At 38.9% G+C, this 72,089-nt stretch overlaps 2 protein-coding genes across 3 annotated transcripts in view; both read right to left on the reverse strand.

The window, feature by feature from the left end:
- Positions 1-1,479: 1,479 nt before the first annotated feature.
- On the reverse strand, positions 1,480-40,747 carry vat1l (vesicle amine transport 1-like). Its single transcript, NM_001079278.1, is given in 9 exon segments — positions 1,480-3,851; positions 7,850-7,933; positions 9,425-9,619; positions 12,857-12,912; positions 13,339-13,442; positions 14,490-14,632; positions 22,792-23,007; positions 28,326-28,455; positions 40,478-40,747. Coding segments are annotated over 9 exon segments (1,242 nt in total). The 5' UTR covers positions 40,693-40,747; the 3' UTR covers positions 1,480-3,752.
- Positions 40,748-67,544: 26,797 nt separating this feature from the next.
- nudt7 (nudix hydrolase 7) overlaps positions 67,545-72,089 on the reverse strand; it is a 9,483-nt gene continuing 4,938 nt past the window's right edge. For both annotated transcript variants that reach the window (XM_031900780.1, XM_031900781.1), the window contains exons 5-6: positions 70,998-71,438; positions 67,545-68,194 (exon numbers count right to left, since the gene is read on the reverse strand). In XM_031900780.1, coding sequence (XP_031756640.1) covers positions 71,082-71,438 — 357 coding nt within the window. In that variant the 3' untranslated portion in view covers positions 67,545-68,194; positions 70,998-71,081. The remainder of the gene's footprint in view (positions 68,195-70,997; positions 71,439-72,089) is intronic.

Consider the following 72,089-nt stretch of genomic DNA (forward strand, 5'->3'; position numbering starts at 1 on the left):
GGGACACAAGGAAAAAAAAGGCCTTTATGGGCCCCATCGGCCCACTCTACCTCCTGGACAGCCCCCTCTCCCCTGAACAGACCTAATCACAACGCATTATTAAGGAGAAGGGAAGTACAGTATGGGCTGCCTGCATGACTGCATTGGGAGTCCTTCAGTTTGCATGGAGGGCCCTTAAAGACTGACTCCTGGTGGGTCCCACTCCAACCCTAAGCTTAAAACAGAAGTACTGTTAAATTAAAGATCCATATGTAGCTTTTTAGGGGCACACTATCTCAGTAAAACTGTTTATGAATCAGCGAGGCTTACTTTTAGTTCATGGATTGCTCTTGCTCTTGGTCACATTTCAATTAGGATGTTGTGATCATTCCAACTATCTTTTCTGTTGATACCCATGTGATATTCCAGCAGGTCTTTCACACACAACTTCCAAAATGATAACTCATATACCTATATTATTTTCAGATTCCCATGTACACATAGTCCAATATACTGTATTCTTAAATTCAGTGTTAAAATGAAACTGGGTAAAATAGATAGACTGTGCAAAATAAAAAATGTTTTCAATATATTTAGTATATAAATGTAATCTATAAGGGATGGAGTGACTCACTGACTAACTAAGAGGTTAGAGAGCTGAAAGCAGGAAGTAGAGATCTGGTTATTATGTTAGACACAGGCTAACTCCAGCCTTTATAGATTAAATTTTTACCTAACTACTGTATATTAGAAATAATCTTTTTATTTTGCACAGTCTGTTTTACCAGTTTCATTTTTACACTCACCTGTTCAAGTGTACAAGTGAAACGTCCTTACAGCTGTCCCAAATAATTTTAAGAGTGAGAAGCAGCCAAAGGTTTCTACTCAGATAGCAGTGTGTGATTCTGTGCCTAGATTCAGTGTATGACCACACACTGTATCTGCTCTGCTTATATTTCTCCAGTGCTCACTCCTATACTGACTAATTTTTTATCTCAGATTCCTTCTTCCCCAACTCTTGGTAATATAATTTCTGTTGTTAATCATTGCAGGCAGAACCCATATCAGCACACTCTTAAGGAGTCACTTATGAACACAAGTGCCATGGGTTAGATGCAAAAAATGTGCTTTTTTTCCCAACAATGTGCTAGTTTTCACAGAGTTACAGTAAAGTAATCTTTGCTGCAACATGTACAGGCACCACTGTAGCGTTAATGTAGGTGTTTTTTCAGAAAAGGCATTGGCATCAGAGGCGGGTCAAGCCGACCGGGCACCCTAGGCAACCCGGTCAGCAACCTCGCCCCCACTGTGTAATGACAACCGGCGGGGGCAAGAGAAGGGAGTGCGGGCTAGAGGTAGGCAGGAAAGGTTCCTGCCTGGCGCCCCCCAATCACCAACGCCCCCTCACTCTCAAAAGGCCTTGTTTTAAAAAGAGTTCAGAAGCCCAAAACAAAAATAATAATCATAACTTATAAGAACTTAACATACAACGGTACAATGCTATGCTGATCATTTTATATATGTTATTTTTTCATGTAAACAGTTTTGTAGGCACAAGATAACAAAAGCTCTATAGCAACAAAGACAATCAAACAATGTCTCACTCTATTTCACGTTGGCTTCAGTTGCAGATTAAGTAATATAGAAAGAATTAAGGCAAACAGAGAAAACAGCTAGTGAAAAGAATCCAGTGTAATGAAAATAGTGGACATACTTTTAGACTTACTCTGTCTGAAAAGTAAGGTCAGGCTCTGAAAATGGCTTCACCACACCAGCATTACAACACACTGGTTATGTTCTGTGGATTTCTACGGAATTCATATTCTTTACAAAGTATTATGAAGCAATATTTACTCCATTGTGTTTTAGTGGTCTTCACCTATGGAGCTATCATATGGACTTAGCAGAGTTTTACAGAATAATTAATACTGTGCGGTTGAAATACATTTGGTATTAGTGCTAAAAATTTGGTACTTTAGATCATAAATACACATTCCCAAATATTTTGAGAATTTGAGAGATTTCTCTCTGCTTAGACTATTAACACCCACACCCCAATATATCCCATTAGTTATAACTGGATGTAGTGCAAACATGTTGGAATCATGATTATAAACTCTTAACAATCCCATACTCCACAACAAACATATTTGATTTCACAAGATTCCTTGTCTTTACTTATTTTTGTAATATATGTGATACAAGCCATACTGTTGGGCACAAATGGTTTCTTCTGGGAGTGACAGTGACTTAAGGCTGTAGTACTATTCTATGACAAGTTATAAGATGTAGTAATTAAAAGACACTGATTTTGTTCCAATGATTGTAGTATAAATGGTGTTGGTGACTTTACTAAACCCCTGAGCATTTGAGTGTTGTCTTATTTACGGCTTTAACAGGAAAAGGTAGGCTAGGGTACTTGTGTATACTGTTTTACCAAACTACCCAATATTTTGAAGCAGTTATTTGGTGGTCTTCTCTTGTCCTTTTCCTGATGAACTGAATGTATTCTAGTGGGGATGGGGGGAGGGGAGTGAGCTTTTTATTTGTATTTTCCCTTTGATAAAAACCTCACCATTAAGCTTAGTTTTTTTTTTTTGCATCAGACCTAGTAACCTATAGCAGGGCTCAGCAAGTATTTACTAGTCAGCTTTTGGGACACAAACATATCATTGTTTGCTTTGTGGTACAACACTTGGTGCAAAATTTTTGTAGTTTTTTGTAGTATTTTTATATAGTTTCATATATCAGTAGTATTTTTATATAGTTTCATATATCAGCCCAATTATATAAAGACTAGGGTTACCTTTTCTGTGTAATATTTAGATAATTTACCATATTTATGTAGTTTTGTTTTGTTTATTATGGTTCCTCTTCTATCTAGCACTTTCTTATCTAGGATAATACAGAGCTAAAACACCATCGGTTCCATTTAGTCCCTGATTAACGTAATTTAAGCTGACTCAGTGTTGATACTAAATATAATTAATATAGCTTTGAAATAACTCTGCTGCCTGCTAATTCTATGAAATGAGGTATTTTCTCATGTGGAAGCAGTGGGCAGTTAATTGGTACAAAAATCCCCCAACGTTTGATTTATGTTGTTAGTTATAACAAGGATACTGAACTTGGTAATACAAATTAACACTCATTCTCCTGTCTTCTAGTGGAATTATGGTTTACAAACTGTAATAATCCAATTAGATTTAAAAAAAAAATGGTAAGGCTCTTAATTAGATTAAGCAATTCAGAACACAAACAGGACTTTCTTTTTAAAGCACCAAATTGGTTAACTAATTTGGGCTAAGAAGTGGGTGGAATGGGTGGTTATTGGTCACAATATGAAACACATTAATACTGAACAGGGATTGGCACTTAGTTATATCGGCAGTTCTGCTTATTGGCAACATTTAGTTGGAATGTAAGCCACCAGTATCAGCCATTAGCTTTTGCTACCACAGTGGCTAAACCTCTGGAATTTTCGTATTAATTGTTTTGGTTCTTAGGGCCTTTGGCTGCAGAGGATTTGAGAATCCAGAGAGTGGATGTTCACAGGAACAACTCTATAAGCCTATTCCATGCTATGCTAGCCCCACTAAAGGCTGCCAACTAGACATTTACTGCCACATCAAAAACAACATTGTTCAACAGCTTAGAGCTCAGCTGACTGCAGACAAATACAACACACACTGTACTACAGCAGGTTTGTTCAATGATGCACAGAGTAGAGTTTCCAGATTCATAAATTGCCATAAGACTTTCTCAGGATATCCTCACTGGATGAAAGGCATGCGTTCCTTGTTCTCAGTGTCTCCTTCATGGTCTTCTTCTTCTTCTCCTGCTTCACTGGTTTCTGTACTGTCATTGGCCATCTAGAAGCAAAGAAATATAGGAAATGACAAATGAAAAGCATTTATACCATGAAAACAAATTACTCTGCTTGCTATGGGTTACCAAAACTTCTGGTACCCAAACTGTATTCAAAGAGATATATATGGTTTAAACAGTACACCAGCAAATGCTATATATTTCTGTGGGATAGTAAGGTCTTGTTATTACACTGATATAAAGTATAAATTTTTAAAGATTCATCTTACCAATCTAAAGGAATGCTGATAAGTGCCATTTTGTGTAGTTATTGAATAAGAAACTACTTTGTTTCTTTCCTCACAATGTCTGCAAGAACTAGCTTATTTCCTGGCATTTATATGACTGCCTCTCCTTATTTTCTAGCATCAAACTGCAGACCTGCCTTGGTTTTTGAGGGTTATTCTAGTTATATAGTCAGGATTATTATTAGCATGTATTTATGGCAGGATACAATAGATTTAGATTTTCCAGCAACTTATATAAATAACTAGATGGCATTGCATTTGATGGCAAGGCACTTTAAGTGAGTTTTGACCTTTGAATTCTCTTACTAATACATTGCAAACACACTGCAAATGTTATCAGAGGCACTATTTTGGGAACTGTTTAGGATGCAGCCTCCCAGTGACACTCGCTCACTGCTGCTGATACTACTACTTTATTGTGAGCTCGGTAGACCCACACATAAAATAAAATGCAGCAGGGTTTTTTTTTACACCCAGGTGTGTCTAGTAGTGCATTTCCTTTGAACCCCACATTGTTTATAAAAGTTCTGATGCCAGCTGACAGTTGCAGTGGGACAAATAGGGAATAGCCCCAGACCAGAAATTATTACCTAAATGTAGTTAATGCCATGTTTTGGGGTGACTCGCTGCAGTCCACAGCCAACTGGCCTATGAATGGGCCAAAACCATAGCCTTCTGTTTGTTTTCAAATTATGTTTATAAAGTTTTCAAAGTAAACAAGCTAAAAATATAACATAACATCAACATAATACAGTTTTTAAGATAAATTAGAACTCAAAACCCTCTTCTCACAAGATAACAGGAAAATATATAAGGAGTAATTAGACTAAAAGGAAGTACTCTCCAGCCAGCAGTTAAGTGACCTTACCAAGTTTCAAGTTTCAAGTTTATTGTCATATACAAATAACAATGAAGCATCATTACTGTAATGAAATTTTTTTGACCCGTGTAATATTTATTATTGCTACCTTTAGTGCATAAAAGACATTTATTCAGAGAAGTAATACTGTGGGATTAATAAAAAGTGTAAGCGGAAATAAGCATTTATGGGCAATAAAATAGGGGGTTATTACTGTTATTTGCACATAGACCCATATGACTTTTGTAATGCTTTTTTAATTGCCTGTCAAGCTCACATTTTCACCATATCACTTTTTACAGTTCTCTATATGTTACATAAAAATTATAATAATATACTCTCTATGTATATATTTGCAACTTATTAATGTCAAAGAATAAAAAAAATACACAAATACCCCTGTTGAGGACATCTAAACTAACCTTAACATCATGGATAAACCAGCCAATCAAACCATACAAGATATGCATAGTGATATCAAACATACCACTTACTGGCCTACCCGAGTGGGTCAAGCCATATTTCAAGTAAGCAAAACAAGGGACCCAATTCACTGACTGAGTTTTGGGACACTAAGGGGCAGATTTACTAAAACTCAAATTAATCTGGTTTTATTTATTATTTTTAAAACTATGAATAAGACTTGTCACACGATAACCGCAACTTTTTGGAATTGTTGCATCTGCCATTGACTTCTACATGACCTTGACAGGTTTTATATGGAGAGTTTCCAGATTCGAAATTGTCACGGAAAAAACACATAAAGAAATCATGTCAAAATCGCAGCTTTTTTTCCTGTGACTTTTTTAGGGTTTGTGACTTTTTAGGCGTCAAAAAACCAGACACAAAAAAGTTGTGGGTTCGTAAATGCCCTCCTTAGACGAAAACAGAGCTCCCACACAAGACTTTATAGGATAATAACAGTCACTTACATAAATTCACTCTGCCTATGCAAAATAAAAGTTAAAGGACAATGAAAGGTTAATATAAATTAAAAGTAAGTCTAAAGGCATTCTTTTTAAGTACTTACTGCATATCTAAATTCCCAGATCCCTGCTTGCTTCTCTGAGATATGGTGCTGGCAGCCTACAGCAGTGTGAAGACTACAGTGACATCACTGAAATCTCTCTCCCCTTCCTGTAGGTGCCAGCGGCAGCCTTCCTATTCTCTGAGCATGTGTGTAACTTGATCCTGTCTCCTATTCTGAGCTACACATGCCCACCAGCCAATCAGAAGCGGATCTGGCAGAGGGGAGGGGGGGGGAGGGAATGAAACACATGTGCAGTATGAAGCAAGGAGGGAAAGGAAGGGAGAATACCTTTTTAGAGATGGATGCTTTTTCTAGAAAATGTGAAGTAAGTGTAAATATTTGAGTAAATATTTGATTAGGTGAGTCAAAAGCTTGGCGTTTTTACTAAACAATAGGAGGACTATTAGGCAGTATGCTTTTTAAATTTTGACTTGCATTCTCCTTTAAATACAAAAATATGTGTAGGCTTGTTATTAAAAATCTGTTATATATAATAAAAGTACTGAGAACTTAGCTTTCATTTCTATTCTTATTTTGAAAAAGTACAGTATGTTACTGCTGTGCCCTAGTTTCTATAATATTTGCATAAAATCTTGTTCTCTGCTATGTATAGATTAACTTACGTCTTTTAAGATTTAGACATAAATAATCAAGGATAATTTTAGCTTATTAGAAGAACACTAAATGCACAGTGTTTTTCTAAAAGGCTGTGCACAAAACATTTCTTCTCAAGCATATTGGCTAATGTTTTTGGTAAATTACTCCTGGCCATCTCATTTGGGAAGAAAAAGCTTCTGTGTCTGTGCTGCAAGGAACAGATGGTGGCCCTGTAGCACAATGACAACATCCTGAGTCATCAATGCTCAAACATGTTCTGAGATGGATTTTCTATAAACACATCTACATTGGTTTCTTTGCAACACAGGCGGTTTGTGTGAGTGTACAAACTGTACTTTGTTTTGCAAAGACCTACTGTAAACCCACTCTACTCTCGTTTTATAATGCAGTAATTGCTGAACTGCAGCTCCTAGAATCAAATGGATTTTGGACAAGTGTTTATAGAATGTGGTGGATAGAGAATTAAATTGAATACATTTATAACCCAAGGTTCCCATAGTAAAAAAGATTTAGCCACTGTTAATTGAGTTGGCAAAAATGATCCCATGCCAATAAATACCTGATTGGGCCTTGTAAAGATATTCATTGAGGACTGAGTTGAAATTTGATATGGCATAAGTAAAAGGAAATTATGCAGGAGGTAAAAAGCAGGAAACATATGTTTAATTATGAGACTGATTTATAGAATACTTGGAACAGGAGGAGCATAAGGATCATTCAAAAGTTGGAAAGGATTCTATAGTTATTTGGGGCATGGTTGAAGTGATATTATTAACAAGTGAATGAGCTTCTTGGTTGCTAATACTCACAGGCAATGCACAGATTATTTTTGGGTTTGATGTGCTGTGATGCATTTGAGCACTCATTTAACAAACCATAGCTGAATGCTGGCATGTGCCTCAGACACTGATATACACAGTTCTGTTCTTGTATGCTTGGCAACTTTACCAGTGACTGTATGGGGCCTGTAGCTGTGGAAAATGGACTAAGAAATGCAAATGTTAAATGCCTCTTTGTAACACAAGTCCATAGTATTTGCTCCATAGGATCCACAATATTAAGGGTCAACAGCATGTTAAATTCCTTTTTGGCAACAATATCTACGAAGGAGGGTTATGGTGAGTTGCAGACCCATCAATTATACTTATCTCTTACATACAAAATATAATTATGAATGAACTATAAAACCTGCAAAAGGTACTTTACTAGCTTCTAATGTATAATAAATGTATCTCTTTGGAAACTAACCAAAGGGGTTGGAGCTTTTTCAACATCCAGGATAAGTTTTCCAATATTCCCTCTATCATGGATTCTCTGCATTGCTTCTTTAACCTGGGGGGAAAGAAAAAAAAGGTTTGTCATCCAGTGCAGAACTCCCAAGTCACAGAAAACAAATTCTGAACAGCTATTAAAGGAAATCTAAAGCCCAAAAATTGTAAATGTAGTCAGAGTGCTTCTGACTGCACTATTGCAGTGTCAATTGATGTTCTATTTTAAGCAATTTCTGAGCTATACGCAGTTTTAGACTGCTAATTCCATTCTCTTTGGTTCAATAGCTTTAGCTGATCATGAGTCATTTTCTGTTTTTATGTATTTAACAGTCCCATCCAGGACTGGAAATAGGTTAGCTGGGTAAAAGCAAATAAGGGTAGGCAATGTTTCACCTACTAGATATAGTGGAAAACACAAGGAGGTAAATTAAGTGCTACATAAATGAACATGGCTTAACTACAATGTGTTTGTACTGATTAATGGTAATTCTAACAGGATTTAATTTACCCTGTTAAATTATAAACAGCATTAAATATTATAATATAACAAATGCAGCTATAACTTTAATAGTACACTGGAGTTTAGTGCAGAGGTTTTCAGTATTATGATATGGACAGTTTCGGTTTATTGTTTATATGCTAAATAAAAGAGCATTGTGATAATCTGAGACTGTTGCATAACTCTGCATTTTTCTCTCTGTGGGTTAAATTTTCTTTTATTCCTTCTCTATGTGACAGCAATAACAAAGACAGCACATTTGCCAGGTTTAGCAAAGAACAGTCCTATGTTGTAATATTTCTTAATTGTTCTGATTATTTTTTGTTTTTTATTAACAGAAAAACAGTATAAATATTATTTATTTAAATAATACAGTCAGGCTTTTACAAGTAACACTGGTAGTATGAACTATACTCTGGCATGTCCGATTAAACAGTTTGTTAGTTACTGCTTCAATCCTTGAAATACTGTATATCTATCCTGAAATATAACGTGTGCTCTGCCACTAATGGCTCTTACTCTCAGATGTTTACAGCTGCATTTCCGTGAAGTGGCTTTATAACTGGCCCTATTCATTTCCAATTTGCACCAGGCCTTCATAGCTAATAGCAACCAACCAACAAGTAGAATATACTGGTCTGTTCTTAGAAAGCAAACATCAGGTTGCTGTGTGTTACCAGACCTAGTACAAACTTCGAGACTTACAACACCCCCATATTCCTTTGTAATAAATATTCCAATCCATACTGAACACACATTTACTTTGTACTTACACCCTCTGGGGCTACAAAGCATCACATCTAGAGTAAAGCTGCTGTTTATTCCCTGTAGCTGCAAGACTAGAATGTAAAACTGTCTGAACAGGCAATTGATGTGCTTATTGAATATTCATGCAAATGCTAGGCAAACCAGTGTCAAGTCTGTCTCACTGGTGATAGCTATATCAACTATACAGGGTTTCTTAATTAAAACCATTAATTGCATAAGGAATGTAGTCTCTTTGGTGCCACATTCAATAGTTCCAACTGCTAATGTGGAGGAAAGTTTTCCTACCTCTTCCAACGCCCATAATGAATCAACCAAAGGCTTAATTTTCTTCTGGTTATACAGTGCAAGAAGTTTATCTACCACCCCCTTTATAACTCCAGCACGACCTTGTTTGAAAAGCAGGTTTAGGAGTGAGAAGCCAGCCATTACTTTATTTTCTTCATACAACTTGATGGGATTCACTTTTTCCACTTGCCACCACTGTCAAAATGTAAAGATGTAAAAGACTTGTGAATACATATGCATGATTTTAATTAGAAACAAACTTGGACAATGTTTTGCAGAATTCAGTGATTGAGGTACAACTGATATCTTTGGGGCAATATCACAAAGTCAACATTTGTATTTTCTCCTCTGTAATGAAAAGAGTTCAAGTGTTAAAGCTGAGACTGCAAAGAAAGAATCCTTTGCACTACAGTTCTGCTGTTTACACGTTTCCCTCTATTAACTGCAAAATTTCCACCCAAGAGAGATGGCTGAACGTAACAAGGGACCTATAAAACTCAATAAACATTAGCCCATTCATGCACATTGCAGTAGTTTTCCACGGTGCTGGCTTATAAACTTCTTGTTTTTCAAGTTGTGCTAAATGTTTATCTTTAGCTGTATGTCTTTTGCAATGTTAGAAAATATTAAATATTAAAGAAATTGTGGTGCATTTTACCAATTACAATACAGCACAGTTGTGTCAACTCATGTATTTATGCAAATACATTAACACAGAAAGCTACTCAGTACAATAAAAATATAATCATGGTTATTCCCATTGGTTACTGTTGTTTCTTGGAGAAGCTAACACAGCTAGTAAATTTTGCAACCTGGAGATAAACACAAAATGGTTCACTTAATAACACACCTGCAAATGCAAGTACTCTAAAAAGGAAGGGGTGGACAGCACATATTGATGCAATTACATAAGGTATCCAGGGACAAACATGCTCCTGCAATTCTAAATGGTTGCCAACATATCCATGCTGCCTCTTCTGATAAATTAATCGCAGCTAAAGGACCCTAGCGACTGCAATCCTGCATCTGGAGGTAGCCCCAGAGTTCAATAGGTTCACTAGACTTAAGCCTAGTGAATCTGATGTGTAAAAATGCAATTGTGTCTGTTTCAATCCAATACGTGCAACTGTAGTGGAAACAACTTGGATCATGGCTGCAATTACACTGAAATTATGGGGAAAAACCTGCATTATGGGTAAAAAAATGGGAATTTGCATCTGAAATTGTACTTTCCATACTGCACTTGCATTCAAAAATGAATCCCTGTATATATCCCCGCATCCTATTAGTAGTTCTGCATTCTGTTATAATTTTATCAGTTGCTACAAGTATAAAAGACCAAGAAATTGCACTTCCAAGTGCTCTGTTCCTGAGACACAAATTTATCCACTCCCATAAACTCAGAAGAAGAATATACATACATTATATGTGTAATGTGGCAAAGAAGTTTAGGTTCATTATAACTGTTTGCATACAAAATGCTAATGACATTAAAATATCACAATATTAAAAAAAAATAGATTTATGAGAGGCAGAATTCATATTGATCTCTTGATTAACAGAATTATTGCAGACGTCTTGAATACCAAATCTTCCCAGTACATACTCTCTCATACTCAATGACATTGTTTCTGCCATGCCTACAGTACCAATAGTCATGTAATTTACTTTTTTTTTTAACAATTTTAGAGCAAATTAAAAGTACATAGCAATACATTTTTTTTTTAGAAGCAAAGCTTTTAAGCAATCAGCATTAAGGTTTTCATTGTCAGGAGGGATTTTCCTTTGTGGGTATACACCTTCGGATCAGAGGGTATGTACGGGGGGGATAGAGTTAATGCATCCTTATTGGTGGCTGACCCTGCCCTATATAAGCCCAACCCTCCTCATATTCTGCACCTGAGAATTGGCCTATTCACATGAGCACTGATGCTTGCCTCTAGCTCTTGGTTCCTGCTCTCACTCTCCCTCTTAATCTGCTCCTGTTCTTGTTTGTGTCCTGCTCCTGTTCTTGTTTGTGTCCTGCTATTGTTCTTGTTTGTGCCCTGCTACTGTTCTTGTTCCTATTCTGTTTTTGTTCCATTGTTGTTCCTTGCTCCAGAGTCTTCGCCCACTCTATTTGTTCTGTCCTAGTCTTTGCCCGCTCTGTCCTGTCCTAGTCTTTGCCCTGTCCTAATCTTCACCCACTCCGTCCTCTCCTGCCATAATCTCTGTCCACTCCGTCCAGTGTGAGTCTACACTCACACTATCCTGCTTTGTCCCAGAATCTTCGCCTGCTATGACCTCACTCCTGACTGTTCCAGATCCTGCATCCTCTCCGCCCTGCACACTCCTTCCTGATCCTGGATCCTCGCACTCCTCATCCTGTTCCTGCATTCCTGTCTCTCCTTTCGGTGGATGCCTAATCTGTTGGCACAGTGTCAGTCCTCGCCTGAAGGGTTTATCCTCCTTAGCACCCCCTACCACTTCCTTGACATTATCCAGGCAGCAACATCTGCAGTAGGGCTTGGTTTACTATCTTTATCCAGAAGGATCTTTGTAGGGGGTTTGGTTCTTTCCATCTCATAGTAATACATTTCTTTCATGTAATTTACTAGACTGCAATCGACACTGGCACCTCTGTGAAAAACACTACATCGGCTTACTTGTACCATTATTCTACTGCTGGGAGCTCTGCCCTCAGGCATCAACCATGACAGAAATGAATGGAAAGAAGCTCAGGCACCTGTTACAATACTTGTATGCTTTAGGTTTATTTATATGATTTAATGAGGAAGAGATAACATCTTGAGAACGTAATTTTTTTTCTGAAGAATAGATTGTTTCTTCGCAAAAATCTAATTTTCTTTGCTTAAGCATGTCAGTGAAGAGAAATTAATTTACTTGCCAGACATATTTGATTCTCTCCCTTTTTTAAGAATCAAACACTGAAGAGTTGGGTGGCCTTTCCCCTTATTAGGACTCACTTAGGAATTTTCATGCCATAGCCATCACACAAAGCCAGCTTTGCCTGTCCCTGGACCTTTCTTTGCCTTTCTGCATTAACCTGGATTTTGAACTTAAATTTGTTAGCTACCTGCCCTGACCACTGGTCTGTTACTACTGTAGGTCTGTTAAGTGTACTAGTGATGTCTAGACTGATCTCTCCAGGTTACTAGGAGCCCCTGAGGCCAATGACACCCAAATCTGCTCTCTTTCAGAGAAAAGCTTTGGTGAGAAGTAGAAGCATGATAAAAGAAAAGACAAGGCACCTTTACAGAAACGAGAAAAAATCTTGCAATTATAATACAGTCATTGATTCTTCACTTTATATTTCTATAACACAAGCCAAAACAGAAGACAAACAATTTGTGCCTTTAAAAGTGTTACTGTGTGCTAAGACAATAAAAAACTAAATAACATATATTGCAGTTAAGAAATATGAAGTCTTACCGATTTAGCAAAACTGAAGAAGCTTTTAGTTTCTCCAGTTACCATATTGGATGAGCCTAAAACACAAAAATAATCAAAAATTTGGCATTCTTTCTGTAAGTAAAGCTAGTGGTTTAAATGTTGCAGGACAATTATTTTTGGTAGTTGTCATTTTACCAAAATGTCATTTGTAGCTTGTAAACATTGCTATACTTATATATTAATTCCACAAGTTTGGAAAAGATGAAAAAGAACAAGCTAAATAGTCATTCTCCCATTGGAGGATAGGTGCTAGAGAGGTTAAATATCATGAACCCAAAGTCAAAAAAATAACCCTCAGATAATTAGCATGTCACTTCATGTGTTGGCTGAATACATATAGTCACTGCAACTTCTAGCAGGTCCCAAGGATCTGACAGAGAAATGGAACCCTGGGTTCACAAGGCATTATACTAAAAGCAGGAAACAACAATTTCTACTGCAAATTATGACGAAGAACTCACCATATAATATATATGTTCCCAGTGGTTTAAGGAGACCAATGCCTTTTCCAGTGTTTTCACCACATAAACAGTCTAGAACAATGTCTACTCCATCAGGAGAAATTCTGTAAAGCAGAAAGAAGCAGGAAGCAGGTCATTCCACTGTGATAGTAAGTAAATAATATCAGCAAATACTATAGAATTTTACTTTCTGCAACTGACTGGATTTTAATGGCATTCTTAAAGGGTTTATTCACCTCTGTGTTAACTTTAAGTACGATGTAGAAAGTAATATTCTTAGAGCATCTGCAATTGGTCTTCATTTTTTATTATTTGTAGGTTTTTAGTTATTTAAATTTTTGTTCATCAGCTCTGCAGTTTGTTAACTGACTCCTGAGGAAACTGACCGTCATGTGTGTGTGACCTTAGACCAGTGATACCCAACCAGTGCTCACCACCCCCTTAAAGGTTGTTCCCAGTGGCCTGAAAGTTGGTGCCCATTTTTACATTTCTAGCTTGGAGGCAAGTTTTGGAAACACAGAGACACAGTTTTACTTCAAGCAGAGCCTCCTGCAAGCTAACAGTCCTCATGGGACTACTAAATAGCCAATCACGGTCCTTATTTGGAATCCACAAGAAACTTGTTTCATGCTTGTGTGGCTCCCTAACACTTTTTACATCTGAGTGTGGCTGCTTTACACTAAGCCCCACTGGGCACGGAATGATGTAAAAGCATTGTGTAATATGTCAGCGCTAAACAAATAAAGGATAATAATAAGTGAATTGCAAGGTGTTTCATTATTTATAATAAATGTAATATTCTATATAACAATACATTGTTATCAAAAATAACTTTTTTTCAAAGCATCTCCCAGGAACGACACTAAAAGAAGAATGAAACCCCTAGTAATAACACAGTCTCCCCTCCAAAGCCCTCCTTCCCCTTAATCCAAACCATACGCGTTAGTCCCCATTTAATGTCCCCGTTTCCTTATCTTTGTTCTGTAAAGCAGAGTAGTGCAACAGGCTTAGCGGGCACCATGTCACGCTGCTTCAGAGATGCATGATTTCATTATTTGTGTGGATTTACCCTTTAACACTGTACAATTAGCAAAACATTTTCAGAGAAACATACACATCAAAAGACATCATTAAAAAAAATACACATCTACCTTTTAACTTCCTGGACATAATCTGCATTTCTGTCAAAAAGATGAGTGAGAGAATTCTTAATAGCCTCATGTTTAAAGGATGAAGCAGTCCCAAAAACTCTTACATTGGGAATGGTGGAACAGAGCTGTGCCACTGCTTGTCCCTGAAATAAGAAAAATAATGACCTTTCTCACCATTAATACATACTCAGAAGAATGGTATTTGATTGCATGCATTCTTGTTATATACAGAGGTCTCAAGTTCCCAGGAAGTGCTCAGAACAAAATGAGTGACTTTCTATATTTTCACCCATATCACAGATGCCTGAGCTATTTACTAATGGAGGCAGGAGCTCACTGACCCATCTTCACCCACAGCCTGTGAATATATATGGGATCCTAACAGCAGTTCCAAGAGAATATGGCTACCTCCAAGTATCTACAAAGGTAGCAGACTAGTGGCAAGGGTTTGATATTCAAGTCTCTGGCAAGATAATCTTAGTCTAAACAGAAGCTCTGTGTGATTTCCATAAAGTTGGGACCAGAATATGTTAAGGGGCAGATCCATGACATAAGGTAGGAGGGGAAGCCCCTAGCTGGGTTAGATACAGATGGAGTATGGACAATGTGGTCCTGTTACTGATTTGATCGGGGAGGGAAGAGCGTGGAAGTTAACATTGGGTTGGAACAAGTTTTACCTTAGCAGCTCCTGACAGTATTTAGGAGGGACATCAAATAATGGCTAAATTGGGGCAGTCACAGCCAGTCAGGGGCGGGCCATTAGATCGGTCATTGCCTCCGCCGCTAATGACAAGCGGCGGAGGCAATGACAAAGTAGCACTAGGGGTAGGCAGGAGAGGCTCCTGCCTGGTGCCCCTCAATTGTTGTGCCCTAGGCAGCTGCCTCTTCTGCCTACCCCTAGTTCCGGCCCTGCAGCCAGATGGGATCCTTCTATGCACGGTAGCAGACTGATGATTAGGGCTGAGGCTAGTGGTTTAGAATAGATGCCGGTGTTATAGGGGGAGTGGCCTTAAAGAGACACTGACACCAGTAATTAAACCATTATTTCATAACATTGTTTTTTTTAACTATTTATAATTTTGCCTTAAACGTATTTGCCTAGTGCTTTTACATTACCTAACAGATGTTCCTCTATGAGGGGGCGGACATATTTGTGCAGCAGTCCATTAGCTTTAGAAGCTATAACTGACGGTTGGGAAGGGACAGTCAGGTCAGCAAAACAGTCAGGTTTAAAAACTTCATGGAACAATTACTTAAAAAAGCAGCTCTATCAGCGAATCTATCAACAGCCAACATGACCTACAGGTAACTTTAAATGTACATTAAAATTTTGAACAGTAGTTTTTAAGTGTCAGTATCACTTTAAGGGGGCTAGCCTCGGGTGCGAAACTTGATTTTCACAAAAGAAGCCTTTAGACACTAATAGGGTTAACTGAACAGACGTTTTTATCTTGATGATAACTATGTTGAAGTTAAATATAGAATGTTATTTTATGTTAACTTTTTAATAAGTGGTTGTGGCCTTTTCAAACTTGTTTAAAGGGGAAGGAAAGGCTAAGTCACTTGGGGGTGCCAAAATGTTAGGCACCCCCAAGTGATTTAGATCGCTTACCTTGTACCCTGGGCTGGTGCCCCTGTTAGGAGAAAAAAGCATCAGCCCAGGGTACCTGTAGGAAGCGCTTCCTCCTTCCTTTCTCTTCTGCCGGCGAAATCCGTCGGCCGGCGCATGCGCAGTAGAGTGAAAAGCCGACTTTAATGTTTAAGTTGGGCTTTTCACTCTACTGCGCATGCGGGCGCAAGCGAAAAGGAAGGAGGAAGCGCTCGCTGCTACCGCGGGCTGGTGCTGTTCTCTCCGTACAGGGGCACCAGCCCAGGGTAAAAGGTAAGCGATCTAAGTCACTTGGGGGTGCCTAACATTTTGGCACCCCCAAGTGACTTAGCCTTTGCTTCTCCTTTAATATTTCAGAAAGCAGTGGTGGCAATGGGGTTATGTGAATAAATGGTGCCACAACATTAACGTCACCTATGTTAGAGAATAGAATATTGTGATCAAACTGCCATGTTTATGCAGATACTTTTCTTTATATTTGTTTTCTATCTGTGCTAAAAAAAAATGGAGCCATACTGTGGGACATATTAAGCCATTTGAGCCAAATGTTTAGTCCAGCCATCTTGCAACATTGAGAAAGTACAGCTCAGACAACTGCCAATGGTTTAAGGCTTTCTGGGACCTCAGAAGTAATATTACATAGCCTTCTTTGCATGATCCCTATCCACCCAATGTCAAATCAGGCAGCAGCATTACTATCAATTTTCATTTGCTTACTCCTCCTCAGAGCAAGCATGTCATAGGGCAATGATCACCAACCCCTTGTATGTTGCTCCCAGTGTCCCCAAAGCAAGCAGGTGTTTATTTTTTAATTCCTGGCTTGGTGGCAAGTTTTGGTTGCATAAAGCAGTGTTTTTCAACCTTTTTTGGGCAAAGGCACACTTGTTTCATGAAAAAAATCACGAGGCACACCACCATTAGAAAATGTTAAAAAATTTAATTCTGTGCCCAGCAGCAGTGCCCCCCTAGTACATTGGTGCCAAGAGCAGTGCCCCCCTAGTACATTGGTGCCCAGCAGCAGTGCCCCCTAGTACATTGGTGCCAAGAGCAGTGCCCCCCTAGTACATTGGTGCCCAGCAGCAGTGCCCCCCTAGTACATTGGTGCCAAGAGCAGTGCCCCCCTAGTACATTGGTGCCCTGCCTACGGCACACCAGGCAACATCTCGCGGCACACTAGTGTGCCATGGAACAGTGGTTGAAAAACGCTGGCATAAAGACATGATGTACCACCAAACAAACACTCCTGTAATCTGAGATTATGAATAGAGTCTACCAAATAGCTAATCACTCATGAGTAAGAAAGGTTGGGGACCTCTGTCATAGGGCATCATAATGGGTGATTTATGTATCCTTGTTATTATTCTACAAAAAAACATTTGAAATTATGTTTCTGCAAACCAATGCATCAGCTTTACAGTAATTTATCTAATATTTCTCTTAGGATACTACAATATGCATACCACTGACATTCTTAGCAAATGTAGAGCTAGAGCCCTAATATATTTTATGTGGCCACTCAAGTCTCAGCAAACACACAACAACATCAAATAGCCTTTTAATTAAACAGCAGATATGTTAATTTTATGACCTTGTTTTATTAACATTATTATTACAACTTATTTATTAAACACCAACATATCCTTCAGCACTGTCTAACTGCAGGGTGTATATATTAATAGACCAATACAAGAAGTAAAGTGTACTCTCCAGACATACTTTTGGTCATGGGAAATACAGGAATTGCCACATTTATCATGTGGGAAAAAAAGAAGCTCAGTCATACTTGTATAAACTTATGAATCACATTTAAACTTGTAAATATGGCAGTTCAACTAAACTAAAAGTTCTAATACACTGTCTGAAGTTCTGCATGGTGGGCCCTTGAGGTGACAGTTTTCAGTGGAACTCAAATACTCCTGTCCAACACTGGCTTTATTTATAATAAGTACTTACTTTCAGTAATTTGAGCTAGTCTATTATTAGTTCTGTCAATATTAAAGATCCAGTTGTGACTTTTCAAAAATGCAATGACACCACTTACATCAATAACAAGCATGAGCTGCATTTATGTAAAAATATTTGGGGTTTTTTTAAAAAAAAAAAAACAAAACAGATGAATCACAGATGCATAGATAATTACTTTGCAATTGAATTGCATTTTATATACTCTTGCCTTTCATTCACCATAGCAATGGGAAGATAGCATAAAAAAAACAAATATATATATAAACCCGTTACCAGTTCCCGAATAATCATCACCACCACAATCTCAACTCCTTATATTCCATCTATAATCTCTTTTATATTAGAAAGTGGCATCATAAAGGGGAACAAGCCATACCCCTGGGGAAGGGAGCAACAGCAGAAAAGCTGAGAGAAGGGGCTGAATTAGCAGTCACAGATACACAAGCATTAGGCTTGCCCAAACTTGAGCAAGCAGACCCCTTTTGTGGCCTGAATCCCGGACCTGGGTCTTAGTCTGCATATCATGTGAGTCTTGGCACCGCTAATACTCTAGTATGCTAATGCACTCTCTGTGTCTCAGATCACTGAGTAGTCTGTGTTACTTAATGTTAAAGAGAAAAATAGAATATAATAAACACTCATTTATCAACAACGTGGGGCTCATTTATAAACTCTGGGCAAATTTGCACTTGGGCAGTAACCCATAGCAACCAATCATTGGTTAGATATTCCCAGCCAGCTGAAAGCAATCATCTGATTGGTTGCCATGAGTTACTGCCCAGGTGCAATTTTGCCCAATGCTCATAAATGACCCCCATTAATATGTTGTAACATTTACAAGACCCCAAATCCCCATCCCAAGAAATTAAGAAACCACTTATTTCTTTTTGTATACTTCCCATTCATTTGTATCTAATTTCTGTGATTGCTTTTTCTCCTGCATTTGTACTTGATAATGCCTTCCTATATTTCTGAATTCAGACTTTAAAATATCAGAGCAGTTTCTATAAGAATCATTAAATGGAATAAAAAGATGACAGTGGAATGAAATGTTCCCATCTGAAAGAAATGCTACAGGCTTAGAAGGATGGAATGTCCAGATAAGAACATACTTTAATGGGACATTTTCTTATATTTCTCAGCATCTAATGCATTAAAAAGAACATATACTGAGTTCAATGAAAGTATATTTTATGAAACTAGCATCTGAACAACTATTAAACTGAATACTTGCAATGCAAGTTGAATGTGACTCATAGAGTGTAAACTTAGCTCCGTTACCAGTGTTACAGATTTGATTCTCTGTAGATGAGGAGTTCCAAACGGCTTCTCATATTATGACAGATCTGTTAGCAGAATTGCTGCTATCCCATATATATGACATAAAAGGTTACAGTTTGCATCAAGTGTGGGTGGATGTTATGGTTCTCTCATTAAATGAAACATAAGACTAAACATCAGTTCTTCAGTAGCTAGTTGTCATATGGACACAGGAACAAGCAAATCTTATATGTTTTAATATCAGTTATTCTCTATATTAATCTGTATCCACTGCATAAATCAGTATGTGATTTTAGTAAAATAAATAACCATAATTACCAAACAGCAGTTGTATTTAATGCTCTATAATGTTATTCTGCTTCAATCCAACTGATTCATTTGCATGAGACACAAACAAGCTTCATTAAGCCTAAAAAATTAGTTTGATGATGACAACAAAAATGCCATGTTCAAAAATGATTTGTCTACGCTGAACTGCATTAATTAATTTAAAAATGTCATAGAGAAAAAGTCCTTGTTTTCATACCGATGATTATATTAATTAATTCTGCTGTAAATAAAGCTCAGTATTAAAGAGCATTAAAGTATGGTTATCCCAAAAAAGAAAATAATTATAATTTAATATTATTGTATATTATAAATGTCATTTTAAAAATATATGTACTAAAGGACATGGAACCCCCTCCCCCCACAAAAAATGTAATCAGTAAACAGCCTCTTAACTACCTGCCACACCTGTTGTTCAAAGGTTAATAGTAATACTCAGCCCCCATCTAACCCACTCAATCCTCCTCTTAGGAATTTACTGGCTGTTGGCTACTGAGCATGTTCAGTTCTTCTCAAATCAGGGTACCAAACACACCCTCCAGTATAGCAGCCAGTGAAGAGACAGCACTACTGGTTTCCATAGAAACTCTGCTCTAGCTGCCCACTCTGTTTGTTCTCCTAACCTCCTTTCCTAAGCACAAGTTCAACCATTGCAGGACACAATCAAAGCAAGACTTTTTATCAAAGTAAGTCCTCCAGTTTAAATGTTATGGTTCTGGCGAACAGAGTGAATATATTCAATACAAATGGTGTGGTTTGGGTCAGGGAGATGTGCCCAACTTATATACATGGAAGGAAAATGTAGGCTTTCCATGTCCTTTACAGGTGCTAAAATGTTAGGCACCCCCAAGTGACTTGAATTGCTTACCTTCTACCCCGGGATGGTGCCCCTGTATGGAGAGAACAGCACCAGCCCGGGGTAGCAGCGATCGCTTCCTCCTTCCTTCTTCACTGCGCGCGCATGCGCAGTAGAGTGAAAAGCCGAACTTTAACAGAGAAGTCGGCTTTTTCACTCTACTGCGCATGCGCCAGACTCGGAGTCTAGGGGAAAGGAAGGCGGAAGGAGGAAGCGAATCGCCCCAGGTGCCCCGGGCTGGTGCGGTTTTCTCCTAACAGGGGCACCAGACCGGGGTACGAGGTAAGCGATTCAAGTCACTTGGGGGTGCTTAACATTTTAGCACCCCCAAGTGACTTAGCCTTTCCTTCTCCTTTAAAGAAGAGGGAAAGGTACTAGAATATATTTATGCCCTTTAGATTGGCCTGTGAATGATGAGCTAAACACCTGTGTTTATTTTTTAAAATAGAATATTATACCCCTGTATTTAGCACTAGAACTTATCCGTAGTATAATACACTTGCAGCCACCACCTGTTTATTTGTGGCGTCACTTACCCTGATCATTTCATCATTTTTGGCATGTGCATCATTGCTAAACTTGAAGATCCTAAACAAATACAGGCATGCACAGGGCATTAGCTCAACCAACTGCACATGCTCTTGTCTGGGGCAGAAAAGGAAGTTATACGACTCTAGCCTAGGTGTAAAAAGTCAAGGGTACTGATGCACAGATGCGGGATGTGTAGACACAGACCAGGGGTGCAGTGTTAGTGCTTACTTTTATATGGGCCTTTCAAATACTTTTTGATTATTTATTACCTTATCTTGTCCTTTAGGCAAAAAATAATAGATGGGGTATAGGGTGGATCAGGGAAATGGTTGAGTGCAGGATTGCATGGCTACAGTACATCTTAGATATCATCCTAATTGCTTAATTTTAAGCAATGGTGAAAGTTGGTTGTTATAAGATGGCTGTATGCACAATGTAGTGCCACTGAGACCAATACAAAAGGAGATCGCTGATTTCTGCTTTCTTGAGTAACACTCTTTGGCTGATTCTCTCTACCAGTGTTAGACACTACTAACCATATAACTGCAACATTTTAGTGTCATAAAATGCTTAATTGTGTATGGTATGGAAATACATATAGAGAGGTTTCAGAATCAAATTTGTTTCAGAATCAACCTGCCAGTTACTACAACATTAATTAGTCCCTTCAAGAATAAGGCAACTATTAAATGCCAAGTCACTTTTTTAATGGACACCTAAGCCTTCCTGTCACTGTCTGTGTCTTTGGCACTACTGGCAACATTTTTTGTCTAGAAACTTCACTTCAAATATATAATATATATATATATATATATATATATATATATATATATATATATATATTTATATATATATATATATATATGTATTAGTTATTGCATATGAGAGACCACAGAGAAGAGTAGAGTCAAACTGTTTTGCAGCTTAAAGAACGCTTTTAGGTGGCAGTGCTGCACAGGTTATAAGTGTTGGCAAAAACCTGTTCCTGGTAACTTTAAGAGCCGAATTTTTGGTTTTAAATGGAAATTAAACAAAAACTCTGCTCTTCTTGTGCAGAGAAGAGAAGAGTGCATTTGTGTTCTCTGATATAGCAATGCAGCCCCTCCTCACCCCATTGGAGTGCAACAAGGTGGCATTGGGAGGAAATCACTAAGCACCCATTGTATGGATATATTTTACAGGTTATACACAGGTTTTATGTGTTCCAATTAAAAAATCTAATTCAATGTATGAGTTGATATATATTGATTTACTGCCATACACAGCCGACTTAGGTAAAGTCAGGTAAATTAAACTCAGATTTGCCTGGCTATATAGCTTTTCTGGGATTATAGAGTCCTGCTGTTTACTACAGTGGGAATGACTGGTGTTTGTACTTCTAATAAATAAACTAATCTGATGGTCATAACAAATTATATAATTATAATTTTTTCAGTTTCTCTTCAACATGATAAGTCTTGCTATACACAAAACTTTGCAACAATTAAATAAGAATCTCTGCTGGATACCCACAGTGCAAGAAAGTTCTGGCCATATGAATCCAATGGAAACAAATTCTCATTGCTGATGAATTAGAAAAAAGGATAATAGTTAGTGTTAACAATCTATAATATATTGCTCTTCTCGTTAGAAGTTAAGAACTGTTTTAACCCACTCAATCATTAACTAGGTTAATAAAATGGTAACATGTTGAATTAGGAAAACATAGATAGATAATAAGTCAAACAACTTACCACTCCACCACCAGCAGAATGGACCAGAACAGACATTCCTTCTCTGAGATTGGCCACTTCAAACAGCATCATGTAGGCTGTGACAAAGTTCATAGGGAAAGAGGCGGCTTCAGAGAAGCTCATGTCGTCAGGGATCTTATAGACAAACTCTGCAGGTGTGCATGCAACCTCTGCCCATGCATTGTAATTGGTAAAAGCCATAACTCGGTCACCTATCTGGGGTAGAAAGGTACAGGATTGGGAAGTGTACTAATAATTTCTTTAGGTAAGATATGTTAGCTATTGTAATCCACACTGGAACATTTTCATATAAAAATCCTCCCCACCACTACATCACCTCCCCTTTTTGCATGTAAGTTTCATAAATACATAGTTTTTGTGACTTCAGCTTTTAAGAGCTTTTAGCTTTCAAGAGATAAACCAGAATGAAAGCTAAGCACACTACAGTAATGCTACTCTCCTTAGGGTGATGGCCCACGCAAAGATTAGTCACCTGTGGTTAATCTCAGCTACAGCAAAATGCCCCAAAAATGCCTTTCCACGGTTCCACCAGCAATAAAGTGAATTCCCGGTGGAAAGACATAAGCATTGCTTCGTTTTTCCAAAGTCACCTAAAGTTTCCTTGCAAGGAAACGTAGGGTGACTAAGTGATGTGTATGTCTTACCACCAGTGATTCAAATTATTGCCAGTTGGAAGGCATTTCATGGTGATTAGTAGTGAAGATTTATCTGGGGCGACATCTTTGCAGCTAGAAATTGCATAGGGCAGATGCTCGGCCCCAGCTCGTCACGTCACTGCCTCCCACCAGCCACCACTAATGGTGCTGGATGCGTCATTAGTGTTGGCCAGTGGGAGGCAGTGACGTGACGAGCTCGGGCCGAGGACCACGCTGAGGCAGACAGGTAGTAGCCAGGGATGAGGACGCAGCTGGGCCGGGCCCGGGTAAATGACTTCGGGGGGCAGTTTGATAGAAAGTCAAAAAATCCCTTTTTATGAATCTTTTATTAAGTATCATCCTATTTTTTATAATCTATTTGAAATCACATGCTAAAACTTTATCCGGCACAAATGGATCGAAAAACCGTGACATTCCAGACACCTCATATTACCATGGAACACATCTAATTTTCAGACTGATTGACTTGAACCAGTGTGAATCAGTTTTCCTAAACTAAAGCACATGGGAATTGTTCATGCACCTACACCTGACAGTCAATGTATTTCAATGAGAAGAATAAGTCTTTCAGACACCATTAGATTTTATCTTGTCGGATACAGAGACAGCATGCAGCAATTCCTTCTTACAGGTGTTGTGTCAAATGGCAGAGCTTCCATGTAGTTTACACATAGTATTTTACTATCATTCCCATTAAATTTTGACCCATGCAACGACATCAGACTTGTAGGACACTATCTGCTGATCCAACACCATCCTACAAAGTCTCCTATGTAGTTTAGCTCTAAAACAAAATACATTGATATCATCATACTGTACTTCTAAATACAATGTACTTTTTATTAAAATTTGCTATTTCTTGTGAGAAAGAATAGAGGAGACTAATATTAAACTCAGTAGGACATTTTGCGAGAGATTTTAAAATGAACCAGTGCAAAAGCACCATTCTACCAACAAACAGCACATGGATATTAATGTTTAATATGTAAATATTGAAATTTGGTGGAAAATAGTCTTCTGTGTAGAAACAATTGTTTTTGCAAAAAAATATGTGTCCTCTTGTGCACTGTATTTGGGAATCAATGAGTTAACCACAGGTATTTCTGTGAAATGTTTAATATTGGTTCTTGCTCAGTTAATTACTGCCCCACAGTGCGAGCCCTTTATTCCCTTCTCCAGACATTGTTGCCATGGAGAGAGAAAGACTTGCCACATCACAGCGGCACACAAACACGCAAAGTGAGACTTCAGTTAAAATGAACTTGTTTCTTTCATATCACATAGAGATCTTTTCTGGTTATACATTTTATTCAATGGGTGCCAAATACTGAGGTACAGTACCATATTATAGATACTTTGTAAGATATAAATCTATAGTTTTATTGCCACTAAATATTATTAAATTAATCAAGTCAATGCAAAAATGTGGCATTTGGTCTTAGTAAAGCTGATTTGTTAATGCAGATGGTAAGTTGCACTAATGCAGTAACCCATAGCAATCAGGTATAAGCTGAAGGGACAAAATGTTAGAAAAGTTCTCTTTTTAATGTACTTTTGTATTGGTGATTAAAGAAACATTACCTTTATTTGGTTCCTAGGGAACCAAGCTATCTAGCATTCCTGGGAGTCAATCCCCATTAATCCACATATAACAAATGCAGAATGCTTTAGTTCTATAAAGGAGGTACACATTCCCCACTGGTCTTGCGGTGGTATATGCACCATGCAAAGTAAATGAAGAGCTGAACCTGAGCAGATACAACTTTACTAGTAATCTGCCAGCAAAGTCTAATAGGTATGCAGCCATGCAAATGTTTTGTATGCTATAATAAATTATGTTTAGTGTATGCATAGTAGGTATTTAAGCAGATCAAGCAATTCATATGAGGCTGTATTTGCACCCCATGTTAACTGCAAAACAACATTAACTTGTCAGGGCCCAAGGGCCCATACTGGGGTTGAAGTTAGGACCAAGGAGTAAGCTGAGTTCAGAAAATCCAGTACGCAGTATCCAAGGGGTTAAGCAAGTGTAACCTCAAAACTCAGGCAAAATATCGTGGCAGGCAGCAATAAACGTAGTTAGAACAGAACAGCAGAGTCAGAACAGGTAAATCAGATCAGAAAGGCAATTTACGACGCACCCGGGCTCTGGCATGTTTTTATTTTAAATTTTTGCAGTGAAGTGTTACTTGAAGACATCAATTTGCGCTGTGGCGCTACACACCAGTGTAATGTTGCGCCCATAGGTGGTGCCATCTTGGAGTCAAAGTGGAGCGCTCCTGACATAACTGGAATAAGGTCAACACTTCTGACCTCCTGTGTGTCTAATCGGTAGCACATTGTGTGCTCAGTTTTAAAGGAGAACTAAACAATAAAAACAAATATGGCTAGAAATGCTGTATTTTATATGTTGAACTTACTGCACCAGCCTAAAGCTTCAGAATTCCTTTAACAGTAACGTTTAGGGTCTTCAAAATTGTGTACAGGCAGCGTCAGACGGGGTCGCCCTGATCCGTTCCCCCTCAGGGTGCTCCCATGATCCGCTGTCTCCCTCCCTCGATGCACCGCAGGTAATTTTCTTTTAGGAGCATTCAGGGGAGGGGGATAGAGGGTGTTGGGTGCCTCGAGGTTGAAGAAGGTGGCGGGTCCATTGGGGGGTGCAGGGGCCCCAAAGGCTGAAGCCCCAGTGGGCCCTGCACCCCCCAGTCTGACCCTGTGTACAGGTGCTTGACATATTGGGTTTTGTAAGGACCATGTAAAAAGGCCATGTTTTGATTGATAGTGACACACATTTTCTCAGTGTACTGAGCATATAAAGCTTATGAGAAGATAAGTTTAGGGGTCATCACAAATAATCAAACAGAAAATGAGGTTTTCTTGTCATAGCTGATGATTCAGGGCTTATTTATAAATTCTAATGCAAATTGCTGCCTTGCAATGAGGTTCTGAATTTATTCCTAATAAGCCTTTTTGTGACATTTCTATCCTGTATATTGTGAGTCCCTAAACTCAGTAACCAACAGCAGCACAGATCATGTGCATGGGAATCAGCAGAAAAGAAGATGGGCAGCTACTAGGGGGCATCTTCAGTGGCACAGATCTTCATGGCTAAAAGGATGTAATTGCCTTGGACTGATTCACAAACCTAAAACAGGTGCAGCATTTCTACCCTACTTTCAAAGTTTACGTTATGCTTTAAAGATGCTATTGACAATATTGATGCTTTGCTTTGGCTGCTGAGTAACTAGTGTTGTGCACAGATGGTTAGGCTTCAGGAGGCTGTAAATGAGGTGTAGCTTTACCATTACAGATGTCCGTCAGATTGGAGTCTTGATTTACTGTAGCTGTGTTCTACAGTTGTATTCCACCTTTGTTTCTATGAGAATCAAAAGGTTTTTTTAATGATGCAACTGGACAGCTGGACCAAATAAGACATATGCTAAAAGTCTGACTCAGCTGTCTGAGTTAAACTGCGCAGTCAAAAGCGACCTATCAAACTTTCATAGAAGCAAATGATTAAAAAGTAACCTCACTAGACAATATGTATTCACATAAAAGTGCTGCAGCGTTCAGTGATCAAAGGTGCAAAATAGTGTGACCTACATTACAAGAAACAGATATTTACATATTTGGCAGGTTCCCTTTACTTTTAATAACTGCTGGGAAGACACTCAGCATGAAATTACCCTACGACCTCATTCAAAACTTTGATCCAAGTCTGATCACACAGCTTGCATAAATCTAACACATTATCGCTGAAAACAAGCACTGGCTTTTCGCCACGTTTCCATCTAAAAGGTAGGATCTGACTGAAGCAACTAATAAAAAGCATAAACAGAAAATATACAATTAAAGTGTAGAGCACTGTATATTGGTAAGGGGAGAGTCTGATAGAATTGCTAAGGGGAGAGACTGATAAAGATTCTCTACCAGTGACTTAGCAAGGTCTTCTCACAAAGAAAGTGTTAAGGAGAAATGGAAGGGACACTGAATTATGAATTTAATGTTCTGTTTTATGATCAATATCTAGCAGTGGTGCCACAAAGTCACTTTTTAAACATTCTTGACAATATTAATAACTACCCAGGCTTTTAAATGTGCTCCTTCCTTCCAATGACATGCCAGCAGCACTCCTTAAGCCACTCATGATGCATAATAGTGTGTCCAAAAAGTATACACAGCTGCATAAGAATACTGGACAGATTAAGGCAGATTGGCATTTTATCGTTCCATTTGTATGTTTGCAGAGGAATATGCAGCTCATAGTTTGAATGATTTTCTGGGAAATCCTACAGGCTAAGTTAACAAATAATGAACTGCCTGCAGTTAGAATAAATTGTCTGTGTATCTGTGAAAAGGTACCATCCAAACATAACATCCAAACATGGGTTAAAGTAAATACATGCAAAGTTTGCTCTGTGTTTAGTAACTCACAGAAAACTATCAGATGTTTCGAACAACAGACCAGTAGTTTCTAACTGATAAGTGGTTGCTATAGGTATTGATTGTGCAAACTTTTTACCTGTAATTACACAGCCCTCTAATTAAACATGGTGAGAATATATTGGACAGCCAGGATAAATAAATAAAGCAATGCATGACTCTAGCAAAAAGAAATTGGATCTCCGAACTAAGCATTAGCACTGAGGCATATTAAACAAATTTTCCACATAATCTTTAATATTTATGTCTTTTGAATGTTATATGTAAATATAACCCTAAATTAATCTATCCAAAGAATACAGCTTGGCCTCAACCCTTCAGCCTAGAAAAACTCATACCAGTCACAATACACATTAAATAAATGTAATTTCCAAATACAAATACTCTGATTGTGTAAAGCAAACCATTGTTTACCTCAAAGCCAGTAACATTTCCTCCAATGGCTTCAACAATCCCAGAAAGCTCAAAACCAGGAACCAGCGGTGTTTTTGGAGGATTGTCAATATTTCCTTGCCGGACCATCAAATCAATAAAGTTTAGACCACTAGAATTGGGAAAAAAGAAATTAGTTTATTATACTTACTTTTCTTTTACTGATAAAAAAAAAACCCATGAAATATCCATTTTAAAACCTTCCAATCACTGGCAAGTTAGATGGAAAGGCAACTGCTGGTGAATCGCAGAGTTGTAGTGATATGGCCCAGGGAATATGTTTTTATAGGGACCAACTTTTTTATATAATGCAGGATTGTCCACTCTGTGGCCTTTGGACGACAACTCCTTGTACCCCAACCAGCCTTCAACAAATACTGGCTGCAGGTTGGGCAACATCAATATAAAGTGTCTTGCCTGCTGTCCCCAGTTTGGCCTACTGTACATAATAACCTTTATCTGGCTTTTTATTCCGCCTGTGTATAAATCCCTGTACATTTATAGGATCTCTCATCTGGAAACCTATATTGCAAGAAGGTCATCTCCCACCTAATTTAAGCATTTAATCCTATTTGTTTTTTAAAGATTAAAATTTTCTCTGAAATAATCAAACTGTACCGTGTACTTGATCATAACTAAACTATGTTTAAATGTTTTTAGTAGACTTCAAATATGGAGAAATTACAGATAAAGAAAACCTTATCCAACCCCTAGGTCTAAAGCATTCCAGATAATAGACAATCCCATACTTATAATATAAACATTGGAGCTGCCAAAGGTCTTTATCATACATTTCGAATGCCCACTCATAAAACACGGAAAGGCAGGGAAGTAATACACTTTGCATGGAATTTTACGCCTGCTTCTGAAACAAAGTTTGTTAAAGAGCCCTACACAACACAGAAAACCCTAATATACCTATCCCTGTAATCCAGGGGTGGGCAAACTTTTTGGCTCACGGGCCACATTTACTCACCCCGGGCCGGACCGGGCCAGGGCGGCCCCCTTCTCTCTTTAATTCCGGCACGCCAATAACACCAAGTCTCGCGTGATGAGACTTTGGCGGCGGCGGGCCGGATTAAAAAGGCAAAGGGGCCGGATGTGGCCCGCGGGCCGTAGTTTGCCCACCCCTGCTGTAATCTGTTCCTTTAAAATTTATGAACAAGTACTATTTATATGCTAAAATCCAGGGGTTTATTTGCATATTCATCTTCTCCTTCTCTATTTATATTTCTAAACAACCAATGCAGCTGAATATTGAACAAACATACAATATTAAACCTTAACAGCTAGGCAGTGAGCTTCATCACATGTATCATCAGTACAAATAATAAACACTGATACCCAGATAAATCTGAGTCAAAGTCTTGGCCCTGCAGCAGGTTAAACCACTATTCCTGCCACAGTTTCTCTGCCCCTGCACCTTGATAGCTCAGCTAACATCTATATCCTAAACCTAATTGCTTTAGAACTAGGTAAATTAAGATTCATGAGCTTCTATTTATAGAAAGCTTGTTGAGATTGCTAGAAGCACAGACTGAAGGTAACTTGAGGTAAAATATAACTGCATTCATCTGCTTTTGGAGCTCCAAAAACCATTTGTACATGTACATGTACATTTCTCTAATGGAGCATTTAAAATGTGAAATCTATAGCTGATTAATGATTTTATTTTTCACAATCTCCCTTCCTCGTATTTGCATATGAAATAGATCAAAAACCATAGCCTATATCTTTGAGCATCAGATTGGGGAAATTAGAAAACCACCAATTCAGAATGTACCTTTTCATGCATCAAATGAAGATTAATGAAGAATGCCAATAGCAGCCTACATTTGGAAACAGTTCCCAGGGACACAATGCTACTGGATAGGTACATTATATAAAACTATAGTATAGAAAGGAACATAGTTTTCCAAACCATGAGACATTTCAGACAGGCATATTCGTTCCTTTATTTGGTTGTGTTAAAATTTGATTTAGTGCCTGACCACCTACAGTGATGCTATAAAATAAAGTTTGTGGACCCTTTTTAATTCTCAATATTTTTGCATTAATATGACCGAAAACTTGACCTGTTCTTCACACAAGTCCTAAAACAGATAATGAGAAATCTTTTAAACAAATTCGTCAAATACAATATGCTTGCTCATTTATTTATTGAGAACTATGATCCAAATTTGTGAGTAGCAAAAGTATTTAAACCTCAGTTAATTTGAAGGGGAAATTAAGAGGTTAATCAGGTGTTTCAATCAGGGGTTTCAATTAGAGATACATCGAATCCAGGATTCAGTTTGGGAATCTGCGCTCCTGGCTGAACCGAATCCTTAAAATCACATAACTTTTTGTCACATAAACACGGAAGTTAAAAGTTTTTGCCACGTGTTGGGCTAACTTTAACCCTTCTGTGTCCTAATTTACATATGTACATTACAGGGATGCACCAAATCCCGGATTTGGTTTGGGATTCGGCTGAATCCCAGCTTTTTTTTAAGGATTCGGTTTTGGCCGAACCAGATCTGAATCCTAATTAGCATAATTGTGCATATGCTAATTAGAATTCGGAAAGGGTTAAATGGGCAGTGAAAAAAAATTCCGCCGCTTGCGTAGCGCGTGGCAATTTTTAACCCCTTCCAATCCCAATTAGCATATCCTAAGTAGGTGTGACATGCTGAATGCCTGTACACGCAATTTTGGGGGAATTAGCATTGGTAGGCACGCAGGCATGCAGAGGATCTGGAGCATAGAGACAGGGACACCAAGTCTTCAGGCAAAACTCAGGTTTATTAAGGGCCCATTCTTCCCAACAGAGACATAAAGTTCAGTAAACAGTTCAGGGTTTTGAGATGTCCCTTCTTCAGGGTTCTCACCTTCCAGGGTTATTTCCACGCTCTGGAACACTCAGGCTTCACACTAAGCCTTGCCGAGCCCTCTCAGCACTCATCCGTTCGGTCAGCACTCCCTCTGCTTCCTGGCAGTGGCAGGTGGCACCCCCAGCTCCTGTGGGAGTTCCTAACACAGGCAGCCCTCCTGCTCTGTGCCCTGCTCTGAGAGTGACCTTCACTCAGTCACAGTTCAATTCCAACTCCCCCTGTCTCTAAATCCCACAGGCCTTTTATTGGCTGCTCACCTGCAGCCTAATCAGGCAGCTCCCTACAGCTGGCCAAATCAAACCTTAAAGGAGATTTACTCCAACACAGCATTACCTGCTGTAAATCCAGGTGTTTTACCTTGGGCCATTTGTATCCCACCTTAAACACTGGTGGAAATACACCAAATAATGACCTTTCCCATTGCATCTCTCACATAGGATTCAGATTCAGTTCGCGATTCGGCCTAACCCTTCCAGGTGGGTTCAGGGGTTCGGATGAACCCAAAAAAGTGGGTTTGGTGCATCCCTTAGTAAATTAGGAATCGTATTCGCCCGAATCCTTTACAAAAGAGAAAACAGTGGATCCGGTGCATCCCTAATATAAAAAAAGAAGCCACCATAACAGTTCTTTTAAACAACATTTTCAGCAGCTCAGACAGGAAATTTACAATGGGCTACAACAATATTGCCTTAAATCAATACACACTTTAGGAATATGCCACAATTTACATAGCAAAGTCTGTCATTGAGACGCTGATGTGTTTTGTGTCTGATGGATTAATAAACAGACCCCAAAATGTTATTTCTGTGGCAACCCCCCCTTAATATAATAAATTATATATCTTATTTATACGCATGAAAGGGAGCTGTCAAGGATTGACCTAATCACCTTAAAGGAGAAGGAAAGGCTAAGTCACTTGGGGGTGCCAAAATGTTAGGCACCGCCATGTGACTTTAAGCGCTTACCTTGTACCCCAGGCTGGTGCCCCTGTTCGGAGAAAACCGCACCAGCCCAGGGTACCTGTAGCGAGCGCTTTTCTCTTCCTTGTTCGCGCTTGCGCATGCGCAGTAGAGTGAAAAGCCGAACCTTAACAAAAAAGTCGGCTTTTAACTCTAATGCACATGCACCGGCCCAGGGATTTTGCCTGCAGAAGACATACGGAAGGAGGAAGTGCTTGCTACAGGTACCCCGGGCTGGTGTGGTTTTCTCCGAACAGGGGCATCAGCCCGGGGTACAAGGTAAGTGATTTAAGTCACTTGGGGCTGCCTAGCATTTTGGTACACCCAAGTGACTTAGACTTTCCTTCTCCTTTAAAGATTATAGGTCCCCTTGTTTTACTGCCAAAGACATTGCCACACATAGGGGGAAATTCATCAATGTCCGAATTTCGGACTTATAAAAATACGATTAGTAAAAATTTGTATTAAATCCGATAATTTCTGATGTGCGTTAATTGTACGAAAATTTCGTATTTTGTAAAAGTCGCGTAAGTTAAGGAAAATATCGGAGAAAATACGCAAAAGTTCTAATCTTTAGAAAAAATATGATTTTTTTGTAATCGGACCTGTCGAACTTTAATTAATCGGCCCCATGATATTGGTTTCCAGAACCAGAGCCGGTTCAGTCCTTTTAAATCATTTGTCTATAGATTATGCTCTGATTCAATCGTGATGCCATTTTGTATGTGTCTGCAAGACTTTTACAAGCTAGGAAATTTCAGTTTTTTTCTTCTGCGCTTCATCAGGCTGCAGGAATTTGGCGAACACACAAAGTTTCTGAAACCAATGGTATTATTATTTGATTTAGATATTTGCCTGTAAGTTATTTTTTCCAACCCGACATGCTCATATAAATACAAAATGAATTCCACAATGTTGATAGCAACATGGAAACTCAGCGGAGGAGGAAACACTAAGCACCAAGCAAATTTCTCAGAAGTTTAAACAGTTACGGTTGGGTGAAACAGTGATTGAAAACCATTGTTGTGTAAAGAATAGTTAGAATAAAAAAAAATCCTCCAGAGAATTTAATGAAAGTTTAGAGCATATATCAGGGATTGGCAAACTGTAGGCATCCAGATATTGTTTGGTTGTGGAAGTTGTAGTCTAACAACATTGGCAAATCCTTGCATACACTATACAGTGGAAAAAACAAATCCCATGATTTTTGCAACAGGAAGTAGAAATGTAGAATTTAACAGAGTAGATTTATCTATTCACTATGAGCAAGGGAGCACTTGCTGGTATGCTACCTTACAGCCAATACACCTTGCTCCAGACTAAAAATCTATCTCACAGGTATAGGAGAACTCTTTACATAATGCCTGCAGTTGCAATAAAGGTAAAAAAACAAACAAACATTGTGATTTGAGCCAACATTTTGCATTTTGCCTCACTTAGTAAATGAGCCCTTCTGGCTTTCTTGCAAAATAAAAACAAAATATTTAATCCCCCTCTGGAGAGGTGATGAACTAATGGTAAAGCTTGCTAAGTCACTTTAGCACTTTTTTGATGAAGTGACACATTAGGTAAATTCAGTACCACATTCCCTTTGGGCCACATTGGCTTTTGCATCCATGGATGACATGCAATTGAATTCTGGCAAAAGTCCTCAACTCAATAAAGTGACCTCTGGGCATATACGGGTATGGGATCCCTTATCTGGAAACCCGATATCCAGAAAGCTCCAAACTATGGAAAGCCTGTCTCCCATAGACTCCATTTTAATCAAATAATTCAGATTTTAAAAACTGATTTCCTTTTTCTCTGTAAAAATAAAAGTGCTTTGTATTTGATCCCAACTAAAATATAATAATTCTTACTGGATGCAAAATAATCTTATTGAGTATAATTAATGTTTTATTGATTTTTTTAATAGACAAGGTATGGAGATCCAAATTACGGAAACACCCCCTATCCGGAATACCCTTGGTTCCAAGCATTCTGGATAACGGGTCCTATACCTGTACTTAATATGTTGACTAGAATGCTTGCACAACAATATGCAAGAGCGATGGCACCCAGCAACAGTAAGTAGCTCTGTGACAGGGGAATACTAAAAAATACTTGAAAACACCCACAGTCAAAAGTATGACCATTTCCTGCAAGCGTGGGTGCAGTCGTGGTGGGTAGCGATAAACTAATCTCTCCCGTTTCGCTTCCCTGAAAAATGAATGAACTTCATTGAAGTCAATTGGCCTTTTTTGTGCAACTGTTTTCTCACAGTGACTTTTTTTCAACAATACATTGGAGTCTATAGGCATTTTTCATAACAAAACCTGCTGAAAAATTTTGGTCATCGCTACTGTCAGGTGATTCTTGCTTGGTATCAATGCCTCCATGTTTTTAGGTGAAATCGTTGCCCCGACCCTCAGTGTTGCCAATTTCTGTTGTTTTTGCAATTTCTGAGTGTTTGCAGGGATAAAACACTCTGAATCATCCTGCATGTCCTTATAAATATTGTTTCTACATATTATTTTGCATTTATGATAAATATTTTGGTACTATTATCAGAAGGCTGGTTTGAAATGAAAAGGCTGGTTTGTGTCACTTTAATATGTAAAAGATATCATAGTCATGTCATAATGTTATCTAATGACACAGGAAAAACATAGAGTAAACCCAAAAGCATGTTCCACTATAGGTCATTGTATACATAGAAAGAAAATAACAGAGTTAAAATAATTGAAATATAGGTTTTTATGTCTAGCCTCGGTGTACATTATTGCCTACAACTCCTGATGTGTGTGTAAATGGAATACTTTATCATCTACAAAGCCTGATAATTGTGTGTGTCATGACATTTACTGCCCCGTCCCTTTGGGTCACCATGGCAACCAGATCACTAAGAGTCATGGTTATGTCATTAACAAGAAGGGGTAAGTAGACAGCTCAGTATATATTGTGTAGGGTTTGTACGTAGTAGTACCATAAAGCATCCAAGCCCCCACCATGCACTTACTTTGGTATCCAGCCTTTATGATTACATAGGCACCTCAGCATATATCTTGCAGGACTTACTTGGGCACATACCAGTACTTGAACTCATTAGGGCTGACAGAGCACACACATGTAGCTTACTTTATGTTCCAGACCCAAAAACCCATTCCCAAAGAGTGTATCATATCCATAGTGTAACATGATCAAGCAACAAATTACATTGTACCATGATCAATTGGTATACCACTATAACTATTTTGCAATCTTGGGCGCTACTGTGGAGCAGACACCAATTTGCAGTTTCAACCCACCAAGCAAAGCTAAAGCATTTAATAATTATGGACTGAATGTGAGAGATGGGGAGGTGAGAACAGGAAGAAAAACAAACAAGAAGACAACGAACAACAAAGTTGCTATAAAATTATAATGAAATGTGAATATATAAATGCCCTGCAACCAGTCCCGCAACCAGATGCATTGCCATAGTTCTGTGAATATAACTCAGTGTTACAAGTATATAGTTGCATGTGGATTTAAAGAGAATAACATCATCACCTTGAGTCAAAAAGTTTATGTTCAAAACAGCATGTCCAAAATGACTAGTCCATTCAGCAAAGAAAACAAAAACAATTTGGGCAGGGCCCTCTTTACCTGGTATCCACTCATTGGTATGCACCCATTTATTGTGCAGCGCTGTGGAATATGTTGGTGTTACATGTTAATAATAACAATAGCAACAAAAAACAGGTACATAAGCCAGAACTAAAGAAGGCTCTTGGAAAAAAACAGTATCCAAGGTAAAAATCCACTTGCTTTCCAGTCTATGTAAAGTCAAATTGCACCCCTCCTTGGAGAGGGTAGACAGTCACTATATATATATATATTTAAATTGTACAAGTTAGTGACCTGCAGACAAAAACTGCTTAGCAGTTGAGTTCCTGCCTGGCATTAGACACAAGGCCCAGATATTTGGTAAGTATGTAGGTCTACTGTAGGTGTACTGCACAATACCAAGTTAGTCTATAAATATAAAGGCTTCTTTATTTTAACACTAAGGAGGGAATTCACAAAAATGTTGGTAAAGGAAAATGTTGTAAAACTGTCGTATTTTCACCGACTCAGTCACAGACCAATTTTTATCATTGTTATGCCTCTACTTAGAATTTTCAAAAGTTAAAAGTGGGTGTGGCTATTTTTGTGTCGTATGTAAGACCTTTTTGAAAATTAGTTGTAACCATGGCATATTTATAGACATTTTTTGACACCAAAATTTCTGTGCCATGCAGAAAATGTTGGGGGAAAATGTTGATAGGTTAATTTGGTTTAAGTCTGTATAGAGAACATTTTTTGTGCAAAGACAACATTTTCACAGCGTTTTAAAGACAATTGTTTAGAATTTGGCAGAATTACAACAAATCCATAAAACTATAAGAAACCTATTCATTTTTACAATTAGAGGAACGACACTTTAAGAACTGTGTTGTGAAATCCCCCTTAATCTCACAATTTCTATGCCCCAAAGTAACCTTTGCATCTCCCTGAAAGCAACACAAAAAGGTTTTACTTATCGGAACAACCTCTGCCTTTCTTTTTGTACCTTGCACCCTCTTTATTAAATTAGAACTATAACCCCAGGCGCAAAAAGCACCCTTAACTATAATTTCCTAGACCCCCCCCTCACCTCTCCCTTATCGCATAGTTTTTAAGTTTACACTCTATCCCTATCACTAGCCACTAGCTAAAAATGGTTAGCGATAGGGACAGAGTGTAGGGGGGTCTAGGCAATGATAGTTAGGGGAGTTTTTTGCACCCAGGGGTATAGTTCTCCTTTAAAGAAGCCTACATTTTATCCAATTTTAGCTGAAATTAATAATATTAAAATCCAATCCTACTAGAAGTATTGTAAAAATGAGAATTAATTAATTTATTTCTGTGGTTTGCTGCAATTTTGGTCTATCCCTCCAAGTCTGATTGCATAGTGTGAATAGGCAGTCAACTGAAACTGGACTAATTTCTCTGTACTTAGCACCAAGATTAAATTTATAGTGCCAGTAGATACAAGAAACCAGAAAAATAATTATATAATTTTTGAGCAGTTTAAAAAATAAACTGCTGCACTACAGCCAAAAAAAACACTTAATTTCTTTTTGGGATACATCAAGTAGTTTTTTTTTATTTATTTACTGTTATTCCAAATATTTCACTAGAGATTTGACAATATGCAAAACAAATTTTGTGCTAGATAACACAACAGGGGATATTTTTCTCTACCATTGGCTGTAATAAAAAGATATTTGCATCTAATCAAACAGGAGCTTTACAAGTTTTTTCTGGGAGATATCAGCAATCCATTGACAGCTCTGTAATGTCTATAATAAATATATTTATTTTTTGCACCTTGTTTTGGGGTCTAAAGGGCTTCGGACAACTACACAGGAGGGGACTTTTCTTACCTTTTCTTATCAATTACATGTAATTGTGCATTATAAACCCAAACCCCAAAATTAAGGGGAAAGGGCCAAAAAAAAGTCTATTAGTAACCTACCCCACATTTTAATGTTTGTATTTTACCTAAATTAACTAAAATGGCTGGTGGTTTTGTGTCAGTATATAACTGTCTCAAGTTAATGGCCCCTGCCCTATATTAAGTTGTAAAAGCTGGGAGTTAATGTTGACCAACCCATTTATTTACCCTAGCCCACCAGGCACAGCATAGGAAGAAAAGTAGGGTGTAAGAGAAAGTGTCATCTTGTATCCCCAATGTAACCATGGGGCACATTCATCAATTCACGAGTTCGAAACCCGAATTGGGTAAAATTCGGATTGGATACTATAATTTCTGATGATGATAAATATCACGAAAATGCGAAAAAATCAGAATAGTCACAATAATATTGTATTGGCGTTCCGAAAGTCATTAAATTTTCGTACCGAACGATTGTAAACAGCGGGAAAACCTTTCCGACTTTGATCCTTCTGTGCAAGATTTTGGAAGCATCCCATAGGAATCAATGGCACTCTGCAGCTCCAACCTGGCCCAAGGAAAGTCACAATAACGAAGCTTGACAATACGATTTTGTCGCACAAATTTTGTCGCAAGGTACGAAATTGTCACGCGAGGTACGAAATTGTTGCAGAAAAAACGCTCAGAGCGTTCGTACATTAATAATTGTCCCCCCATGTCTCACTTCTCTCTCAGCAAGTTGGCTGACAGGGCCTTTGCAAATACTAGCAGTTAAAATTCTTTATTATCCTTTTCCATCACCATCACCTCAGTTTGTAGGAGTTGAAGAATAAATGGGGTGTACTCAAGGACATTGGCTCCCTCAGATATAGGAAATCCAGCTGCCCACTGGTCCATTATATCCCAGGCACAGAAAATCTCAAACAATGCTCTCTATAAGGAAGTATACATGTAATTGGAAAAATATCTGAGATCTCCAATTACCACTAGACATGTATAGACCAAAAAAAAAGTCATAAAAATTACAAATGTATTTATATGATGTAAAAAAAAAAAACTTACTCAGCACACCATCACCTTAAATGTTTTATATTGCCATTGTACTAATTATCTCTGCACAAATATCACTAGTTAAAAAATCAGCACTTTGCAGTAGAGTTTATAAGAATCTTTTTGTCACTTACACAGTATACTTTATAACTAGGATAATAGTGGCCACAGGATAGAATGAGGGTGCCAATGTTTAAAATACATCTATCCAATGCAGGGAGCTCAAACCATAAAATCTATATTTAAGAGAAGGTTTTTTTTTAAACAATAAGTGTTTAATTCTCAACCTCATTCTCAATTCTCAACCCACATTCCTGCTCTTCATATAACCCTGATATATTCTGCAGGTCTTTTCAGGGAATATACACATCAGTTCCTGCCCCACTGGAGCTTAAAAGCTAATAATCCCCTTAAACATATTAACCTCTTTGCTGTACAAGAGACCTACACACGCTTTACTTATCTTTATTTACCATATTGACAGACAAGTTTATAGCCTCAGCATTGATAGGGAATGGCTGCCAAGACTGGGATATGCCTGATTTTTACATTGTTAAATGCCAGGGTTCAGTCAATGGGCATTTGCAATTGCCAAGCAAGGATAGCCATTTTTGTTACAATTAAAGGGACTGATTTACTGAAAAGAAGACTTTCAGTTAGTTAACCCCCTCATCAGACACTATGCAGCATAGACTTCATTCCTTAAGACTCAAACTGGCCCTGCATAAGTTAAATAAATAACTGTAAGCTGCACCCAGTAAATGAACACTTACGCCTGCTAGGAAAGAACCAAAACATTATAGACCACTCTCGATGCCCCTTATCCTGTCTAGTGTATAGCCCACTCTACCCCGATGTCTTATATTGTCCCAAGCTTATAGCCAACTCTTCCCAGAGGCCCCTTATCCTACCTTATAGCCAAATCCTCCCACAGTCATTTATCTTGCCTAGCATTTGCCTATGCCTCCCTTGATGTCCCACATCCCTATCCCTTTTTCTGCCTAGTCTATAGACTGTTTCTACCTTGATGCCCCCTTATCCTCCCTAGTTTATAGCAACTTCTCCTGTGAGGCCCCAATATCCTCCCCATTCCCTGATGTCTCTTATCCACACTGGCAGGTATTGCCTTCTCCTCCCTTAGATTCTCCTTATCCTGCCTAACCCACAGTGTACTCCTCCCCTTCCCCTGTATGTCCCTTGCTAATTTATAGCTCACTCTTTCCCTGATATGCCTTATCCACCCCTAGCAGGTACAGCCTGATCCTGCCCTGATGCCCCCCCCCCCCCTTCCTAGTTTATAGCTTGCTGGCACTCTTTCCCTGGTGTCCCTTATTCTGCCTACCTTATAGCCTGCTCCTCCCTTGATATCCCTTTTCCTCCCTAGTTTATAGACAACTCCTCCCCTGATACCCCTTATCCTTTCTAATGTATATTCCACTCATTCCCTGTTGTGCCTTAACCTTCCTAGAAGGTACAGACTGCTCCTCCCCTGATGTTCCTTATCCTCCCAATTTTAAATCACACTAATTCCCTGAGGTCCATTATTCTCCCTGTTTTATAGCTCCCTCTCACTCCTCCCTGATATTCCTTGTTCTGCCTATTTTATAGCCAACTCATTTCCCGATTTAGCCCCTTCTGCTTCCCAGATGCCCCGTATCCTGCCTAGCCTCTCTCTGGCACAGAGGGCATCAACCTGACTAATCCAAATCCTACCCAATAGGGCGCTGCCATGCATTAACACTTTCACTACCGGCGCAGCATAAGAACAAGTGTTAGTGTATCTCTGACGGTAAATAAGGGGTACCGGACCAGGCTTTGACCCGGATCTTCAGCTCTCCCTCCTGTGGTTCAGGCATCACTTTCCGGGCCACCCTCAGTTTGTTGAGCCCACCAAAGCCGGAGAGTAACACGGCTCTCATGTCTCTGCCATCCCCGGCTCCTCCTCCCTCTGCCGCCTCCTTTCCCACTTCTCTCTCTATCATTTGCTCGGTCTCATCGGCTTTCTCTGGCCGCTCCTTGGCCATGATGATCACGGGCGCTGCCTCCTGTTGAATGGGATGATGCTCGGGCTGAACTGCGACTGCAGGCGCTGGTCCTTGATTCTACCGTAATGCGCGCTCTAGCGGCGCGGTGCCCTTCTCCGCCTCACAGCGCCCCGAGCACAGCTGCGCGCACACTCTGAGTAATGCGCCCAAAGAGGAGAGTGGATCCCGTAGAACCTGTGACTTATCAGTCCGTTTGATGGATATTGGATAGAGGGACAGTGGGAGCTGGAGGGTGTCATTAATGAAATATTCATAAAATACAGAGCATGTGATTTTTGCGAGGGTGCTTTGGTACATAATGATGTACTTTGTGCGACTGTCTCGTTTATCTTTCCCTTGGGTTCGCTCTTATTATACTTTTAGATTAGTCTCTGTTATTCAGTGAATAAAGGATTTGGCCGCCCAAAACTGTATTTGCATAATTACATTAATCATAATTCTAAGCAAATTTAAAATGTACCTTCATTAAAAATTGTAATAAAAAAATAAATAATTGTGCCTGTTTCCATTTACACAAAGGATTCAAATACAGGAGTTTTGATTGCCAAACTAGAGTTTCTGAGCAATACTTGCTTATGCATAGGGCTATATAGAGGTGTGCAATCAGCAGAATATATTAGGCGCATCAAGCACAGTGGGGTTTGGTGCCTAACACTTTCCAATACAGCTTGACATTGGCAGATATAGAGTTGGTTAAAACAATGTAAAAGTGTCACTCTTAAAAACATGTGGGTGTGCACCTCAAGCAGATGTGTGTTCTCTTGCTAATAAGCCCCATGAAGCACATGTAACTTTAAGGCTTAAGCCAACATTTGCTTTATATTGTGGAAGAGAACTTAGCAAACCCCCCTAGCCCAAGACTGACCAGACTGCAGTGAAATTTTTTGCTTTACCAATGGACCCTGGAATGTCCTTCTAGCAGGTTATGCTTGGAAAATCTCCAGCGGGAAAATTTCTCATGGGGCATCATCATAATGTTCCTAATTTTCTCAATTTGAAGAAGCAGTTTTACTGCAAGAGGTTCCTGGATTACCAACCGCTTCACCCATGATCTTTTGCTCAGTAGCCTTTTTGAGGGTATGGTTGTATGGTATGTATGGCTCACAAACTGAATACCTAAAAACTAAGCTCAAGTGTCCCTGCCAAAGACTTAGCGGCACATTTACTAAGATCCAATTTTTTTCTGAGCTTAAAACATGATATGGTAAAAATTCGGAGTAACCACGATAATTTCTAAAATGTCACGAAAATGCTTTTATCGTTCGTACGAATTGCGTTACGAAAGTCACGATATTTTCATGCCGAAAAATTTGTTAAGCCACGAAAACCTTGGTGGCTTTGATGCCTTCCATGTCTAGCTTTGGAAGCCTTCCATAGGACTCAATGGTACTCGACAGAACAAACCTGGTGAAAAGATAGTCCCGAGTTAAGTTTAACAAAAGCATTAAAGAATTGCGAAATGTTCGTAGTTTTTGCGCAAATTACGATTTTTTCATGGAAATTTCACGAAAACCACAAAAAACTCGTGGAATTTTATCAAACTTTTCCCATACATTCTGAAATGTTCTATAAGTTAAAAAAAAGTTAGAAAAAATACAAAATGATCTCAAAAATGTTTAGTAAATGGGCCCCTAAGAGAATGTCTATTTCACCAATTCACTTGCCAGTTTAACATTACCTTTTTCAATTTCTTGTCCTTAGGTACCTAACCTTGTTCAGTGGGTGCATAATCACCCTACCTAAGAGGTGCTTTATTCATTTCTTGTTGCATCACATTCAGCAGTAAACTGATCTATGGTGGAGGTGTCTGGCTATATCATCTACAAATACCCAGTTATTGCACTGTTATATTATCCCCTGTTTTATAGGGTTATGAAAAATGCTTGTTGATAAGAGTCAGGGATTCTCAAAACATATTTTCATACTAGCTTTAAGACAGAGGTTCCAAGTCCAACCCTGCACTAGTTGGACCACCATCCTAGACAACAGTGCAGTTTAAACTCCCCAACAAAGCTTACAGGTAGGACCCATGATGACAGAAGTATAGAGCAATCCATAGAAACACTGCCTATAAGCACTGCACTTTCACCAGTGCAACTATCACACTAGCACACAACTATCTGTGTTGCATACAATGGAGTGGTATTTATTAACATTGAAGACAGACATCACTAATGATGTTCCCCATAGCAACCAATCAGATGTTTGCTTTTGTTATTAGGTAACTGTTCAAATCTAATTCATGACTGGTTTCAATTAGCAACATCACCCTTGATGTTTGCCTTTTGTGTAATAAACACACCCCAAAGTGTATATAAATACACACTTTTCCAAACAAGCAGTATACCTAATTTATTACTTACTTGGACCAAACCACCATCCTACACTTAAATTATTGATGATTTTTAATAAGAAGAGTTTTTTGCATACAGTCTTCAAAAAATATATGGTTCATTGATTCATAGATCTTTTACATTTACTCATAATCAATGTGGCGTGTAGGGAATGACAACAAAGGGAGAAATATATGTAATCATTAAAGTAATACTATCATGGGAATATGGGAATACATGTTTTTTTCAAAGCTTAGTCTGAGCTTAGAAGCTCAATTAATAGAGCTTCTCCATCAGAATTTTGCATTGAATTCTGTTTTTCAAAAATGCAAACAGATTTTTTTTATAATTAATTTTGAAATTGCACATGGGGCTAGCCATATTCTTCTTCAGGCACACTTTACTGCGGAGCTGTAAGTTGGAGTGATATCCCCCCCCTCCCAGCAGCCTATCAGCAGAACAATGGGAAGGTAGCAAGATAGCAGCTCCCAGTAGATATCAGAATAGCACCCAATTGTAAGAAATCCAAGTCTGGCTTGGGACTCCTTCAGTTACATGGGAGTAGGAGAAACAATAGGTTACCTAAAAGCAGTTCTAATGTGTAGCGATGCCTCCTTTTGAAAGCTCAGACTCAGGCACAATGCACTGAGATGGCTGCTTACACACCAATATGACAACTAAAAAAATTCTTGTTTGTTCAAGAATAAAATGTTAAATGATTGAGTGAATTTTTTGCTATGTAAACAGTGTAATTTAGAAATAAATAGTATACCATAAAAATCATGACAGTATCCCTTTAAGTATATGAAATATGGTAATAATACACCTTACATAGCCAGCTCCGCACTGTTCAGTTTAGAGCAGTAACATAGTTCATAAGGCACGTGGGAGGGGTAGATTCATGCACTATTTACCAGCTGGATTCCACATTCCCAATAGAAGAAGGATATTTTCTACACAGTAAAAGCAGAGTGCTCTGCCCTTAGATGTACACTATGGGGCCTATTTATTATGCGGTGTAAAAAAATTGTTATGTTATTAACAAATTGTTATGTTATCATAGAGCAGACCACAGCATGAGTAGTGCAGAGAGATTTAATCTTCAGAGTATATCTAAAAAGGAGATTAGGAAATACTTGGCTTAGATTTAGTGAGGCAGCATCAAGGCAAATTCTAATATCAGAATTCCACTGTGATACTTCCATTAATGTTTATTGCTGCATGCTTTAGGAAAATTAATGAACAATACTGCCCCACATATAGGAGTCAGTACTGGTACAGCAGCAGTGCTACCCTCTTCTAATTTATACCTTCCCTCTCCTTTTCAAGCCAGGTCTTCTTTTTTTTTTATATAGTTTTTGGATTTTGTGTCTTCTTCTTATGACTCAAATGGGGGTCACTGACTCCAGCACCTCTGTAAGGGTGCTATTGTTACTTTTTATTACTTATAGGAGAAGGAAAGGTAAAAACTAAGTAAGTTTTATCAGAAAGGTCTATGTAAATTCAGCCATAAGCACTCACAAAAAAGCTGCACTGAGTCCTCTATCAAAAGAAACACAGGATTTCTTGTCTCCTTTTTTGGGAGGTCCTCTCTCATAAATATATCAGTCTCTCATTCAAACCACTTGCTGGTTGCTAAGGTGTTTTGAACCATAGCAACCAGATAACTGCTGAAATTCTGAAGTGGAGAGTTGCTGAATAAAAAGTGAAATAACTAAAATGTTTCAGAATATTACGCTCTAGATCAAGGTGAACAACCCCTTTAAAGCAAGACAGCATTAGGAGGGAGGCTGAATAAGCTAAAGGGGAGGGAAATAAGAGAAATGGTTGGAAAATAGCTAGATATGGTAAATGGGAAGTTAGTAGGGATGTTAAGATGGAAGAAAAGACCCACCAGTGTGGAATACAAAAAGTCTAAACTGGAAAAAGGATATAAACAGAAAAGGGAGATGGCTGGAAAAAAAACTAAACTACAGAAAACAACTTAGAGGGCATTGGTAGTTGTTCTTTAATCTTTCTTGTAGGAACAATTATAGTCTATGGAGAACTTATTACACATCAGAACCTGCTTACTTATAAGCCGATTGTCCCAGCAGCTTTTTATTGCTTTACCTCACTTCAACCTGCAATTATTTGATTCTGTACCAAGTGCTTTATTCATCCTTATTTCAGTAATGTAACAACTGATACAAACGTTATGCACTGTCATTACTGCTATGCAGGACTCGTCACTTGAATCATTAGTAGAATCCAGCTGCATTTTACCATAACCATGGTTACCCATCGTGATATTACATGATTGTCCCAGTTGATTCTTAGGGTTGTAGTTCATAAATGAGGTTTTAACCTTTATTAGAAAACATTTAGCAATCATAAAATAATACCTAGAGTGGGAGATTTAGTCACATTCAGGTCACAAACAATTGTGGAGCCTAATGGAGAAAAACTTAAAGTGGACCTGTCACCCAGACATAAAAAGCTGTATAATAAAAGCCTTTTTCAAATTAAACAAGAAACCCAAATTCATTTTTATATTAACACATCCAAACCCATTATAAAGGCTTTTTAAAATCCCATCTGTCAATCAAATATTGCTTGCCCCGCCTCAGTGCCTTAGGCATAGAGGCGGGGCAGACAAGTACTTTAACTTTCAATTCAGTTCTCACTTCCCCCTCCCTCCTAACCATCTAATTGTGTAGCCAGTGGCTGGGCATCTGGTCCCCCATTCTGGCACATACACATGATTTTGGGGTGATACAAAGCTTTCCACAAAATGGCACCCTGTGATTGTGTAATCCCAGAACTGAAGGAAACAAGATTTATATTACTTAATATACTTAATATAGTGCTAGTGAAGTTTATTTTGATTAACAAACACAACAGAAAAGAATTTCAAATTATTTGTTAGGGTGACAGGTCCCCTTTAAGACAAATATGTATTACTGTGGTAGAATAGTTTAATAAAAATCTTTTCTTTGGGGGGGAGGTGGGTTATGGTTGTACATTTCAATTCTTAAATCTCTAGTCACAGCTATACAACGTGCAAAAATAAGTCTTCGACCAATACTTGCATCTTTCAACATAGCCATCTATGTATTCGGGACCAAAATATTTGACATTCATATGCAGATATCCACTGTATTATTAATGGCCAGCATCTGTGACTTTCAGGTTAAAAAAAATAAATAAATAAATAAAAGTATAGAAATGAAAACCCTCACCACTTTTGGGCTATAACTAAACATATGATTTGTTTCCAGCAACAAAACAAAATATATATCCAATGGGTCTCTGTACCTTTGATACAAACCAAAGGCCAATAATCTGAAAACTGGCAGCCTGAGAAATTAATGCTTACAGTCAGTACATGTGTAAAACTAAAAAATGCATGTAAAATGATGCACCCCTTTAAGCATTTTTGCAATGTACACCATGCACCCCATTCGCGGCCACCCCCCCCCCCCATTCGCGTGTTCATTTAAACTTACTTACGAAGCAGTGCAGTAGGGAGAGGTCCCCCAAGCACTGCAGTTTAAAAACAATGCCATGGAATTGTCACTGTGTAATGCCTAGAACCACACAGGTGGCATATGTAGACAACCAGACACCATCACATTAAGGGGAGTGTTTACTAAGATTGGAGATAAATATCACCGGTTATGTTGCCAATAGCAACCAATCAGCAATAAGATTTGAACGGTCACCTACAAGTTAGAAATCAAATGCAAAAATCTGATTGGTTACTATGGGCAACATCATCAGTAATATTTATCTCCATGCCCCTAGGCCTGATCTGTGACTAAACCTTTCCTCTGAAAAATAGGGAAATGGCGTGGGAATAGGGAAATGAATGAGGGTGCAGGGTTGGACTGGAGCATAGGGCCCACTGGGACTGCAATTTCATGGTTCTCCTCCGGAGGTGCATCCCCACTCCCCTCCATGGCGCTTACTTTTAACCTCCCAGGGAGCAGGCTCGGGAAGGGGAGTGGGTAAGCGAGAGAGAGGGGTGTGGTGCAAGCAGGGCAGCAGGAGAGATGGAGCTGCCCAGATGGGGTGGCCTGGGCAGGGGAGTGGCCTTGGGTTGCGGGGGCCAGGGCCCATGAGGTCTGGGGCCCACCGGGGGTTTTTGGCCCAGAACACCCCAGTAAATCAACTACATTAGTCCATAGATAAAAGAAAAGTCACTTAGTGCTTGCTCTGCCACATACAGTCATATATTTATGATGTGCTTTTAATACAGATTGCATGTCTGCTTCAAGCTGCAAGGATTGGGCATCTCCATACCTCAAGTCTACTAAAAAATAATTTAAAACATTTATAAAAAGTGGAATTGTTTTTCCTCCAATAATTATAGGGATGCACTGAATTCAGGATTCAGTTTGGGATTTGGCCAAGATTCAGCCTTTATCAACAGGATTCTAGATTCTGACTTTTTGTCACATAAACACGGAAATTGAATTTTTTTTTGCAGCACAAATTTAATTTGAATGTTTAAATTAGGTTTTTGATTCAGCTAAATCTTTCATGAAGGATTCGGGGTTCAAGTACAAGTACTGTTTTATTATTACAGAGAAAAAGGAAATCATTTTTAAAAATGTAGATTTTTGATTAAAATGGAGTCTATGGGGTAGGGTTGTTTTGTGTATGCCTGACAGATTGAAGGTGACCTTCAGACACAACATCTGTTGCCAAAAAGGGGGCTCTTTAATTGTCATTGGTTAATGTATTTTAACTGGTTGTTTTGGCTTTAAGTACCTCCTAAATAAACCCCATGTATTTTTGTCCAATCAGCCTATGATTAAGCTCAACTCAGGACAACATGTCAGGCTGTATGTACCTTACTCACTGTAAGTATTTTCCAACATATGTGCCTGCTCATTATCTAGGGCAGTGTCACACTTGGCATAAATATACCAGAAAAGAAAAGGCAGATTTAGTCTGCCTAGTGTATCCATGCCAGAAGAAAATAAAGACCAATAAAAAACAATAAAGACCTCATTGCTGAAATAAACACACGTGAACAAGTCAAAATACTGCTTGGAGAAGGTACTTTGGACAGGTAAAGCACATTACCTCTTTTTTTAACCTATTGGAAGCAACTGATTCTTTCCAAAGGGTCTGCTACAAAATAGTAATTATGTCAGTGTAATTTTTTCATATCTGAAAGGATTTGTTTAGTTTGGAATTGAATAACAAAGTTCTTTAAACCTTAACAGTAAAACTAGGAACTGTGGAGACCTAAAGGTTTAGTATTATTATTATATTTAAAAAAAATATCATTTTGCCATTCAAATAAGTAAACAATTAAATATGATTGTTTTCTTTCAGAGAAAAATCTACAAAGTGGTTCACATTCACTTTTGGCATTCACTCTGTAAGAAAATAAAAGCTCAGAGCATTTGTTCATAATGTACTTTAGTACCATGCAGTAATATAAGCAATCCCATCACTGAATAAAGCTCTTTGTCTTATAGAGTCATTCATTTATTCATCTTAAAAAATGTCTCTTTGTCTAAAATTCTAATGTTTTCTGTATCAGCGTGACATTTTATGTTAACAGTGGGGAGAGGGAATATGGGTGGGAAACTGGTATGAAAAATATGCAGTCTTGTGTGGTGTGAAAAATATGCAGTCTTTCTATACTACAATATAAATACTATTTCTATACTTACTAACATAAATATTTCAACTAGCTGATAATTTTAGGCAAGCAAATACTTTATTTAAAAAAATCCAGTAGAGACTGGACAGCAACTGTAATTTGTAAATACTGAGGTTTAACTACTATAGGGCTGCAACTGAAGCTTTGCTGCTTGTAAAATGTACCCTTCTATACATTCATTGTTTTTCTTTCACCGTTCATTCACTGTATGCAAGAAATTTAGCATTTGCCATATGATAAAGGCTTGCAAAGAGGCTACACTTACCATTAACCTTATATGTAGCTGTTTGTGGGCAATGTTCTGTTGTTGTGTCACCAGGTGTTCATTTCTTTGTTAATCAGAATGTATAAAGATTGTCATTCATCCAGGTTATGATATACATTATATATATTAGAATTTAGTCTAAAGCAAATGTACTTTCTGAGTTTTACGTTTCACCGCTCATTCCAGTGACTTCTTCAGTTCAACTGAGTGGCAGGGAATTCCCTGGCATTTAAACCCTTGAGGGTAGTACTGTCACAGACATCCAACTACAATGGTTTCATTGAACCTATTTAGTGCTGATAGGCTGCTGTGGATGGAAAATTTATCAGAGCACAAGTCGTATGGAGTTCACCTGCCAAACTAAGAACATGTCAAGCTCCACGTCAAATTTAAAAATTAAATATTAATCCAAAAGCCATTTAAGGTACTGAACCAAAAGCTCCATGACATCTTTTTTTGTCATGGCTCCATGACATCTATTTTTAATCTACTCTGTAACTGCAGGAAGGATATCTCTGAATTGTAAACCAACAATGAAATGTAACTAGGTAATATCCATACATATATGAAGCATGTGGAAGCATGATTTAGCAGTATTTCAAAAACCAGAGCTGTTCTTTGGATACAAATAATTGTTCCTCTAGGAGTTTCTGAACATGTTGATATGATGTGGTTAACCACCAGTGGTTGAAATTGCAGTCTGGTGCAGAAAAAGGTAGGAATAGGGGATAATCTGGCTTTCTGTATCCATTGGTGAATCAAGAGCGACATTTAAACTGCACAAGCAACCTACTGGCAGCAGCTTTTTACTGGGCTAGTTCCCATGAAGCACTGTAATCCATTTGCTAAAGTGTATGGTTGACTTATAATGTGTGCTGCATTGTTTATAAAATGGACAATAAAACCAAAATTTTTATATATGTAGCTCATTTCATTTATATCCATTGGCGAATAACTGGTTAACCTATTTCATAACATTTTGTTATCATAAATAAAAAGATATAACATTGGATTTCCTGTGATAGCTCATGTTCAATCAGAAATAATATTTTTCTAAAGCCCCAGCTTTAAACCAGTGGTGCTGTGCATACAGAATCCTTGCCCAGCAGAACTTGCAATTGCATATTGGTGATACTGAATATTACTGTACCCCTCATATATTAAAACTGTCCACCATTACTGCACACTGCTAGGGTATTAATATAATAATGTGTTTTATTCTTGTTACCAGCCCTCTAAGAATTTCTGTGGCTGTAGCAAACAAACTGTAGCAATTAGACACTCAGAACAACATTATTTTCACTTTCCAATGCAATGAACACAAAGCCTGTAATTAAGCGAGCTCTAATGGCAATTTTTAATTGCCTATTAAACATAAATGTTCTGCCCAGACTAAACAACTAACCTCTGCAATGTTTAATAACAGTACAGTCACAATTATAACTGAACCAAATTTTCTCACAGACGCAAAAGTTATTTATGAATAGCAATCATAACATTTCATAAGGAATAGTTGTGGCTGTTATCTTCAATTTAAATAACTGTTGTTCTTGCAGCAGTGTGCGCAGGGCCTTGTCATGAGTCAGAGAATTTTCATGTGCCCTGTGAGCAATGATGCCTTGGGGAATATAGTCACAACAGTGTTTGTCATTAAGCACGGGGCAATGAAGTTGTAGTGTTAATCCAGTAACTGTAACAGGAAGAGGAATTTTGCAGCTCCTGACTGGGGTTGTTATGTAGAGTCAAGAGCTGAATGTATAAAACTATCCTTGCCTCTAAATGGGGCAAGCATCTGGGACAGGGGTCACACAAATGTTCTTCACTGTTTGAGTGGTATGATGAAGGTATAGCTGAAGTCTTTAACTAGTGGATACTAATTATAAAGACTGAGTTAAGTAATTGCTTCTTTCTGGACTGAATAAAGGGCAAATGTATATAATTTCCTAGTAGCTGCAATGTTTATCAGTAAGCCCATTATTTAAGCAAATGATGCCTAGTCAACTAGTGATCATGAGTTAAAGAACTCAATTGATATATTTATAACCTTACATATAACTTAGAAGAGTCATAGCTATGGGAATGAGTAGCACAAAGCAGATTAAGTGACTACAGGTATATGCATTAGGATGTAACTGTGTGTGCAATATATAACCTCGTTTCATACGATATTCGGTGCGTGTATGGCATGTCGGCGAGTCGACCGATATTGCAGGAAGCTGCTGATATCGGTCGACTCGCCGATCGGACCGGTTAAAAGATTTTGATCGGGCGCCATAGAAGGCGCCTGACCAAAATCTGCCGTCAGGGCTGAATCGGCAGAAGGAGGTAGAAATCCTATTGTTTCTACCTCCTTATCTGCTGTTTCAGCCCTGACGGTGTGTGGGGGATCTGACGATGTTTCATGCGACCGATGGTCAGATCGCCACGTGTGTGTGGGGACTGCAGGAATATGTAATAAGACATTTAGGGTTCAAGAAGTGGAAAAAAATAAAATAAAAATTAGTGACCTTATTATGTATAGATCAAGCATGGACCTATTATCCAGAATGTTTGGAACCTGGTTTTTTTCAGATAAGGAGTGTTTTCATTGGATCACCATACTTTCTCTACTAAAAAATAATTTAAAAATTAATTAAAGAGGATTATTTTGCCTCTTAGTTGGGATCCAGTAATAGATACTGTTTCATTATTTACAGAGGAAAAGGGAAATTATTTTTAAAAATGTTAATTATTTTATTAAAAAGGAGTAATTTTGAGCTTTCTGCGTAACAGGCTTCCAGATAACTGATTTTATACCTTTTTATAGTTCTTTGACTGGTGCAAGGACAAAATAGTTGTAGGTGAACACTCTAGTTTGTGCATCCATCATGTATGTTACATGGAATGGCATCTTACATGAATGTTCTGTTTTGTAACTGTATTTAAAGCATGGAATTAATATGTATTTATGAATGTATTTAGTCCTGCACACTGGTATATTTAAACAAATCTAAAGAAATAACTTTCAACATCGTATGTTTGATGATTAAAATGTCACAGTTGATTCCTTCCTGCTGTTTAGATGACAGTGAAAACAATCATCAAATCAATTCCTGTCTAGAAGGTTAAATATAATTAACAATGCCAAAGATAGTACCTTTATACACTACACAAACAGTGTTAAATCATAGAGGATGGAAAGAACTAGTGGACCCTTATAAAAAGACAAATCAATCCCTTAGCTTGCAGTGCTTCAATGCATTTAGCCAAATACTTGATGAATACATAGAGACTTGGTGGCCTGTCAAAGGCTTCCAGTTGTTTTGTCTGCTACGGTACCCCTGGGCTTTGTTCTGGGATCTCAACTTATTTTAAAGGTTTACTTACCCTTTAAAGAGACAGAGATGAGAGATCCCAGAAGTAAGCCCAGGGGTACCGTAACAGACAAAGCAACTGGAAGCATTTAAAAATGTATGAGGTAGACATAGGGGGCCTATTTATCATGCTAAAAATGCAAATACACCACTGTGTAAAAAAAAAGCATATTGATCAAGTGTAATGAGTTTACCTCTGTGTAAAAATCTAGCTGCCTGAAAATGGTATTCGAAAAATATGGCATTTATCCATCTCTTTGTTGTATTTTACTTTTGTTGGAAATCACTCATCGTCTGAATTTTTTCCACTGACTTTAAAAGAACAGTTCAGTGTAAAAATGAAACTGGGAAAAATGGATAGCCTGCACAAAATAAAAAATATTTGTAATATAGTTAGTTAGGCAAAAATGTAATCTATATACTACTAGTTATCACAAAACCTAACATAACACTACCTAAAGGAAGCCCTGAAGCTATAAACGCAGGGGCTGCATGACAAGGGATCCGAATGACCAGCAGCCAGATTACACTGGTTTATGTTTAAAGATTGAAAAATCAGATGCAGCTGTGATTGGGTGAGAAGCAGTATGTTAAGGAGGGGGAAAGCTGGGCTGGGGGGGTGGAGAAGGATAGGGATATGATGTCACAAAAGAAGGAGTTCACTTCCTATCTTCTGAACAGGTAGAAACATGAGGCAGAGCTCTCTCTGTAATATATTGTTATTAGCTGCAGTATATACACACTAACTCCTCACTATACTGCTGGCTTTGGGGGTAGAACTATTTGGGCAGGCTGTTTGTTAGGCTCTTGCTGTTTGTTTGCAGCTTTACAGCAGTTAATCTCACTGTAGCCACTCAGGCAGCATGGAAGTCAGCCTGGGCCCAAAAATGTACCCTCTCTATTAAATAGGAATCCAGGCTGTGACATTGAGCTGCAGCTACTGCAACTCATTACAGTATACAGAGAGCTGTAGTTGGAGTATACAGAGATAGCTATAGTTGGAGTATACAGAGAGCTGTAGTTGGATTATACAGAGAGCTGTAGTTGGATTATACAGAGAGCTGTAGTTGGATTATACAGAGAGAGCTATAGTTGGAGTATACAGAGAGAGCTATAGTTGGAGTATACAGAGAGCTGTAGTTGGAGTATACAGAGAGCTGTAGTTGGAGTATACAGAGAGCTATAGTTGGAGTATACAGAGAGCTATAGTTGGAGTATACAGAGAGCTGTAGTTGGAGTATACAGAGAGCTGTAGTTGGAGTATACAGAGAGCTGTAGTTGGAGTATACAGAGAGCTGTAGTTGGAGTATACAGAGAGCTACAGTTGGAGTATACAGAGAGCTACAGTTGGAGTATACAGAGAGCTGTAGTTGGAGTATACAGAGAGCTGTAGTTGGAGTATACAGAGCTGTAGTTGGAGTATACAGAGAGCTGTAGTTGGAGTATACAGAGAGCTGTAGTTGGAGTATACAGAGAGCTACAGTTGGAGTATACAGAGAGAGCTGTAGTTGGAGGTGGGGCTCAGTTGGTAATAAGGCAAAGCCTGAATTCAGTAACTTTCCTGGGCTTTGTTTTACTAACACTACGTATTATACAGTAGTTCTATAGATATAATCATTTGATTCAGCAGCCTGCTGTCAGAGTTTGACCTCTAAATTTACTGGGCCTTATCCAGTTGCGGATGTCATCTATCTATATATTATTAACCCATGCAGAACCTGCCAGATAGCCATCTAGTTATTTGGACAACATTCCTGTAGAGGCTACACTCAGGCTGTGTACCTAGGGCAGAAGTAGTTCTACTGTGTTTCGGCACACACACACATATATATATATATAGAGAGTGAGGGAGGAGGGGATTACAGTACAATTGCCCCTGTGAGTGTATCATGGACCATGTACAGACCTCTCTCTTTTACATAATGTTATTAGTTGAAGTATATACAAATTTACTCCTCATTATACTACTAGCATTGGGGGTAGAACTATTTGGGCAGGCTGCTCAATAGTCGTTTCCTTGTTGTTGCTACAGCAGTTAATTGCACTGTAGTCACTTGGGCAGCAGGGGAGTCAGCCTGAGTCCAAAAAGGCATCCTCTCTATTAAATATAGAAATCCAGGCTGTGACACTGAGCTGCTGCTACTGCAACTCATCAAAGTACACAGAGAGCTGTAGTTTGAGTTTACAGAGAGGAGCTTAGTCAGGAATAGGGCAAAGCCTGAATATAGTAACTTTCCCAGGCTTTGGTTTAAGAAGTCTGTACATTGCATGGTATTTCTATAGATATAGTTCTCGATTTAGCAGCCTTTAGTAGGTTCCTTACCTCTAATTTATTGAGTCACAGATTTCAGGTCATGCTCAGAGGACAATCCGCTGCTACTGCAGACAGAACCTACATATAGTATAATCCTCTATTAGTACAACTAGTAGGAGTCCAGATACTGATGGGTAAGTATAAAAAACAGAGCCTGCCTATTGTAGCTTAGCTGGGATGCAGCCGACTGTTAGCGAGGCAGGTGCTTGATGGGCTTGGGTCCCACAGAAGTGTTGACAATTGGCTGCCTGGTTACACTTGCCCACCCAACCCCTAACGGTTGGGTGGCTGGCATGCCAGGTAGTCCATGAAGGCGGATGGTGTTTATTACTGGCAAGCATTCCCTCTGAAAAAAGGTTTGTATAAGAAAGCCACAGCGCCTGTGAAAATACCATACGCTTAGCACAATGTCGCTTGCAGTTTCAGGGCACTCAGCTTGCAATTGGGGGGTAGATACAATTTCACCATATCTGTGCAATTACAGTGGAGGAAATAATTATTTGACCCCTCACTGATTTTGTAAGTTTGTCCAATGACAAAGAAATGAAAAGTCTCAGAACAGTATCATTTCAATGGTAGGTTTATTTTAACAGTGGCAGATAGCACATCAAAAGGAAAATCGAAAAAATAACTTTAAATAAAAGATAGCAACTGATTTGCATTTCATTGAGTGAAATAAGTTTTTGAACCCCTACCAACCATTAAGAGTTCTGGCTCCCACAGAGTGGTTAGACACTTCTACTCAATTAGTCAACCTCATTAAGGACACCTGTCTTAACTAGTCACCTGTATAAAAGACACCTGTCCACAGAATCAATCAATCAAGCAGACTCCAAACTCTCCAACATGGGAAAGACCAAAGAGCTGTCCAAGGATGTCAGAGACAAAATTGTAGACCTGCACAAGGCTGGAATGGGCTACAAAACCATTAGCAAGAAGCTGGGAGAGAAGGTGACAACTGTTGGTGTGATTGTTCGAAAATGGAAGGAGCACAAAATGACCATCAATCGACCTCGCTCTGGGGCTCCACGCAAGATCTCACCTCGTGGGGTGTCAATGATTCTGAGAAAGGTGAAAAAGCATCCTAGAACTACACGGGAGGAGTTAGTTAATGACCTCAAATTAGCAGGGACCACAGTCACCAAGAAAACCATTGGAAACACATTACACCGCAATGGATTAAAATCCTGCAGGGCTCGCAAGGTCCCCCTGCTCAAGAAGGCACATGTGCAGGCCCGTCTGAAGTTTGCCAATGAACACCTGAATGATTCTGTGAGTGACTGGGAGAAGGTGCTGTGGTCTGATGAGACCAAAATAGAGCTCTTTGGCATTAACTCAACTCGCTGTGTTTGGAGGAAGAAAAATGCTGCCTATGACCCCCAAAACACCGTCCCCACCGTCAAGCATGGGGGTGGAAACATTTTGCTTTGGGGGTGTTTTTCTGCTAAGGGCACAGGACAACTTATTCGCATTAACGGGAAAATGGACGGAGCCATGTATAGTGAAATCCTGAACGACAACCTCCTTCCCTCTGCCAGGAAACTGAAAATGGGTCGTGGATGGGTGTTCCAGCACGACAATGACCCAAAACATACAGCAAAGGCAACAAAGGAGTGGCTCAAGAAGAAGCACATTAAGGTCATGGAGTGGCCTAGTCAGTCTCCGGACCTTAATCCAATAGAAAATCTATGGAGGGAGCTCAAGCTCAGAGTTGCACAGAGACAGCCTCGAAACCTTAGGGATTTAGAGATGATCTGCAAAGAGGAGTGGACCAACATTCCTCCTAAAATGTGCGCAAACTTGGTCATCAATTACAAGAAACGTTTGACCTCTGTGCTTGCAAACAAGGGTTTTTCCACTAAGTATTAAGTCTTTTTTTGTTAGAGGGTTCAAAAACTTATTTCACTCAATGAAATGCAAATCAGTTGCTATCTTTTATTTAAAGTTATTTTTTCGATTTTCCTTTTGATGTGCTATCTGCCACTGTTAAAATAAACCTACCATTGAAATGATACTGTTCTGAGACTTTTCATTTCTTTGTCATTGGACAAACTTACAAAATCAGTGAGGGGTCAAATAATTATTTCCTCCACTGTATATAGAATTAGCAACCCCAAGATTATATGATAGAGGCCTGCTTACTGTAGCTTATATGTGTATATATATATATGTATGTATATATATGTATATTTAAGCTGATCACATAGCTCCCTGGCACAATGCTAGCCTTTAATTCATAGAACTTATTTTTAAATTTTCTGGGCAGAAAGCAGATTTGATCACCTGGGGGGGAGGGCGTACAAGCAGGCAAGAAACTAATAGCCCCCATTCTCGACAAGGTTATTATTTCTTTCTTTCTGTGGCTAGTTGTCACTACAGTGACTATAATATCAAAGCCTAAGAAAAAGTGGTTGGTTGGCCTTTTTCCCTGAGCTGGGCCCTTATGAGCTAGGCTTGCAAGGTTGGATGGAGGTCTCTGCACAAAGGGATGGGCTGTGGCAAAAAGCACAGTAGTCTGTACGGGAGCAGCGACAGGAGCAGTTTGGCCTTACCCTCAAAGCTGGGCATTCACAACGTGGAAGGGCTGCTACGGAAGCAGCATGGTGGAGTGGTTGGTTGGCCTTACCCTCAGAGCTGCGGTAGTGTGTACAGGAACAGCGAGTGTACGGGAGAAGCAACAGGAGCAGTTTGACCTTTTCCTCGAAGCTGGGCATCCACAACGTGGAAGGGCTGCTACGGAAGCAGCTTGGTGGAGTGGTTGGTTGACCTTACCCTCAGAGCTGGGGTCTCTGAGCTGGGTCTCCACATGTGTGGAAGGGCTGCTATGGAAGCAGCATGGTGGAGTGGTGGTTGGCCTTAACCTCAGAGCTGGGGTCTCTGAGCTGGGTCTCCACATGTGTGGAAGGGCTGCTATGGAAGCAGCATGGTGGAATGGTGGTTGGCCTTACCCTCAGAGCTGGGGTCTCTGAGCTGGGTCTTCACAGTATGGATGGGCAGCTACCGGACCAGTATGGCAAAGTGGTTGGATGACCTTACCCTCTGAGCGAGGCAAGTACAGCCGGAGGGAGGTCTCCACAGAGAGGACAGGCAGCTATGGAGCAGCTTGGTAAGTGGTTGGTTGATCTTACCCTCTGAGCTAGGCGTGTACAACTGGAGGGCATGGTAAGTGGTTGGTTGACTTGTGCTCCATTGTTATTAATAGAAGTGCAAGTTTGGTATCCAGGATGGAATCAGATTGCCTTTGAAAAGCCGTGTTTGCATCCTAGTCTACCACATGGGCAGAATACATGGTAATTTGCAGCAAAATAATGCTAAAAATTTTTAGTCTCTTGGCCAATAGAATGCTCCAGTGGGAAGTTTTGCCTTGCTGTAACGTGTCCAAAAAATATACATCCATAACTGGCCATGTTGGTAATTGCACATGGTCATGGATTTAAAGGTATTTCAATAAAGGAAAGTATTTATTTATGTTTTGCATACACATGATATTTAAAAAAAAAAAAAAAAAAAATGATTTATATTTATACCATAGAGCTAATGGCCAATTTTATTCTATCCTGTGGTACAGTATGTGTGATACAAAAAGAAATGTTTTATAACATAGTTATAAATTTATGGTGGGGACGAACCCAACTGAAGGTTTTCAGTTGGGCTCGTTGTGGCGGTAGGACCTTGCCAGAGTACTGCACAGGAAATTTTAGAAGAGGGAGAAAGGAGCTTTTCTCCTTTGACTGCACGGTGGGTTGATTGATACAGACGCTACTACTGCTTGTGCTAGGTGACAGCCTGCTTGGATTTCCTATCATCGAGGCACTGCAGATTCAGGACTGGCAGCAGGGCTGCTGAACTTCTCTCATGGTGGGAGATGCAGCTCCTGCTGGTAGCAGAGTTTGGGGCCATCCTCTCTGTAGGTAGAGGCAGCCTAATACTCAGTGGTGGATATAATGACATAGTGCTGATCTCAAGTCTTCAGTAAGGAACAGCAGAGCATAGTAGCGATCTCTTATGGAATTCTGGCTTTGAATATTGCCTTGGGGTGAGGCTGGCAAGGTCCTATTTATTTGATAAAATGTAAATAAATGCTGTGGCCTCTTTTTACCCATTTCCGTCTCCTGGTGTTTTATTAATGTATGTAACAATGGGGTTCAGAGGGATGGCTGAAGGCGAAGGGAAATTGAGGAGTCCCCTTGTCATGTAATGCAGCTGCTCCTACAATTTGGCAAAGTATCAAACTTTAAGGTCAATGTAAGCAAGTCAGAAGCCATAAATCTTAACCTCCCAATCTCAACAAAATCCATACTAGAACAAAATTTCCCGTTCCAGTGGTCCCCCAACAAGATTAAATACCTAGGAATACTGCTAACACCTGATCTCTCCAAACTATACCAAACCAACTTTGTTCCATTAATAGACAAGGTGGACAAACAATTGAAAACATGGAAAACACTAGGTCTATCATGGTTTGGGAAAATACAGGCGATTAAAATGTCTATAATGCCACAAATCCTCTACTATCTCCAGACCATACCTATTAAGATCCCTAAAGTATTCTTCCACTCAATTAAGAGAATAATCTCCAATTTCATTTGGGGAGATAAAACCCCCAGACTTAAATACGAAACCTTTATCCTCCCAAAAAGTAAAGGAGGACTATCAGTTCCAGACACTTACCGGTACTACGCATTGATCCACCTGGTGCGAACCCTCCAATGGTATCTGCAAAGTAAGGAGAAAATATGGGTGGAAACCGAACAAGCATTGTACAAAATCCCACTAAGCAACCTACTATGGGCCCAACCCTCAAATACGCCTAAGGAAGTGTTACTACACCCTGCTATAGCGGCAACACTAGAAATATGGAACAAATACAGACAACAACTTATTACAACAACACCCTTCCCCAGACTCCAAACTCTAATAGCAAACCCAGATTTCCCCCCCCAGCTTAGACATCAGAGCCTTTGCAAGGTGGGGAACTTATAAGGAAAGAGAAACCAGAATAACTGATTTTTATAAAAAGGGTAAATTCATAAATCTGGCAGGCATTCAAAAAATTTGGGGACCCCACCCCAGAGACGCATGGTGCTACAATCAACTGCATCACTATCTAAACAAATTTAAAGGAACACCACCAAGAAACCAAACAACTACATGGGAAACCATGATAGAAACCCAGAAATTACCTAAAAGACCACTGTCTTTTACATACAAACTTTTGTTGATAAACTATAATACCCCCCAGCAGGGTTATTTTGACCATGGGAAAAAGAACTAAACATAAGTATCCCCCCAAAACATAGAGAAAAAATACTAATAAATATCCACAAATCTTCCAGAGCATCTAGAACACGGGAAATGCTCTACAAATTAACCACTAGATGGTACTATGTGCCTGAGAAGCTAAATAAGCTTTTCCCAAATGCCAGCAACAAATGCTGGAGGTGCGGCTCTGAGGTGGGGTCCTTCATGCATATATGGTTCTCGTGTACAGCTATGACACAGTTCTGGAGCAAAGTGTGTGAAATATCTAGCAAGATCACTAATAGTAATATCCACCCCTCCAACCTCCCCCTACTTCTATTTTACTATGATGGAAACAGCAATGTAATTGTAAAGGATAAACTGACACTCCACTTATTGCATGCAGCAAAAGCAATTATCCCCAAAAAGTGGAAATCAATAAACCCCCCCACAGCAAACGAATGGATCACTCTAGTAGAAGAAACTAGGAAACTAGAAGAAATCACAGCCTTGCTACATAATAAGATCCAACAATATCATAGTACTTGGAACCCCTGGTTGAATTTGTTAAAGTGAGAAAACACCATTGTAATATGACAAACCCCTAGGAATAAGAACCAAAATACTAGAAGGTGACTTAAGATGTACTTAACATACACTGCATTTTATTATCTTTGTATAACAAAACTCGCTGTTAACCCTGTCTAAAAACAATGGACAATGAATACTGTAACATTTGCTGAACCCTTCCCCCCCCCCCTTTTCTCTTCTGTACCCCCTCCCCCCCCACCTCCTTTGAATGCAAAACCAATAAAAGAAAGATTTTGGAAAAAATGTAATCTATAAAGGTTGGTGTGAGCAGATCTCTAACATAATAGCCAGAACTCTACTTCCTGCTTTCAGCTTTCTAATGTCCAGTATCGGACTGGCCCAGCAGGATACCAGGAAAAGGTGTCAGTGGGCCCTCCTGCTCCTTACCATTTGGCCTGCTTCATAGTCATTCCCTATTTCTGAATGGGAATAAAGAGGAGAAATAGATGGAAGAATAGATGTTAGCATGTAAATAAAAGAGACTAGGAACATAAAGAGGTTGGGTGAGGAAAGTTTGGATAGTGGGCCAATGGTCTAAGGTTTTCTGGTGGGCCCCTGAGGTCCCAGTCCGACACTGCTAATGTCTTAGTAAGTCAGTGACTTTAGGGGGGGGGGGCACATGGGACATAATTGTTCAGTTAGTTTGTGAGCATGCAGGTCAGATTTAAATGCAACTAACTGAGCAGTTATGGCCCATATGCTCACCCCTTAAGTCACTAATTGGCTGCTAACAGCTTAGATAGCTGTAAAGGAGGAAGTAGGGTTCTGGCCATTATGTTAGACATCTGCTCACTCCAGCCTTTATAGATTGCATTTTTGCCTAACTAACTATATTGAAAAGATTTTTTTTCATTTGGTGCAGTCTATCTATTTTGGCTTTTTTCATTTTACACTGAACTGCTCCTTTAATGGATTGTGGCTTGCACCGAAAATTACTTACCCCTTAACTTTTTCCTATGGACTTATTATGTCCTTTGGCATGCAGGGTTAATGAGTATTAGCAGCTGACTTGGGCAAGTCAGTAGTGGCTTTTGCTGCAACTCGCTAATGGAACCATGGAAATATCGCTATGTCCAAGCGAGCTTGATTTTCCTGGTTTTCCTTGTTCCAATGCATGTGCTTGCAAGTAATTAATCGGTGCAGGCTGGGTGGGTGTTGCTAGGAGCACCAGTACCTTTGGTGCATGCTCAATTTTGCATCCATTTCTGCGCTTTGTACTTGCGCTTTAGGCTTATTTTTTTTATTTTTTTTTCAAATACACACAGAGCAGCACAAACATGATGTATTTGGCTATGTAGCAATAGATAACAACTATCATTATTTGTGTTTTGATCTGCTCACTTCTTTTTTTTCAGATGGCCTTATGATAATGGGAAAAAATATCAAAAGTCATATTTCACCTTATCAGGTGAAAGTATAATGTGAAATCTCTTTGTTGCCAGGGGATCAACAATGAATCCTTGCAGGAATAAACCTCAGCATATTGCATACTTCTTTCAGGAAGCTTTGCAACAGGTTGAAAAAAAAGCTGTTCCCATGGCAACAAATTAACAGAGCACCATAGGTAAAGCTCTCCAGCATATCGCAAGGACCCATCAGCGAATGTTCTGCATTTTTTTGCAGATGTTATGGCTTGCTTTACATCCAAGTTAATGTACACATGTTTAATGCAAATAAAAGGGAATGTCATCACACTAAAGTCTGTAGTCAATCTATAATTGCATTACAAAGAAGGAACTAAATTGAAAACAAAAGGCCAAAGGATCTAACCTTTATGTTACTAACACTTTAAAAAAAAAAAAAACACCTACACATATTAGTGTTATAATTAGTGGTTTTAGTTGAATAACAAGATGATCTCACAGTACAGGGGAGGAAGACTCTCTCTCTCCCACACTGGGTCTGGCTGGATCTGTGAATGACTGCAGTCTATGCTGCCTAGAAACTGTATTGATGATAAGTGAACAGATGCCCACACAACTCAGAATTGTTTTGTCTTCCCTTTAGAACACAGCAACACATACAGTCATGAGAAATCATAAACACACAGCATGTAAATTTATTTTTTCTTTTTTAACATATGTGGACATATGGGTGATATGTTATGCCCCCTTTTTTAACTTCAATATCCAAATCTTATTAAAGGAGAAGGAAAGGCTAAGTCACTGGGGGTGGGGGGTGCCATAATGTTAGGCACTAACACCTGGTGGCATTGTATAAGGTACTGCATGACTTTGTAATCTTGACTCCTAAGTAGCTTACTGATTTTTTTCTCCAATGAAAGGGGAAATTTAGTTACAAGAGTTTAAGCTGAGCTTTGGGTATGTTAATGGTTAGAGCCTCGGTTTTGATACTGATTTGTAGGCTTGAGATTTTATGGAACTTATCTAATAAGTAAAACAAGTTTGGAAGGCCAGTAAGACGTTTAGTGAGTGTGAGGCTGATGTCGTCTGCATATAAATTTACTTTGTAGGACTGATGTTGTTTTATATAACCTGAGATGGTACTATCTAAATGAATTAACTGAGCTAGGGGTTCTATAGCCAGAGAGAAGAAAAGTGGCTATAACGGGCATCCTGGTCGGGTGCCTCTCAGAATACGTTAGTAGACTGGTAACCGAGAAATTTTATGCAAGCTATGGGGTTTCTGTATAGGATGTGAAGGGCATCTAAAAAGGTCCCATAATATTATATTTAGGGAGAATGTGAAAGCAGCATGGCCAGGATAATGAATCAAATGCCTTATGTATATCTAGTAAAAGGGGGATTTAATACTGTTAGCATCTGCTATTATGTTAATTAATCTACTGGTAGCATCTGTAGTTTGTCTACCATGGATAAAACCTGTCTGGTCAGAATGAATTAGACAGGGGAGGTATGAGTTAAGGCAGGCAGATAGAATCTTAGAGAAAATGTGAATGTCTACATTAAGAACTGAGATTGGGCGATAATTTTTGGTGCATGTTAAGTCTTTATTGGGTTTAGGGAGTATTGAGAGATCTGCAAATAACATATCCTGCGGTGTAGCATACCCTTGTAGAATTTTATTAAACAATACTTGCATATGGGGTAGTAGTAGGGTCCTATATTTTTTATAATATGAAGGGGGAAAGCCATCTGGGCCTGGGGATGAGATATTTTTCATTTGATGGATTGCTACTTCTATTTCTTCTGTAGTAATAGGAGTGTTAAGGCAGGAGTTTTCCTTGGATGTTAATTTGGGGGATGAGACTCGTGTTAAAAGGGAATCTTTGTCTACACTAGGATCTTGAGGTACAAAGTCATATAGTGGAGCATAAAATTTGTGGAATGTATTTAGGCTATCTAGGGGATTTGTAACCAATGTTCCATCTATTTTCCTGATAGCTAAAATGGGCTGAAATCCTTGTGCCTTTTTGATATAGGAAAGAAGTTAGGTCTTGATGGGCTTTAGTAAGGTAAGCAAGGTCATTTGGGTCTGGGGTACTCTTATGGCGTTGTTCTAGGTTTGAAATCTTATTTTCAAGACTAGCAATCTGTTTGAGATATTCCCATTTTCTATGTTAGGCAATACCAATAAGAGTACCGTGGAGAGTTGCTTTATGTGCTGCCCATAAAGTAGTCATAGATAGTTCTTCATCTAGATTATCAATCCAATAGTTTTCTATGGCATCCGCAATTGTGCAGCACAGATTATGGTCTGCTAATATAGCCTTATTGAGGCACCATGTTGCTTTATGTGCTGCCCATAAAGTAATCATAGATAGTTATTCATCTAGATGATTAATCCAATGTTTTCTATGGCATCCGCAATTGTCCAGCACAGGTTAGAGTCTGCTAATATAGCCTTATTGAGGTCCCATGAATGCCTGTTTGGGAAATTAGTTGAGACCTGGAGGCTTACGTGCAGGGAAGCATGGTCTAACCATGAGATAAGATTAATATGAGCTTTGGTGAGAGCCAGGAGAGCTGTTTGGGAGATAAAAACATAATCAATCCGAGAATTGGAGTTATGGGGCACTGAGAAAAAGGAAAAATTTCTAGAATTAGGGTGTAGTAGCCTCCAGGCATCAATCCGTGCTAATTCTTGGAGCTTTTGTTTGAGGTAGTTAGGGGCTATTGTGGATGTTAGATATAACAGTGCCCTTATGGTCTGTGGCAGGGTTCATAACTAGATTGAAGTCTCCTAGGAGAATTATTGTGCCCTGGGCATATTTTGCAGTAATGAAAATGTTCTTGTTCTACTGATGGGGCATATATTTTTATAAACGTGTAAGGTTTACCTTAAATGTGCTCATATAACAACAAGTATCTACTGTCAGGGTCTGGTATAACCTTTTCTGGAACAAAATGTACAAGAGGACGGAATGCTATAGCCACATCACGTTTTTTTGTTGCATAAGTTGTAGCAAATATTTGTTGGAGTTAATTTACTGTGTAGGTAGGGGTATGTGTGACTATAGTAGAGCCTAAAAAACACTGTAAGTGGTCTGTGAGTTTGTGGGCACTGTTAAAATGCTGCCTTTCTCATTTTAAATTTAAACCAATAAAATTTAATGGATGAAATCTGACTGGCTGTTAGTGGCCCAACCCACTTTTCCTATTTTTGAACTGCAGTCCCTCAGTGACCAACTTTGCAAAGTTCAAGGACAATAAAAATTGAGGGACTGAAAGTATTTTACACTTCACCATGGAAAGTAAATAGGTGAAATGTGATTGGCTGTTGGTAGCTCCACATTTTCTAACTTTGAACCGCAAATACCCAGTGACTAACTTTGGAAAGTTTAACAACCCTGGAATTAATACTTAAATGCATCAGTTTAAATATAAACCAATGAAATTTAATGGGTGGAAATGGATTGGCTGTTGGTGACTTCGCCCACTTTTTCAAACCCTGAATACGTGCTAAGCCAGTGACTGACTGTGCAAAGTCAAGTCAATGGGTAAAATCTGATTGGGTAAAATCTGATTGGCTGTTCACAGCTCTGCCCACTTTTGAGCATACAACAATCATCATATTTTCATTCAGGTTGAGCCCATGACTATGTGATTCAAGTTTGGGGAGTGTAGCCTCAAAGCTGTAAGATTGGCAGCAGTTTCAATTTCCCCATTAAAGTCAATAGGTGAAATTTGATTGGCTGTTGTTGGCCCTCCCACTTTGGGTCATCCAACAAATGTTTCTGTTTCATTCGGGGTGACCCCATGATTACGTTATTCAAGTTTGGGGGATGTAGCTTCAAAGCTGTAAGAGTGGCAGCAGTTTGAAAATCTTCCCTGTCAAAGTCAATGGTAAAATAGGGGGTGGGATCACTTAGAAAAGCACAAACAACCTGCTCTTCTATAGGATGAAGAAGTGTGAAGAGTTTGGGTGTTGTACCCCTAAAACTGTAGGAGGAGTAGCGTTTCGAAAATGGGGGGCCCTAAGAATAAGAAGAAAAAGAGGAAGAATAAGCTGAAGTCGAAGAACAGTATGTTGGGTTTTTCAACCCAACATAAATATTAGAGACCATGTCTTAGGCAGATCTTACGGTAAGCTGGACATAAAAGAATTCAGGTTACTTTTGTCACTTTGGGAGGTTCAGCTTCTTCTTTGTCCTTTAAAGGATAGTAAACAAAAGGTACTTTCAGTACCACATATATTAATTCTATGCTGACATGTGCTTGCTATGTGGCATATGTGTACCAAACTTTGTAACAGTAATAGACAAACAGAAGGAGGCAGTGTGACATAAAAGAGTGACTGATTTAAACATTTTTTTTGTTGTTTTTGTCGCTCTATTGATTCTGATTGCTGTGTTGTGGGTGGTCATTGGTAACTAGCCTCTAAATTATTGCCCATCTAATACCAGAGTTGTTAAGGGAAACTCCAAAGGCATTTGCAGGGTTTCATTCTCAGAAGGGGGTTCTATTATAAAAGTAAGGCTAGGAGGGTGAAGCACTGAAAAGCCCTGTCTGGACCAATGATAGTTTCTTGCGAGTCATTTTGCAGTGTGAACAGGATTAGTACAGTATATACCAAGCAAAAATAAAATTCCAATGAAAAGTTTCTGTAAGTTAATAGTTGTTAGCAAAAAAGTCTGCCCTCCTCCTGACTGCATGTCCTACTGTCGCCTTTATCCACTTGTCCAGCAGATTGTAGAACTGGACAGCATTCCATAAGTAGAACTGAATCAATTGTTAATGATATGGCCTTTACCATTTAAAATTGTTCTTAAACCAACAAATTTATTTTATTCTAAAGTTATAATATTGGTGTGTAGGCAGCCATCTCAGTGCATTGTGCCGGAGTCTGAGCTTTCAGAAGATCCAGCGCTACACATTAGAACCTATCATTTCTCCTGCTCAATGTAACTGGAGGAGTCCCAAGCCAGACTTGGATTTATTAAGTGCTATGCTGATATGTGCTATGCTGATATCTACTAGCTGCTATCTTGCTACTTTACTATTTTCTGCTGATTGGCTGCTGGGGAGGAAAGGGAGGGGGAGTGATATTACTCCAACTTGCAGTGCAGCAGTAAAGAGCGACTGATGTTTATCAGAGCACATCACTTGGCTGTGGCACACTGGGAAGTGAAGAAAATGACTAGCCCCATGTGAAATTTCAAAATTAAATATATAAAAAAAACTGTTTGCACTTTTAAAAACGTATTTTAACGCAGGATTCTGCTGGAGAATCTCTATTAACTTAAGTGTTTTTTAAAAAATGTTTTCCCATGACAGTATTCCTTTAAGTACTGTGCATGTTATTATGTTAGCATTTGTGTCCATTGTTATTTCCTTAAGAAGATGTAGGAATTGATTTGATTTCTCTCAGGAGTTAAATTCAGTTCTCATCTACTCAATGTTGGAGTTCAGCTGAAGCAGTGAACTATATTATTGGCAAGTCCCAAATTAATCTAGAGGTGACTTGGTACAAATTATTTTCTGTGTTGCAAACTGTATTTGCTGTGTTAGGAACCGGTAGTAACATAGAAAATGATATGTAAAGTTTGAATCACCCCATAGTAAGCACTTTAAATATTATTATTGCATATTCCAAAAAACAAATAATCAGAAATTCTTAAAAAATAATGTCACTTTTTTTAAACCAGGACTGTCTCAGAATATGAAATAATTTAATGAGCATTAAAGCATGAGAAAGGTAATCAGATTTGTGAGGCCGGTTTTTGCCTGTTAACTGATGAGTACTGCTTGGTAGGGTTAATGCTGTGCTGTTTAAAAGGTTATTGTCAAATATTCCTATCTATTGACGTTCTTTATTACTTTACAGCATTCAGTACAGGATAAAAGTGAAGGGGTGTGGAAATTACATAAACAGAAGGCCTTGAATAGGACTAGAAAAAGCCTCCCTCTGACCCTGTAGTGCATGAGTGCTAACATTTTTTTTTTTTTGCACTTTGCACCTTCCCCAGTCAATACGCATTATTACATTACATTATTACAAGCTCTACAGCTGCCTTCAGTAGAGGACTACTGATTCTAAGAAGGCCTTAGAAGGGAGAAAAAGAAAAAAGTAGGGATTCTGCTGTTCATGCTATGCAGATGAATCTCCTGACAGGCAGATGTATGTGCATGGAAGGCAGCTGTAGAGCTTGTAATAATGTAATGTAATAATGCATATTGACTGGTGAAGGTGCAAAGTCTATGCATAACATAGGGAAACGTACAGTTAATAAAGTCCTCAGATGCAGCAGATATTGATGTATCTTAAAGCACCTTAGCTCAGACAGTAACTTGAAATCATGTTATACACTTTTTAGGAGGGACAGAGAGATTAAAAAGGGTGGAGGGGTTTGTCTTTACGTAAAGTCAGACTTAAAGCCATGTAATAAAGACATTACCAATGAAAACGTCGAATCTCTTTGGGTAGAAATTTCAGTAGGGCTGAAGGTCACAAAGAAAATGATCATTGGTGTATGTTATAAACCACCCCGTATAGATGAGGGGGATGAGGCCCAGCTATTGTTGCAAATGGAGGAGGCTTCAAAACTGGGTCAAGTTGTTGTTATGGGGGACTTTAATTATCCGGACATTGACTGGAGTAATGGGGTGGCTAAGTCAGAAACAGCTAGTAGGTTTGTAAATATGCTAAATGACAACTTTTTATTTCAGGCAGTTCAAGAACCCACTAGGAATGACGCTATTTTGGACCTGGTGATTTCTAATAATAATGAACTTATCTCTAACATTTGTGTGGGTGAGCATTTGGGGAACAGTGATCACAACATGGTCTCCTTTGAGATAATGCTGCAGAGACAGCGCTATAAGGGAGTAACTAAAACACTCAATTTTAGACGTGCAGACTTTGCCAGTATAAGGGCATCTCTGCAATGTGTCAACTGGGAAAGGCTTTTCATGGGGTTAGACACAGAAGGAAAATGGAACATCTTTAAAACATTGCTTTGTAGGTATACGCAACAGTATATCCCCCTAGTAAGCAAGGAGAGGCATCGCAAAGCAAAACCTTTATGGCTGAATAAAAGTGTTATTGTCGAGGTTGGTAAGAAAAAACGTGCTTTTAGGGCATTCAAGTTAGCTGGGACAGCAGAAACTTTCATCAGGTACAAGGAAGCAAATAAAGCATGCAAAAAAGCTATCAGGCAAGCTAAAATAGAGATGGAAAGGGATATTGCTGCTAGGAGTAAAAAGAATCCAAATTATTTTTTAATTATGTGAATAGTAAAAAAATGAAGCAAGAAGGGGTGGGAACTTTATTATCACGGGGGGGTACGTTGGTTGATGAAAACGGGGAAAAAGCTGAAATTTTGAACTCTTATTTTTCATCTGTCTATACATCTGAGGAGCCAGATAATGAAGGCTTCCCTTGTAATATGCCCAGTTCTAGTAATTTAGCTACTGACGCATGGGTCACTCGGGAGGAAATTCAAAAGAGACTTGAACATGTAAAGGTAAACAAAGGTCCAGGGCCGGATGGGATTCATCCCAGGGTATTAAATGAGCTGAGCGCTGTGATTGCCAAACCTCTTCACTTAATTTTTCAGGATTCATTGAGGTCTGGCATGGTGCCAAGAGACTGGCGGATTGCTAATGTGGTGCCGTTATTTAAAAAGGGATCCCGTTCTCAGCCTGAAAACTATAGGCCTGTTAGTCTGACATCAGTAGTAGGAAAACTTTTGGAAGGGGTAATAAGGGATAGGGTACTTGAATACATTGCAGTTCACAATACTATTAGTTTGTGCCAGCATGGTTTTATGCGTAACAGATCTTGCCAGACTAATTTAGTTGCCTTTTATGAGGAGGTGAGTAGGAACCTTGATGCTGGAATGGCAGTTGATGTCATCTACTTGGACTTTGCTAAAGCGTTTGATACAGTACCTCACAGAAGGTTAATGATCAAATTAAGGAATATTGGCCTAGAACATAATATTTGTAATTGGATAGAGAACTGGCTGAAGGATAGAGTACAAAGAGTGGTTGTAAATGGAACATTTTCTAATTGGACCAGTGTGGTTAGTGGAGTACCGCAGGGGTCAGTCCTTGGGCCTTTGCTGTTTAACTTGTTTATTAATGACCTGGAGGTGGGCATAGACAGTATTGTTTCTATTTTTGCTGATGACACTAAATTGTGCAAAACTATAAGTTCCATGCAGGATGCTGCCGCTTTGCAGAGCGATTTGACAAAATTAGATAACTGGGCAGCAAACTGGAAAATGAGGTTCAATGTTGATAAGTGCAAAGTTATGCACTTTGGTAGAAATAATATAAACGCAAACTATCTACTGAATGGTAGTGTGTTGGGGGTTTCCTTAATGGAGAAGGATCTAGGGGTTTTTGTTGATAACAAGTTGTCTAATTCCAGGCAGTGTCATTCTGTGGCTACTAAAGCAAATAAAGTGCTGTCTTGTATAAAAAAGGGCATTGACTCAAGGGATGAGAACATAATTTTGCCCCTTTATAGGTCCCTGGTAAGGCCTCACCTTGAGTATGCAGTGCAGTTTTGGGCTCCAGTCCTTAAGAAGGATATTAATGAGCTGGAGAGAGTGCAGAGACGTGCAACTAAACTGGTTAAGGGGATGGAAGATTTAAGCTATGAGGTTAGACTGTCGAGGTTGGGGTTGTTTTCTCTGGAAAAGAGGCGCTTGCGAGGGGACATGATTACTCTGTACAAGTACATTAGAGGGGATTATAGGCAGTTGGGGGATGTTCTTTTTTCCCATAAAAACAATCAACGCACCAGAGGTCACCCCTTTAGATTAGAGGAACGGAGCTTCCATTTGAAGCAGCGTAGGTGGTTTTTCACGGTGAGGGCAGTGAGGTTATGGAATGCCCTTCCTAGTGATGTGGTAATGGCAGATTCTGTTAATGCCTTTAAGAGGGGCCTGGATGAGTTCTTGATCAATCAGAATATCCAAGGCTATTGTGATACTAATATCTACAGTTAGTACTAGTGGTTGTATTTATAGTTTATGTATGTGAGTATAGATTGGTAGGTGTGGGTTAGGTGTGCTGGGTTTACTTGGATGGGTTGAACTTGATGGACACAGGTCTTTTTTCAACCCTATGTAACTATGTAACTATGTAACTATGTACATATGCTACAAGGGAAGACACATTTTAATATGCAGTACTATTTAAAGTGCAGCACAGTTTAATACCTTGTGCAAGTATAATTACAGCTTACTGTAAGAACTCAAGAGAGCATTCTCATTTACCAGCAGCACATTCTGCAGATTATAGTCAAATGAAGGTGCCTTTTCCAAGAGAATGACTGCAAGTAATAACGCTAAGTGAGCTGTTAGTCCCCATATTTTAAATATTTTCTTCTTCTCTTTGTCTTCATAGTGGAATGTGTGGAGTCTGTGAGTTCCAGTTCCTGGGACATTGAAATGTAATATAGTGTAATGATCAGAGCTAAGAAAGAAATCCAGAGGCACTAAAAACACATCAGCAACTTCATTGGGATCTGGACAGGCCTGGAATGGTTCTTCCACAACTGCAACAACTGGTGTGATCAAATATCTTGGTGACTGAAAGACAAGAAGATGCAATTTATACATTTGTTTTCTGGACCTAATTTGGTATGTCACTGGTCTACATATTGTGTATTAATAAATAACGAATGTAGTATGAAATAGCTAAAAAAAAGTTACATAATCATCCTGCTAAAGTTGAAAAACATCAGCACTCATACAGCCAGCATAAGTGCCTATGCGTATAAGTTTAGGTATAATTTGGCCATGGGAACTGCCACGCTCAGGTCCACTACATTATCACTGTGCTGTCCTGCCAAACTGTCTTATTACAGATGGGTGAATGTAACTTAGACCAGCAAACAAGGTCTTTGTCCCATGTGCTTGGGGTTGTTGGGATTGATCAGATTAGAAAAAGATTCCTGCTTGCGTGAGAACTTGCTTATGAGGATGACGTCTTGTTCTATGCTTTTCCTAAAGTGCCTAACACATTTGCACAGTACAGTATTGTGAAAAATGTATGACTTCTCATGAAGCTATAGCTATGTATGTGACTTTTTGGTAGTGCAAAATGTGAATATTAAATACTTTTTATGGAATCTGTATTGGACCATTCTGACCTAAACAAATTCTATTAAATATTACATTTCAGTGGCCCATCTCATTGGAGTGAATGGTGCTGATGTGTTACATATTGTGACAGGATGG

Source organism: Xenopus tropicalis, chromosome 4 (genome assembly GCF_000004195.4).
Source record: "Xenopus tropicalis strain Nigerian chromosome 4, UCB_Xtro_10.0, whole genome shotgun sequence".
Lineage (NCBI taxonomy): Eukaryota > Metazoa > Chordata > Amphibia > Anura > Pipidae > Xenopus > Xenopus tropicalis.